Raw genomic sequence first — 72,089 nt, forward strand, 5'->3', positions numbered from 1 at the left:
TTTAGTGCAAAATTATAAACAGTATAAAGTATCGTTAGTTATTTACAAAAAATAAAATGTTGACAAGACACTAGAAGACATGATGTGCGGTAGGAAGTAAAGGTTTCGCTACAACAGCTATTGATTGATTCGCTTAAGAGTACACGGGTAATTGGTACATTTGCAGCTACATTATTATCCGGTTCGGGCCTGTAAGGTTCTTCTTCGTCGTCTAGACATCCTTGCGGCTACAGCGATAGGTCGTTTGCATTTCAGCATGATGCAGGAAGAAATGAGCGGAGTAAATGAATAAAGAATCCCTCAAATATGAAGTTTCCTGAAATGAGTGCCATGTTTAGTTTACGCGTATTGACAGATTGCGATTTCATGCGAAAAAATTTAAAGTTGAAGTCCGTGTGTCTACTGATAAACTACATGTAGACATTTATAATCGCTTTAGATTGGAGACTCGTATGCGTACAAGCTGAAAAAAATTGCGAAGAGTTCTGGACATGATTTTAAGCCTCAGACTGTGCTCGGTGCATTACAGGTAAATGATAACGGATTCAACTTGGCGAAATCTGCATTTCGTGGAACGTTGAAAGACTACTATTATCTAAATACGTTGATATACATTTGTACTTTTCTTGGAGATATCAGGCAGAACATTTTTAATCAGCTTACTGACGAAATAGCTTCATATGTACCTTTAAAATATAATTTTTGGTTGCACTGCGTATGTGGCAAACCATATCCGTTCGAGGACGAAGTGAAGAAGTGTGCATTCAAGATAGTGAATACTCCCATTTGTGAAGCAGTCTATTAAAAACAGTATCGATAAACTCTGTCGGGAAGAAAAATATTATGTAGTTAAAGGATCTGGTTATTGTGCCATTGCACAGTTGTTGTTGTGTGGTGTATGCTCGGTTTTCTTATCTTTAATATTTTTTTTTGTTTGGCAAAATGGACGTTACGTATGTACTCATTTTGTTTTGGTAACTTCACTATGTTATATGTATATATATATGGTAAAAGGGATTACTTGTTTTTCTTTTTTTGTGATTTAAATTATTATGTCATAACCTCTGGAAGTGTTAAACTTATATTACAAAGCTGTTGTGAAGTGTCTCAAGAGTGAACTCTAGTATAAAAAACTATAATAAAAGTTAAAACAGTTGCACAAAAACGTAAATTTATAACTAATGAAAATAATAACATATTATGGGGTTTTGGTTTACTAACAGAGACTGTAACTTCCAAGAGTTTGCCTAGCTGTATGTATTATCCATGATCATGTTGGTTGTCGGGAAGTGATTAACATTCTTTTTTTTTTGTTTTGGTCAACCAAAATGTAAAAAAAAAAGTTTTCTTTCGGCTTGTGTATACACTTAATCTATGTAATATTCTGCTTCTCTGCACCGCCAATTGGGCAAGTTTATTGCTTTATGTCCCCGGGAAGCAATTAGAGAACTTAGTTTGTACCAATGTATTATTTTTATTTCATACTGTTTTTGTGTAGCGGTAGACGACTTTGTGTGAGACATCACGGCCCGGCCATGTGACATAATTTTTAAGTACCTAAAAACGAAAATCAACTGTCCATCTGTTCGAAACGGCTTCGGGATGTCACTAACTACAGTGTCAAGGAAATTTCTACTAATATATATATATATATATATATATATATATTCGCATGCAATGTGTGGCGCATGGTTTTTAATATTACCCCGTTATAACTCCTCAAAGACTTCTCAAAATTGAAAATTGTTTAAAGTTAGTAATAAAATATAAAACGTAATTAAGTTTAGTCATATACAAGAATATATATTTTTTGTTTAAATTTTTGCTCTGAATTGTACTATCATAACCAAAAAAAATGTTTTTAAACATTAAAGTTAATTGTATGATTTTTAAAAAAAATTTTTGGGGCCCTCTAAAATATATAGAAATTATGTTGTATTAATAATGCAAACGTAATACTCTGTGCTTGATGATTTAAAAAATAATATAAATATAATTATAAAACAACGATATGGTTGACCTCCGACGTTTTAAACAGTCTTTTGTTAGTATTTTTACCCTTTTTTATTTAAATTTTTATTTCCACCTATTGTAAAGGCTACATGGCGAGTCAGCCAGTGCAGTTACCTTTCACCTTATATTATTTTTATTTATATAATGTGGAGAACAATTGAGCCTAATGTTCATGACCGCTTTCAATGTTCTGGATTCCTACTCAGCAAACGTAACCTGGGAAGTTTGGTCGGTACACTGTTCTCTGTCTTCGGTATACCGATTTTAGCTAAGAATTAGTCAGTGCAAGCCAATATAGAAGTAAGTATTCGTAAGATTTCTAACTTTACCAAGTATGCCTCTAGCAGTAAAATAGAAATAATGTAATAAATTGTATTTGCAAAAAAAGTTTTGTTTTTCGAACCTGTCATTATTATGTAAAATATATGTTATATTTATTTACATTTATTTATTTTTGTCCAAATATCGTAATAAGGACGGATTTCTATCGAATAAATAAATAAATAAATAAATGAGTGTTTTTTGATGATATTTGGAACTTTCCCAAAATTTCTAGATTAGTTATTACGTATTTTCTTGATGACGATCAATACGTCCTCATTTAGTTACTACTGGCTGGTTGGCTAGGAAACTAAATTGCTTTTAGGACTTTCTATTATATATTTTTAATGAGTATTTTTAAAATAAAATTACATTTTTGAATCGAACAAGTATCGAACCCAGGAAGGGACAGATCAAAACAATGAGTAAATTTATGGTATATATATTTTTAGATTCCTGGTATTTTCTTGAATATAAAGCTGAATAAATACAGATTTTCAAGATTTCACCCAAATTTCTTCATGGCGGGCACCACAGTTATAATAAATAATTACTGAACTCTAGCAGATAGCAATTAAACTAAAATAGAGTTAGCGCACTGTAGCAGGCGAAAATAAGATGGTGGCATCCAGCAGACAAAACAAGGTGGCGAATGTGATGATATACTAGCTGGCGATATATATACCTTGGCATTAGTGGTGGGAGATAAGTCTATCAGTGGCTTTCATAAAGGAAGGATATGTCGTCATTATTTTTTCAGGTTCAAGCCAAGGATTACACGACGTTATTGCGTTTTTTAATCTTAAAATTGTATTAACATTTGTTTGATTAAATTTTTAAAAAATTATAATTTTTGTTACAAATTTTCTACTTAAATAATTAAGGTTTTCAAGAACGTGGCCGTATGCCATAACCCAAGATGGCAGAGTGTTTTTATTTGTATACAGCAATACCAATGCTCTCTCCCGAAGACCTTGCAAGGTATACTGAACCATTGCAAAAGGGCTGAGAATTGTGAGGGAATCGACGACATTCGGTGAATAAGGATAACTAACAGGGAAGATAAACGGAATAAGGCCAGCTTGAAAGCAGTACAGCAAAAAAATCCTTACATGGCACCCATTGTAAGCTGGCTAGAGAATGGAACTGGGTGTCCAATATGGTAAAATATATCCAGTGACCAAAGGGATATGAAAGCTTACTGGGCACAGTGGGATTCCTTGAGGATGGTGAATGGGCTTCTAATGAGGCTAATGGAAGAGACCAAATGTAATAATAGTTATAATGCAAAGAGCCATGCTCCAATGATCCTAGTGACAGAGGTGTTGAAAGAATTTCATAATGGTACCTATGATGGTCATCTAAGGGTGAACAAAACTTTAGCCAAGATCCATAAACGCTATTATTGGTTGAGATGTCGCCAGAATGTGAAGGCTTGGTGAAGCCAATTCGAAGTATGCTTGGCTAGAAAAGGGCCATAATACCAAAGTCATGGGAAAATGAGGGCTTACAATGTAGAGGCACCCTTTGAAACGATAGCTCATGATATCGCCAGACGATTTCCCAGGATTAAGTATGGTAACCAGTATATTCAATTAGCAATGGATTATTCCAGTAAGTGGCCAGAAGGTTATGCACTTCCTAACCAAGAAGCCACTGCCATTGTGCATGTAATTGCCATAATCATTATTTGAATATTTTTGGTACTAATGGAGCTCCACTCAGACCAAGTCTGCAATTTTGAGTCAACAATATTGTGGCGGAATCCCTCGGACTCCGTCAAGATATGCAAAATATCACTCAAAATAAAAATAATAAAAAAACATCTTAAGATTACAAAAACATTTGAAGGGGGTAGCAGTTGAGCTGGTACAGGGACATCTAACCTCCTTGGGGCAGGTGGTGTAGGGTGTTGACTGGAAAAAAAATATTATTTATCCTACATAGTTTCAGGTTTATTTTCGGTAATATATGGCCAACACATAAATAAATAATATCAAACTACTATTTTCACAATAAATAAATAATTAAATAAACAATCATTTATCCTCTTATTAGTATGAGTATTATCTTTCAGAAAAAATGGTTAATGTTTACAAACACCTCTACCCATCCTCCAGTTAAATTAACCAAAGGAATATAAAATTTCTGGATACCAACTCCTGCCTTCCTGGAAAGAAACAAAAAAGTTAAGCCATCCTTAACACAATTAAAATTACACCAACATGCTTTATCTTACTCAATTGGAAGCCCTAGCTGAAAAATTAATTTTGAGTTCGCCATTTCTTACAACACCTTCGAACGGCAGCACGCCACTACCAGCCAGGGAGGCTCCGACAGTCCTCAAACACCTCACAGAGAAGAATCATACGGGCGCACCAATGATGTAAAGAAGAGGAGGTGAAACCGTGCGCAGGTTTCCCCCCTCCAAGCGCTACGTCACCTTGGTTGTAGCCAGCGCTCTTCTTCCAGGCGCTTCCCATCCATTTCATCTGTGTCTCGTGCTAACGTAGTTTTATGTAGTTGAAATACCAAATTGTGCAGTGTTCGGATGTCACAATCATTTCAAAAAGACTCGAGATTCTGGCATAAAATATTTTTCTTTTCCAAAAAATGAAGATCTTTGCAATAAGTGGGTGAACGTATCTATGCTAAAGGAAGGACACATTCTGTGTTAGCAGAGGTAACTTTAAACAAACGTGATTTTAAGTAGAAATGTCACTTGTTTTATAATACGAGTATTTATTTTTAATTTTTTTATATGATTAACTGTAGGTTAATGTTAGGTCAAGTAATATATTTCGTGCAAAATACTGAGTTATTATCTATAATAATAAAGTCTTTCACGGTAAAAAGGTTATTTATTGAATTAATTTATTAAAAATGAAATTTCAACGTATTAATAAAAACTCAAATCAATTGTTTTTAAAATGTTTGTGTGTTCGGGCATCAGCGAGAACTACAAAATTTATTTCAAATTAACTTTTTTTCTTGTTTTTTATAAAACTAACCTAAACACTAGGTTGTGTACTGTTATTAAAGGGGGTAAAATATTTATTATTATTATATATCATATATATAACATACAATATATATATAAATTACTATCACATTATATAATATGTTAAGTTGATATTAGTAAGTTTAAAAACATTCGACTAATGTATTTGTACCTAAAAATTTTGTAATGCCTGTAAGCTGTTTTTTTTGTTGAAGATTGTAGAGCTATTTGGTTTAATAATTAGTTTTAAATATACTTTCTATCATTATTTATTATTTTGTTTATTGTTTGTAACTAAATAAAATTTAAATTATTAAATAAATCAAAAGCGCTTATGTTTATGTAAATTACAAATACGTATTTATAGAAACTTTGCTTTGTGTCAGATGCTTTTTTTTTGTAATATGTTTGTATTATTCTTTGTCGCCTGCATCCTGATTGTTTATTATGTCTATTTTATTAATATTCATAATAAATATTTTCGAAGTATATTCATTCCAATTCCCATTACCATTCTGTGTTTAGAAGACCCAATCAACATTTTGAAGTGATGAAACAGCAGAAAAATATTGCTTCGTTGATTTTATTATTAATATTAACCCCGCGTTTGGATGCTAATACATTTATTTAAACTTTATGTTCTAAATGCATGCTATACAATGTACATAGCAAAGTATTTTTACGCTTCGTGGTCACTCTTACTATTCAAAAGATTGTAAATGAACTGTCTGTGCGTGGTATTCCCGTAAGCGCGCTGCGTGTAGACCGGGCGGTGCGACCAAGGTGACGTAGTGCGCAGTGGAGGACGCGTTTGGGCGGCCGGACGGTTTCACCTCTTCTTCTTTACATCATGGGCGCACCCAGGGTGGCATATTTATTAATTGCCACTCACATTGTCATCACGTCGAGAACACTCTACGCGAAAGCAAAAACCCCGGCTGCGATTTCACAACAAACCGCCATGCGGCCAACCGACGCTATCCCCTCTCCACAGCACATGCCAGACTGGCATTCTTTCTGCCAGATTGCGACACAGACACCAGCGTGACAGGCGAGCGCGCGCCTGTGCAGGAACAGCAACGCAGTGGAAACAAACCAGGCCGGCCAACGCTCCCGGAGATTCCAGGCCACGATATCGAAACAACTGCCTGTATCTGGCCAGGCATCGTGCAGCAATCACGCCACCGCCCCAGAAAATCCGAGAATGTTCGTAAACTACCGCGCCGCGAAAAAAAGAACACCCGAGTGTCGCAAGCAAGCATCAGGCACTTCAGCGGGCTCACAGAGCACCACTGCGCAAAACCCAGGTCAATAAATTTTTCACGTAAAATTGTACAGCGTGACAATATATCAGGAGGTGGGTCAGTTGCCGGGAATAAATAAACCAAGATTATAGACCTATACACTCAGTCCGATGGCATAGTAGAGAGGTTCAACAGAAATCTTGAGGAACACCTTGCCAAGGTTGTGGCCGAGCATCAGCGGGATTAGGATGAACACATCCAGTTGTTCCTGATCTCATTTTGGGCTGCCATCCATGACTCCTTTGGCCAGACCTGTGTGAGTATTGTGTTTGGGCAGGAGTTGAGGTGACCTGTGACATAAAGTTTGGTTGTGCTCGCAAGGAGCCGACCAGCACCGCTGATTATGTGAATCATCTTGAGGAGCAAATGGTGCTAATACATGAAGAAGCCTGCCAAATTCATCGATCAATGATGAACCGAATGAAGACGAGTTATGACCTTATGGATAACCCAACCGGATGTCTAGAGGGCGATTTGATGTGGATGTAAAACCCGCAACGAAGGAAGGGCAGGTGCTGTAAGCTTCAAGCAGCATGGAAAGTCCCATATTAAGTCATGAAATGGATAAATGATGGTCTACGACATGTAGAGAGGAAAGAGTGGACAAAAATTTATAGATTTGGACCTATTGAGATAATTTGCTGGAAGGGAGGCTTTACCTGTCCCGGACGAACAGGTTTAAGGAGGCATGCTAGGAGGCTAGGCCATAATGTGTGCCTGGTACCTGAGCGGGCCTCCCAGCGAGTCTGGACAGCGGCCTCACACACTTGCTACGTGTGCCCGGCTGAATTACAAGTGGCTCCCTACCCATCCCGCTCTGCTCCTCGTCTACTGTCACGCCTCAGACTGTTGCCACTGACACTTTTAGCTGACTGGGAATTCTACAGCTCTGCAGAGAATGTTGCCAAGCTTGGTGAACGTTACTTAGGCCCTTCTCGAACTTTCTGGCGTTGGGTTGGCCCGGGATGACGTGACCGGTCACAGCCGCTCTCGTTCAATTGAGAAGGACGCCAAAGTATATAAGCAGTATCGCCGGCTTCCGCGGCAGTTCCGAGAGTTCGCAGAGTTTCTCGAGTAAGGGAAGTGCGACATTGGCGAAGAGAGTGATAGACCCCCTCGAGAGCGGCACGAGGAGCGACGGGACCGTGAGAGTGTGACTGAGTGGCGCGAGGCTGTCTGTGTGTGTGTGTGAGGACAGGTGCATGGTTATGGGCGAATCACTCTTGAGCCTAGCTCCAGTGTGGTGTGAGAACTGTGGAAAATGACATATATTGGGTGACTTGCGAATAAACTTTTTTAAGAGCAAGGGATTGGTGTTCAGACATTTTTAAGTACATTTATTTATTAGTTATGTAAATATTATTAGTAAATGAACTTTTTTGGGCTATCCTTTATGAATACAGTTCTCCACCAATAATTTCGGAATAATATGTATCTTTATGGAAATTTATATTTGTTTATCAACTCTACATTAATTTTTCGAAAAATACAAAACTTTATGTAAAACTTACAGTTTTTTAAATATTTTTTATAAGATGTTTCTTTCCTCTCACTGAGTTTATCGCAAATATTATTATTTTTTTAAGTTCGACCAGTCTTCATTCAAGTCAGCGCGAACTCACTGGGCGTGTTTCATTTGGCAACAAACAATAAGCGGTGTTACAGTATGCGGTTAAACCATACTGGTTTGCCAGTTACTACTTAGTTATATCTTTCTCATTAATTGTTTATATTTTCAATTTTGATATATACTGAATGCATTCTTGAGAGACCAGAAAGGAGCATTAATTAGAAAAGCGAGCCGAAAGTGTATTTAACAAAAAAGCTTTACGGAATAATATAGTTTTCATACATGAAATAATTTTACAGCTGTTATTTCTCATGAAATTGTATTAAATCTATGCTTCTTCTTAAATTCTCAGTTTTCATAGACTTCATAGGTGTTAAACCTATTCCAAACACAGAGTCTTATTTTCATATCGTAAATAAAAATTTTATCTTCAAAATTACTTTTGTTGATTAATTTTGCACAGAATTACTACTTCTCAGTACAAGTTCACACCAAATACAAAGCAAATTAAAACTGGTACAGTGACTTTAGAGTGTGTGACAACGTTGGCAAACCCATGAATAAAAGGTTCTATACAACAAAATGATATTATGAAACACTTAAACGCTGCGCATCGTAACTTCCAGCATTTCAGTTTACAAACCACAGCATTTTCAATTACGCTCCAACGCGAATTAAATCATGTTTGACCCAATGTTGTTTAGAAATGGTTTAGTAAAATGGTCGTGTGTGAACAGAACTGTTAAGTCGAGGGGTTTAGTAAAATGGCGAGTGAAATTGATCCAGTTTAACTAATAGTAGAGGGTCGAGTTGTTTCCCCCACACCGCTCCACTCACCTATTACTGGAAATGAATGAACGACAATAATTTAGTGAATTTCATAAGCGGATTGCACCTATAGTCCCACAGCTCTAAATCCGAACACTGACTTTTGGCATTGCGTGACCTCACATACTTTCCGCTGTTTAGTCCATTCGACTAAATTGTGTAAATCAGTCTTTAGTCGCAACGGCGAAAAAGCGCATAATGTGACACCGAACTATGTTTCTGCGAGTGAGTAGCTAATGCCAGTTGCACTATCCGAGTACAGACATGATCTCAATTCATATGCTGGTTTGATCATTGTTCAACCTCATTTCCTGTTCTACCACTGTGTTGTAATTGCTGAACTAATATAATTAGGAATTTTAATGTGCACCGACATTCAAGTCAGTTCATGGATAATGACCTTGGATCGACACTCTTGAAGCACACATGGCCGGCCTTTTCATGGACTTTCCATTTATAAAATCAGACGCAAATAATAGAGTATTACTTAAAAAATATTTCAGAACATATATAATACAGTCTGGAAATGTTTACTTATTGTATTGTTACAACCTCTTCTCACAAGAAATATCCATATTATTAATGTTTGAAAAGTTGTTTATTTTATTTTAATGTTATAATTAGTTTACATATTAAATCGAATAGTCATTTAGTCAAAAACCTTTCATAATTTTGACTGCTTCGTTTTGTATTAACTTTCAAATACAAGTATGTGTTTAGAATCATTAATAAAATTAAAAAAAGGGGGCAGCTACATTATGTGCTGCTATCTTGTGGCAATCGTATGAAACGTTTGCTCGCCATGTCACAATCGATTATAGCATCTTCGTATTGTTCACAGCCTACCCAAAAGAAATGTACCTAACATTTCTCCAACACTGATGCAGCCGGTTATCACAGATTGGAAATGCATGAACCATAGTCCACGCGAACAAAGATCATGTAGTCGCAATAAGTGTTGTGCCACGCTTAGAAGAATGATCCTTGGACCATTCTTGGGATATAATCATTGGATTGCGGATCGAACAGCAGAAGGGTGCAACTGGCCATTGGCCAAGCTCACCACGCCCAATTTAATCGAAGCTCAAATGCTCTCGAGCTGCAAACGACGTCAAACAGACCATAGAAGGGAGGGGGAAACTAGACTCACCCTTGCTCGGGAGGATACGTTCCCCAATTGGAGGGGCTAAACAGCGAACAACGGCGACGATGGAGGTGTTCCCATCCCGGCTTGGATGTAACCGTCACGCAGTTGGTCGAGACAAGAGTCTGCTGCTTCGGGCAGTTGGTTTCTCCGTTAAACCCAGGCGTATTGCCACCAGCCTCGCAGTTGAATTAAAATGGATTTTCCTCGTCCTTAGGCGCTTAAAAAGTTAAAACTTTCCCACGCATCACACCTCACCCATAATACAGTTTCCCTGTTTTACCTTCGAGAAAGGTTATATTACACTGAAGTGGAATACATTCCCCCCCCCCCACCCAAGATGTTCGGGTAAAGTAGCGAATAAGCACTGCCTTGTTAAATTTAGTATCCTTGTATATGTCCGCACGTGGAAAGATACACTCGTATTATGATTGGTTTTCGCACAAAATGTCGTCGAAAACCATCATTGAATTGGCTGTTGCAACACTAGAAAGTCCCACATTTGCATTATCGGTAGAAAAAAAATACTCAAGGCCTTCCATCGATCATAGAATCGTGACCAGGCGCTAGTACTTTGGCTTTTGCAGATACATGTAATGAAGATACACATTTTTGTACATAATACCATTTGGTTCCTCCAAAAAAAATCAGTAAAACGCACATTTTGCCGCAGCTGGACGGGCCTACCATAATTTATTTTGTGGTAGAAGGTAATAACGAGCCATGCTACGATTCACGCGCACGGACTACGTACATCGTCTTGCATTATGCACAAGGGAAAACACACTTCTTGCTTAACGATATGCATGATACTGACGAAATTATATAGACGCAAATAAATTTATATTTTCAGCTCAGTTGGGCGTAATGCCTCAAAAAACACATATGCACAGGACTGATAAATAATCAACCTTTAGAGCTGCACATTCCAGGCTACAGATTCTGCGTTCCAGGAGCGGAACTTTTCAAACGACTAGCTCGACGCGACGTGGGCATTAATTCTCTTGACGAGATGTTGAAGCAGCACGATATTGCCTATTGCCAGCAAGGATTTCGAATCAAGACACCCTACTGACGAGTTACTGGTACAGGAAGCTGGAAATATAAGTAAATCGCCAGACATAGGACTTGGAGAAAAAAACCTAAGTTTGGGGCGTATCCAAAATCATAAAGGCAAATACTAAATTAGAAATGGGTGCTTGTCAAACCTGTACCAGCAATACCAAGTGCAAGACTGGTGCAGGTGTGCAAAAAGCCAAGACAAAAAAAGACTCTCGATTAAAAGTTTATTGGTGTATTTCTAAATATAATTCAACCTACATTGGGCGCCCTAAGCGGCCTCATCAGTGCTTCGAGTGGTTTAGTGCGGGCAGTCAATATTTCCAAGATCGAGCGCAAGCAGTTAGAGGAAGCACGAAAACACAGTGCCTGCATGTAAATGCTAATGGTATGAGTAAAAATATGGCGCAGGACTCTGTTTACGACACCACAAATTAGGCAGAGGCATGAAACATTCGCTCACCAATTAAGATTTAGTAAAATAAGCTCGAAAACTGATAATAAATAATAATTTCAGAGGCGTGTTTGTGCGATACACTTTACGTAGTAAGCCAAAGACTCGCGAGTGTGCCATTATTTTTTCAGGTGTGTTTACATGCCATGGCACGCACTGGGTGCCCTATGTAAAGTCTGGAAAAAAGGCCAAATACTCTGACAGTTTCAGTAATTTGAGACTTCTGCCAGAATTTTGATGCTACCTGCATAATACAATGCTGTGCTACAATTACGAAATGGAACAGTTGCCTAACTAAAAAAAACTGCAGACATTTGTGGCTTCGCTTTCTACTTAAAAGAATATAAAATAACTGTTCAGTCATTAAAATACGTCAGTCATGTTGATGACACCTATGTTGAGGGGCAATTTTTAGGAAGATGCGGACGGTGCATTTACTGCCTCTAGATTTAGTATGTGAATGGTGTATTGGACTCGTGGATTTTTAAATGTATAATGCAATACCGAATATCTACGAAGATAACTGCAATATCTGCTTCATGAAAAGTAATGGGACCGCTCATGAAATGCAGACTTGTTGGCTCGTACGAATTTGACGATATTGCAAACTACATCAAGGAAAAGTTAACGGAGTTTGTAAACTTTCAACTGCGTGCAAATCTAAATTCCCATAAAAAGTATTCTTACATGCAGTTAAAATGTTGACGTTTTATGACACCCGCGGCCATAGGTACGATTCTTGAATTAAAACCAAATATATACGATGCAGGAGAAATGTAGGAATCCACGCGAGAAGTAAATATATTGCCTGTGAATGGCATCCGAATAAGCAGCAATTTAGCAAATAAACATATCTCAGTGTAAGACTAAACCACATACTACACGAGTTTTCACTAATGGTTTCACCAGAATTTAAACTGGTTGAATTACCACAAATTATCATTTACATTACAATCATCATGAAGGGACAACACGAAGTTGTCTTCAGAATCGTTACAGCGAGAATTCTTGATGAAATTTCTAGACAAAGAAATTACATTACGTGTGAACTTGAAGCGATGGATATAAAGCTTGCGACAACAAAAATTGCATTGTTTTGGAGAAATCTATTTTTGTAACAGACATTGGTGCTAAAACCAAATGGGAGTGTAAAGTTTCTTGTTTCTTCTCATTATTGGACAAATGTCCATTAAATATTGAAGATGCAATTCCCAACATGGAACACGTTTTTATTTTGATGACTGCATTACAAAAATGGAACCGTATGCGTACCAGCAATTCCTGATCGGACCTTACATGCTACCTTCCGAAGTATGAAACGCTGTACAGCACCAAGGTGTCTGTACTTTACCTTCAGAGTCATTTATACGCATATGAGGTACATTGGAAAGGCAGATGGCATGCATCTGACAACGACGACAATATCCTGCGACTGTATTCATCCCCTAATCGAGCACATTACATATGTACTGAATGGTGTCGATGTAGAACAGACTATAGATGTAGGCATAACGTCCACTATGAAAAAATACCTTTCGCTGACACCGAACGAACTGTCTGCTGCAAAAACTGAAGGCTGAGGTCTCGAGGATGAATACAACCTCCCTGTTTGTGCAGAAGTAAAATTCGAAGTTTATATTCCTTTGTCTATTAATCCTGGATTTGTTGGGGACTACAATCATATAATCTTCAATTCGAAACAAGATCTCATTGTGCATCTAGCCAACATGCACATTAATTCAATGGTCACTGCTGCAGAAAACCCAATGGATATCTCGCTAACACTAAAGTACGAGTGGATGATGCCCCATGTCCAAGTGAGCACAATCTAATGTATCAAGATGCTGAAGAACATAGAAAATGTAAAGAACTTTGACGTACCATTTTGGTCCTGTAGCCTGGAAAGTTATCCTGACTTGCCTCAAAGTCAACATATTAAACTTTTCTACGGAAAACCAAGATTCATCATCTTGGCCGGGTTTTATACTGGAAGACAGCTCAATGCAGGAGTGAGCCACTGTTCGATAACTCTCAAATATGTAATGTAAAAATATTTTTAAACAGTGAAATCTATCCGTATGTCGACATGAACATGTACTTAGAAAAAGGAAGATTTCTTTTCGCATATCAAATGAATGCAAGTTTTCAGCAAAAATACTATATGCGCAGACATTCACTGATAATGAGTACCGACGGTTTCAAGAACAATAGTCCGTTTATGGTGTTTGATATCTCAAAACAGGACAATCGAATAAATTTAAACTTCTTCGATTGTAGGACCGAGATATCGACGAGCAGAAATATTCCCCTAATTACCTATGCATATTGTCTGATGCTTCACTATCGACTTGAATCGTACAACTGCCGAGACATGCTTGAAAAACCTTTATCATAAAGACCAGTAGAGTTTGCGATATAAATTTAGTTATAACCACAGATTGCAAGTTTTCCATAGCCAAAAATGACTCGTTCTCAACAAAATTTCCATCACCTACGAGGTCGATGGCAAGACTCGAACCCGAACCTTCCGGCTGTTGTGTCCTTAGAAACTGCTAGATGATAAAAGTAAACACTCAAATGAATTGCTTTGCAAATATTACCATGGCCTGAATTGAAATTAAGGGAAAATTCAGCACTATCAAGTGAAAAAAACTCTCGAAGATTTATTATAGAAAATCGAAATAATTTACTTTGCCGAAACTAAGCTGCAGAAATGGCTGAGAGAGTTGTGTGGAGCGAAATTGTAAGTGTTATACTGCACACTGACTATGACTGTCCTGCCTTGCACATTCTTAGTGATATATATGGTGAGAGCTACACTACAAATTTGATACAGTGTGTACCTGTACAAACTCGGAACTAATGTGAAAATGGCACTCGCAGTGTAAGTAGATTCTGCATTTATAAAGGGCTTGCCTTCAGTTGTATTCCGACCTGCAAGAAGATGTTTAAATTTCATCCTGGCAATAAGTATGTGAGCGTAAGACCTAGCTTCAGCAGTGTCGAATAAAGCTACTGGGAAGCCGGATATCTGCGCACATATAAGGAAACATGGGATGGAGTTGCTGAACACTGGCAATGTTGGCACTCTCTTTTGTCCTACGAACCGACTCAGTAGCTGCAAGATTTCTGTAAACCTGGAAAATGTGCCGTCTATCACATGAGGCCATACACGATCCTTCCAGCCACCACCGACGAGTAAGTCGCCTCATCTGCACGTCCAACACCAAACATGGACGTGATGCAGCAGGTTTTGACTTGCGATGCATATACGCAGACGCCCAAACGACGCTTTGCTAATCGGAAGCAGACGGAGAAAACCATCAAAATATTGACAAGAATAATCAGGGACACACGGAGATAACCACCATAAAATTGACAAGAATAATAGGAAGTACACGGAGAAAACCACCATAATATTGACAGGAATAATCAGGAGCAAACGTATTGACAAGAATAATCCTTATAACTTGGAGAAAACCACCATTATATTGACAAGAATAATCAATAGCACACGGAGAAAACTTCCATAATATTGACAAGAATAATCGGAAGCAGACGGAGAAAACCATCAAAATATTGACAAGAATAATCAGGGACACACGAAGATAACCACCATAAAATTGACAAGAATAATAGGAAGTGCACGGAGGAAACGACCACAAGTTTTCTTTGATATCATTAAATTACAGAAAAATAAAAATAAATTAATAAAAAATTTACAATGAATTGAAAAATACAAAACATTCTGGCTTGTAGCAGGCGCTAGAAGTTTATTACGTAATGCCTATTAACATTGTTGCCACGTACTAGATGCCTTATCATTCTTAATTTTCCCATACAAGTAAAAAACACCTGTGTGATATTAACAACGAATAAATCAGTACCCTCATAAGAGTTCAATAAGTATTTAAATATTTTTATCACTTTAAATCGCAAACCTAAAGGATTCTTTTTTTTTCCTCTCTCTGTGTTTAATTTGTTTTTTATTGCCCTTTTATTCTAGTATATATATTTTGCAGACTTGAAACTTCACAGTAATGTTCCTTATGTTACACAGGATGACATTTTCCAAATTTAGATACCATGGGTGGTTAAAACCAGGACAGTGGATACTTGGTCTGCATGAGAACAGGATTTTGCATTGTTCATGCCTTCTGCGTCTCCATGGCAACGGGCATCGCGCGGCAGTGGCGTACCCACAAGGAGGGGCATGTGTAATGAGCGGTGCAAGAGTGATCTGCCTGTAGACAGCCGTAGCGAAGTACGGGTACATCAGTTGTACGTTGCGTGCACGAGTCGGGAAACCATCGTTGCTATCATTTTCTCTCCGGTACATTATACAGTATTGTAATAAATTTTCACTGAATTATTTTTTATTTAACATTACTGTAAATGGGCGATGTCGTTTACTTTTTTTTCCATTATTATAGCCGTGCAAAGCCGGGTCGGGCAGCTAGTTTTTATATATAGCTCTTTTAATTCTCGGTCTGGTAAATGTCTCAATGGCCGTGCGGTAAAAGGCGTACGTTTTCCAAACTAGAGATCAGAGCTGCGATGGTTCGAATCACAGTGCTTCCAATGTATTTTGCATAAAAAATTAAATTTAATATGTCGATAAGGACCATAATAGCTATGGTAGGTAATGGAACATCGACCTTATGTGATGAGACAGAGCGACGCTAGCACTTTCTAGGAACAAACAGCAGAAACAAAGTCGAAGGCATCCAAGATGGCGGCCTCCTGTGGAACAGAAAAAAATCAAGAGCGACACTGTCGCTTTCTAGGAACAAACAGCAGAAACAAAGTTGACAGTATAAAAGATAGTGGCCTCCAGCGAAACAGAAAAAAATCGATATGTCGGCCGTGACGAAAATTTCATCAAGAGTGAGTGGGGCGTTCGATTTAAAGATGGTGGATGCAATATGGTGGATCCAATTTTGCCGCCAGGGATAAGTTCAAGGTCAAATGTCAAGGTCACACTCATCCAAGATGGCCTTTGTGACGTCACCATCCAAGATGGCCGTCCTGACGTCACAATCCAAGATGGTGATTCGGCTCCCGGCTACTCGCCCCGGACCCTGTCCCCGGAGCCCCCAAAACGTACTACTGACGCACATTCAACAAAAAAGGAAGCACAATCATTGAAAATGACGCACAATCGTAAGCATAATATAGACAAGGATGCACAATCGGAAGCACAATCATAAAAAGGATGCACAATCGGTAGCACAATCAATAAATGGAATCACAATCGGAAGCTCAATCGGTAGCACATTTAATGAAGGGGAAGCACTATTAGAAGCACAATAAACGAAGTGGTAGCAGTATTAAGATATCTCAGTCTTAGTTTTAAATCTGTTTACAAGAAATAAAACATACTTTTTTAAATCTAAATAATTCATTTTTTTTCAATAGTACACACATGACAGTTAAACAAACGATTATTGTATGTAGCCAGCTTTCTGCAGTTCTTTAAGTATGGACGATACTTCGTCGATATGCGAGTAGTTTCCTCTACGAAGAGATGCCACCAATAGTCTCAGGCAATCAACTAATACGTTAGGATCTTCACATGACATATAATCAATTTCTTCTGCTACGTTCATCTTCCCTGAATGTTTATAATAAATATTATGATCTATGGTGTCTTCCGGTTTAACACCAACCTCAATGTAACATTTGTCATCGAGCCATTGTTTATCAATAGCTGGATGAGGATAATATATTTAATAACGTCGTTTCCATTATTTCGGTCTCAGGACATCGTCACAGTCTTCGAACTTGTCAGCTTTAGGTATTCATCACAGTCTTTGCCTTTGTCATCAGCCTCAGAGTCACTGTCGTCATCATCGTAGAATGCATCGTCTTCACCCAGATTACTGTAATAATTCGATATCGTTGATGTCAAAGCTTCTTCATCGTCTTCATACTTCCTTTTTAGGAGTTCACCATTTTTACAAAGTATGAAATAGCTACTTGAATTCGGCTTGAATGTATTCACACTTTTCACGTTAACCTCTTTTAGCCTGGTGTTGCATTTTTGCAACATACCCTTTTTTATTTTTTTAAATATTGTTTTCTCTATGTGCTGCTACATTCCTGGTATTTTTAGTTTGTTTAAATGTTGGCATTTATTTATCTATGGATTTATTTTTATTTTAGTGAAATAAAAACAAAAGAAAGCTTTATTCTTTTCACTAATCACGTGATTGCAGTGCATCAATGGTGAAGCTCGAATGTATACATTATAACATCCATCCTAAAGGTAAACTATTTACTAAAAATTATAAGTAGTATATAATAGGGGCATCTGGCACAGGCGTCAGGGTGAGGAGCCGAGGAGCCGACCGCCATCTTGGATTGTGACGTCACGGCGGCCATCTTGGATGGTTGTGACCTTGACCTTTGACCTTGACCTTGACCCCGGCGGCCATTTTGGATCCGCCATCTTGGATCCGCCATTTTGGATTACGTCATTATGTTCTAGAAAATTCCGGTGATGTGTTTTCCGCCATATTGGATGATGACGTCACCGTTGCAATTTCCGTTACGGCCGCCATCTTTAACTTTTTTATTTATTATCCGATTTTAATGAATTTTTTTTTAAAAATTATAAAAAAATTAATTTAATAAAATTTTAATAAAATATTTATAAAAAATATACTTTTACGACACGGAGCTCGGAGTCCTCGGTTCGAACCCGACGAGGTCAAAAAAAAATAAAAATGGCGACCGTTCCTTCCTCAATGGTGGGTGCTAGCAGACTGACCCCCACCACTGGTACCAATGCATATACGAACTTACACTCCCCCCCCCCTCAACCCCCCCCCCCCTTCCTAAAAAAATTATTTTTCTCGCACATGACGACCAACCCCTCCCCTTTTTTAATTTATTATTATTTTTTCATCGTAATAGTCACCCTCCTCCACCACTCCCTCCCTCACCTTAACGTCATTCCCACCCCTACCCTCCTCCTCACCCCTATTCTACCTTTCAAAGTATAAATACCGGCCGCAGGACCCGGGAGCCGTCAGTGTTTGCAGTAGCTCCCATCCTGAAGGAAAGACGATGTTTGCTTGTTGTGCGAGCGGAGCAAAGATCTTGTCGGCCATCTTAGCATATGGTAAAGTGCGCACGCTTGCGGCACTGGATGAGACGGAGTTACCTTACCTACCAAAGGAGTTTCTCCTGGTATACGCCCCGTACGAGATAAGATACGTGTACAAGTTCCTGCCGGTGTATCTGCAGCTAGACCCAGACATCCAAGACTGTCTACCATGCACCGAGTGCGACAGAGGAAGCTCCAGCGTCCCCGACACGCCGCACATGAAATCTTGGTGCAAGATGCGACGAGATGCGTGGCGGCGGCAGCAGCAGCCTAGATCCTGAGCGCCGTGCCACAGTCGGCATCTAGGTACCACTCCAGCATTTCTGCAGAGCCAACACCTTAGCCACGTCACTCCAGCCTCGTCGTATGCGTAACTGTGAGTAATAACAATATGACGCTCTTTCTTGTCAACGTCCAGTGTCTTACGTCCCAAAAGGGGCCTGTAGTGAAGCAACTGTCCGTGACGTCCGTCATTGGTGGTGACGAAGTCAAGACTAACGAATACATCTTTAAACCGCCGTGTGACTGGTCGGAATTGGACAGATCCTCTCAACGCGAGAACCGACGTCTGACCTATGAAGTGAACGGACTCTCGTGGAATGAAGGTGATGTGGACTATGAACAACTTACATCCGTGCTACGTGATCTCGTCGAGCCAGAAGACGACGCTGTTTACGTCCGTGGTAATGAACAGAAACGTATTGTGACTGATTTGTGCAGTGGCAATGTAATTGACCTACGTAAACAAGGCAACTGTCCTGGCTTCAAAACACTGTTAAAAATGTACGGAAACCAAATTGAAAAGTGTGATAAATTCTATAATGGTTTCCACTGTGCACATTGTAATAGCCAGTTACTGAAACTGTGGCTCTATGAGCATCCTTATTACTACAGTGATGTTTAATTTTTTTTTTACTCCTTTTTGTAATTGAAAATGTTGTTTCCAAGGTCATCGACTGATGAAATTATGTAAATAAAAAAAATGATTACCAATGTATTTGTTTTATTATTTTCACCTTTATTTCATTGTATTTCTTTTTGTAAAGTCTATTTATTATACTCTTTCGAAAAAAAAATTAAAATATAAAATCACTTTTACTGTTTTCAGCAATGAAATTTAAAGCATAAATTATATAAAAAAATCAGCAATTTAAAAAAACAAGGGTATTAGTATTATAGAAATAAAAACTCAAAGTTCAAAAATTTTACACATATATTTTCGTTAACATATACAATTAAATATATTCTTATTTTATTTGACATGTGTGAGAGTGTAGATTCGCAGGTCCCTCTCTCTCTTCCCAGCAGACCATTCTCGCCCCGCCGTCTCTCTCTCCTCCTCATGCCAAATCTCTCTCTCTCCATCCCAGCAACCGCTCACCTGCTAAAAACTTAAACAGAATATTAGTAACCAAACAAAAAGCTTGCATCGCAGCTCTCTGTGTTCGGAATGGGCTTGAGACCGACACCGCTAAACAGGCTGGTCACGCACAAGCCCCTTGCCTCCATATGCAATATACATCACATATGTAGTCAAGTACTTATGAACAACGTCTCTATTTAGCCGTGGCCCATTACAACGATGCAAGCCTACCAGAAAGATCTACCATATTGACACAAAGCACGTGCTTAAACTAGCATATGTCACATACAAACGCTGAAATTGACCAGTAACAACGATGTATCAACGCCGAAATCTTGCATGCCAACGACTGCGGAACCCAGCGGCGTAACAATCCAGCGTTGACACACAACGCCGAAATCTTGCATGCCAACGACTGCGGAACCCAGCGGCGTAACAGTCCAGCGTTGTCACACAACGCCGAAATCTTGCATGCCAACGACTGCGGAACCCAGCGGCGTAACAGTCCAGCGTTGTCACACAACGCCGAAATCTTGCATGCCAACGACTGCGGAACCCAGCGGCGTAACAGTCCAGCGTTGACACCATCGACATGACACCATCGATGTAAGGAGCCCAACGTCATGACCCCATCGGCGTAAGGAGCCCATCGATGCATAAAAAAAAACGCATCGGTGTAAAAAAAAGCATTAGTGTAAAACGCATGAGTGTAAAGCGCATCAGTGTAAAGCGCATCAGTGTAAAATGCAAAAGTGTAAACCGCCTCAGTGTAAAACACATCAGTGTAAAAAAACGTATCGGTGTAAAAAAACGCATCAGTGTAAAAAAAAATTCTTGCATCACAAACCAACGTAGGTGCATAAAACCACCACTTCCATCCCAACCAACCAACCAAGAAAATGCAGCACCACAAAAACATCGTAGGTGCATAAAACCACCACTTCCATCCCAACCAACCAACCAAGAAAATGCAGCACCACAAAAACATCGTAGGTGCATAAAACCACCACTTCCATCCCAACCAACCAACCAAGAGAGCGCAGCACCACAAAAACATCGTAGGTGCATAAAACCACCACTTCCATCCCAACCAACCAACCAAGAAAATGCAGCGCCACAAACAACGAGGATGCAAAACACCACCACGGCCAACCCAACCAACCAAGAGAGCGCAGCACCACAAAAACATCGTAGGTGCATAAAACCACCACTTCCATCCCAACCAACCAACCAAGAAAATGCAGCACCACAAACAACGAGGATGCAAAACACCACCACGGCCAACCCAACCAACCAACCAAGAAAATGCACCACCACAAATTAACGTAGGTGCATAAAACCACCACTTCCAACCCAACCAACCAACCAAAAAACGGAGCACCACAAATTAACGTAGGTGCATAAAACCACCACTTCCATCCCAACCAACCAACCAAATAAGCACCACAAAACAACGTAGGTGCATAAAACTACCACTTCCATCCCAACCAACCAACCAAGAGAGCACAGCACCACAAATTAACGTAGGTGCATAAAACCACCACTTCCATCCCAACCAACCAACCAAGAAAATGCAGCACCACAAATTAACGTAGGTGCATAAAACCACCACTTCCATCCCAACCAACCAACCAAGAAAATGTAGCACCACAAAAACATCGTAGGCGCATAAAACCACCACTTCCATCCCAACCAACCAACCAAGAAAATGTAGCACCACAAAAACATCGTAGGCGCATAAAACCACCACTTCCATCCCAACCAACCAACCAAAAAACGAAGCACCACAAAGCAACGAGGATGCAAAACACCACCACGTCCAACCCAACCAACCAACCAAGAGAGCGCAGCACCACAAAAACATCGTAGGCGCATAAAACCACCACTTCCATCCCAACCAACCAACCAAGAAAATGCAGCACCACAAAGCAACGAGGATGCAAAACACCACCACGTCCAACCCAACCAACCAAGAGAGCGCAGCACCATAAAAACATCGTAGGTGCACAAAACCACCACTTCCATCCCAACCAACCAACCAAGAAAATGCAGCACCACAAACAACGAGGATGCAAAACACCACCACGGCCAACCCAACCAACCAACCAAGAAAATGCAGCACCACAAACAACGAGGATGCAAAACACCACCACGGCCAACCCAACCAACCAACCAAGAAAATGCAGCACCACAAACAACGTAGGTGCATAAAACCACCACTTCCATCCCAACCAACCAACCAAGAAAATGCAGCACCACAAAACAACGTAGGCGCATAAAACCACCACTTCCAACCCAACCAACCAACCAAATAAGCACCACGAAACAGTGTGTAGGTGCATGAACAAAACGAATCGCACCACGAAACAGTGTGGAGTGCAAGAAATCAAGGAAAAAATAGCACCAGAAGACCAAAAATCTAGGTGTAAAAAAAACAAACAAAAAAAGCACCACGAAAGAGTGTGGGTGCAACATAATTACAACGAGCGGACTCAGGAAACCAACGATGAAAAATCCATCGACGAAGGCTATGTACACCAAATCAACAGAGACATGGGTGGCTACCAAGTGGCAAACACTAGTCCTATACTCGTACATCACGGTACAGATTCCCGTCAGGGTCTTCTTCTCGGCTACCACAACAGCCTGGGACACCGTCAGAGAACACTGCGCGAAACGTACGAGCACAGACACCAGTTTCAACATTTCATGTTATTTGTTCAGTTCCTTTTTTCGTGGAAGGAAAAAAATACCTTTTTGCATAAATACTGCGGTATGGATAAAATAACATTATCCATTGTACCCATACGGTAACGTATGAATCCCGTCATCGCATATTATGCGTTTATCATCGTGCCAACTAAGTGCCAATTTATTCATTGTTTCTGTGTACAATACCATTTGGTGCGACCTTATGGACCGGACTTGCGCACGCTTTGTTGTGTGGTGTTCCAGGACTTCAAGAAAATCTTCAAACGTAATTTTGTTCTTCACCACACATTTCTGAATTCCTTTAGCTCTCTTGGATATATTATCGTTATATTTATATGTATATAATTTTGCTCTGAGGCCGACAAACTCCTCCATCGCCACCCCATTGCACTCATCTTTGAATTTGCCCACCACCTTTTTATTGGTGGGCGAGTAGCAGGGGTGGTCAATGGGATACGCGCTCGTGTCAAACACGCTCATGAGCGCAGAGTCGTCTGCCAGGTCCTGGTAAAAGTCGTGCGTCTTGATTTCATAGATGAAACTGTCCGTGTCCATGTACGCCAGCGTGATGTTGTCCTTATATTTCACCTTCATGATGTCGTAATGGAAGTTGTACATTAGCGTTTTGGACAACTCCAGGACGGCTAAACCTGCATATACAGGGCGGTCAAAGAGGATACTCTCATGCTGTAGTTTGATCAGAGCCAAGTTTTCATCGAGAACTGTCCTGTCCTGGAACGCTGGCTTTGCCACTACTTTCCGCAGCCTCTTCTCGCTGCATACGAGTTCCATCCGCTGCCTCTTCCTCTTTTGTTCTAATAGTTTACCAAAACATGCATTGTTTGCCAGCTTAAAAAATTCTTTTTCGAATTCATTGGAAGCATTCTGTCTCATAATCGTATTTTTTATAATGAAGGGCTTCATCCACGCACGCTGCTCAAATTCCAGAACTCGGTGTACTTTTGTGATTCGCAGTCCGTGCTGGAGAGCCTGCTTCAGGTTTCTATAATGCACTATGTAATTATTCTTTTTCTCGAGCGTCGTCATTAATTTATGCTGACGCGAGCCGGGCGGGCACTTGTTGACGGGCAGGAACGGCAGGTCCTTGTGCTCGTCATGCAGGGCGGATGGGTACTCAACATCCACTTGAAGGATGAACCCCATCCGCCCCTCGTCCGGTATGTTCATGACGTCACTGTCCGTGCCCGCCCACCTGAAGCCGCTGGCGGGAAGAGGCAGGGACATGGCCCATCCATAGAGGTTGTTGGCGTCCAGGTACATGACGTGGGTTGATGACTGGCTGGGATCGTAGGTGCGGGGAAGGCAGACGTTGTTGGCCTTACAGTGGCGCTTGACCACTTGAGCAACCCCGCCCCTGATCCCAGCTTCGACGAACATGTGCATGTCGTAGTCTGTCATCAACTCCAGCTGTACCTTTGTATGCTTTAGCATTGCGTCGAACGTGAACCCTGGCACGCTGACGTAGTGGCTGCAGTCGATGCCGTAGGTCTTGAGGCAGAGCTGTCGAAAGTTTTCGAACACATCCGTCAGCAGCAGCACGTCCGTATTGAGGTAGACGTCGCTGTATTCGCCCAGGGTCACGCAGCCGAACTCGCTCCACACTGCCTGCGCATGACTGTATTCTGCATCGCTTATATGGCTGTCATTTAATATATTGAAAAACTCCTCTTTCGCAGGCAGTTGTGGCTCGTCAAGTTTTTCCCAGCATGTCACGTAGTCGTAGGGGAACACACCTTTTCTTGTTACAAGATTCAATTCATTTTGGGTGAAGAATTTAGATGTTTCAACGAATTTGTCGGCTGGCAGGTACGACGCGAGGGACGCCAAACTTCGTGCCATGAACCTGAATGTATCGATAAACTGCACTGAAAATTTGTTGCCCAGATTCTTAGAGAATGTAATCATTTTCTCTTGCGTGTGGGGAATAATAAATATTTCCTTGTTGTCGTAGCCCAGTTTCTTGATGATAAACTTTTCGTCGTAGCTGAGGTTGTGGAAGTACACAACAAGCTTCTTGGGCCGCCTGCGCAGGAGATTGCAGCTGTTGCAGGCGGCACCAAGGTACTTACCACTAAAATGGTCGTGGTCTCTGACCTTACGGTTGTCGGATGTGAAGACCTTGTTGCAGTAGCAGCACTGATGGGCTGCGACGAAGCTGACATATTCTTGAGTCGTCAGCGACGTCATTGGCAGGCTTGTCTCGTATATGTCCTTAACCTTTTTACCAATGTCAACAATGGTCTCCACGAATTTCGCCTCAGCATCGAGACCCCTGTACAGAATTGGCTCTTGCGGCAGCGAGGTGGTGAGTGTGGCCGGGATTATATCGTTGTCAACTTTCACATATATACAATAACTGTATGCCTCGTGTTTCTGGTAGGCCTGTGTGTTCGATTGCTGGGGGTCCGGCTGGCATGATGAGATGGGCACGAGCATTGCCTCAAAATCCGCATAAACGACGATGGGCATCTTTGACATATTGTGGTAGTTCTTGAACTCCAGGACAGGTGGCTTGCCGTTCTTTTCTGGCTTCGGCATCTCGACGCGCACGGGAGCATGTTGCTGCAGAATATCTTGTGCGCGTCGAGACACTGCTGCCCTGTCAGTCCTGAAACGCGGTGCTGATCATCGTAATACGTGAAACATCTTTTACACACATGAATTTTTTCTTTGTGGGCGGTAGTAGGGAGAGTAAGCCGTTACTGTGACCGATGTAAACACAGAAATGTAAACACCGGCCCCAGTAACAGCCTGGGGGCCGCCATCTTGTTTCATGGGGGCCACCATTGTTGTTGACAGAGGTTACCAGGGCGCGCCACCGTCGCCGCCACTGGACACCGCCATTGTTGTTGACATTGGTTACCAGAGCGCGCCGGTAGGCCGCCATCTTAGTTCAACCTTTAGTTACCAGAGCGCGCCACCGTCGCTCCGAAAGCGGGAATTGTATACAAAAAAACCTGGGCGCTGGGTGGATTCGATCCCGGGGACGCACCAACGTCGAGGAGACGGACGCCTTGACCACTAGACCACGGGACCATATGAAGTATGGGGAATTAAATAACGAACATATGCCTTAAAGAAGCTATGCTTAAAAGAAGCTATGTCGTTAAAATTTCGAAAAGCACCCGCCATGTCTAAAAAAATGCAACCATACTAGCTATGCCTATAGACCCCACCACTCCACAATCGCCGCCATGTCCAAATTTCGAAAAATAAACCCCCCACCCCCAAGTATGTCTAAAAGAAACCCCCGCCATACTAGCTATGCTTAAACCGTCATGCTTAAAAGCCCCACCACTCCACAACCGCCGCCATGTGGTATGCTTAAAACAAATGATGCCATGATGTATGCTTAAAGCAAACCCCCACCATTATGCTTAACCGCCATGTTTTAAAAAAAAATATGTCTATAAAACCACTGCCATGTTGCATTCGAAAACAAACGTCTACAACCCCACTCTGAGTATGCTTAATCACCATATCTAAATTTCGAAAAGAAACAAAATATCGCTATGCTTAAATTTAAAAAAAATACAGTCATACTAGCTATGCCTAAACGGGTAACTTTCGAAAAACAAGCCGCCATGTTTAAAAGCCCCGCCATATTAGCTATGACTAAAGAAACATAACCTCAAAATCCCGCGCAGAGAGAGCGAGATGTTGCCTGCTGGAGCGTCACTCGTAAACTGCGCAATTATAATCCCCACATCATATTATAAGCATAATAATGTCTTTAAAAAAAATGCTTTAAGTAATAAGCATAGAAATGTGTTAAGCATTTTTAAAAATCATAATATTAAGCAAAGTTAAGTTATTATAATAATAATATTAAGCATATTTAAAATTCATAATATTGTGTAAACAATGTGTTAAGCATTACGTTATGCCGAGTAAAATAAATATTAAGCATAGTTAAAAGTTTTAATAAAATTAAGCATATTTAAAAACACTTTGTAGTAATTGACTCTCGGCCAATGTGTTCAAACGCCGTGCTGGAAGCCCCGCTCATGCTGAGAGCGTGCGCCGGCGACCTGGAATGTGTTTACCTGCTGTGTGACAGTGAAAATGTTTACCACAGAGAAACAAGGTCAGGCCATCGCTGCGTACAGGAAAGGAGCAAGCACAAGGAATATACAGAGGTGGAAAAAGAAATAATGTAGACAACACACGGGTAAAAAAGAATGTTGGATTTATTTAACTTTTGGTATATTTATATAATAGCCACGTCGCTCATCCACGGTTGGCGGACAACTCCAACCCCGAAGGCCCCGCCAACTCTTCAACGCCCTCGGCGCGCGGTCGAGCAATCGCTGCGGCCTTCACGTTCCCGCGGTGGCTGTGGCTCACCCTCCTCCGTAAAGAACAGCTTAGCTAGCTCTCTCGGTATAATGGCTGACAATCAGCAAAAGATGTTACAGCCATCTCGTGTTGGGGAGATCTGCAGAACAATACATACGCAGTAGCTACAGCATACCCCAAGTGTGTAAAGAGAGAAAATAAATATGGGGTGAAATGAATTACGTTAAGAACTGGAAATAGAAAATATGTTAACATTACTTTTTTTAAATAAATTACTTGTGTAAAAGAAATAAATGTAAAATGCATGAAAATAATTACTTGTGTAAAAGAGAATACGTCAAGATATGTAAACAGAAAATACGTTAACGTTTGTATAAAATATGTTAACATTTCTTTTTTTAAATAAATTACGTCAAGAATTGTATAAATTACTTGTGTAAATTAAAATATATAAACATGTGTAGATAAAAAATTACGTAAGACTCGTAAAGAAAATAAATTACATCAACCTTTGTAAAATTAAATTACATGTTTAAAACAAAATACGTTAAGACCATTCTAACTTTAAAAAATATTATATAAAATACGTTAAAATCACGTGTGTATAAAATACGTTAAAACCATTCTAGCTTTAATAAATTACTTGTGTAAAAGAGATTACGTTAAGATCATTCTAACTTTAAAAAAATAATTATATAAATTATGTTAAAGACATTCTAACTTTAAAATTAAAATATATAAACAGATAAAAAATTACGTTAAGTCCATTCTAGCATTAAAAAAACACGTAAACAATTACGTTAACATATCTTTTTATAAGATAAAATTACTTTTGTAAATTAAATTACTTGTGTATTGTGACATACCAATAGGTTATTCTCCACGTGCAATGGTGGGAGGATCGGAGCGCTAGGCCACCCCATCACTCGGAGACGACAGCATAGCTGAACGTAACAATAGGAAAGGGCTAATCATGGTCCGGGGAAATGCGTAGGTCCTTATGTCCCCAAGGCAGAGTGCTGACACCGTCTTCAGAAAGCCAACGCTTATCATCCCCTGAAGACAATGCTACCTTGGTCACACGCTCCGTAAACACAGTGTGGCCTCGCGATCGGAAATGGTGTTGGGTCGCGAGAACTCGTGAATTTTGAAGCAAGCATTCCAGGTATTGAGGAAACAGGAGTGAACGCAGTGCGCTGGCCTTGACTCCCTTGGCCTTACGTGTAGAAGAACCGTCCTCCATCTTAAACGCGTAAAGCTTCGGGCGAAGACCAACAAACTCCGTGATGACATTGCCAGCGGCCTCATCCTTCATCACCCCCGTTACACCCTTATTAACCAAGGGGAAGCGTTGCTCATTACCTGGAGCATAATTGGATGTATCGAAACGGGAAGCTAAATCGGGGCGAATCGAATCGTAAATGTCGTCACACACAACGTGGTAAATTAACGAATCCGTATCCGTGTACAGGAGATGCAGAGACTGTGGAGGGAATTTCTTTTGCATGTAATTATAATGGAAATCGTAGAGAACTAATTTTGATAAATCTAAAATGGCGACACCTGTGTACAAGGGTTTATCAAAGGTAATCGTCCCTTTAAGCATCTCTATGAGGACTAAACTCTCATCGATGATTCGCCGAGCCTTGAATGTCGGACGACCAATCAGCTCAGCCGCCCCATAAATGGAATCGTATCGGGAAACAATGCGTATATCCTTATGCTTTCGCGTATTTTCCAAACTTTTTCCGTACACAGAGTTCGACAGTAATTTAAAAAACGATTTCTCAAAGGGGTTCGCAGCCTGGGCACGACGCTCAGCATTAAAGGCTATATAGTCCCTCATCCAGGCCGCCTGCGCAAACCGCAGCACGCGGTGAACCTGGCCGATGACCGCCCCATACTGAACGTAGTGCCGCAGTGTTTTGGCATGAACAATATATTTAGTACGCGGCGCGAGAGTTAACAGTAATTTACTCATACGCCCGTTTGGCGGTACGCCATTCACAGGGGCCAGAGGCAGATCTGATAGGCGATCGTGACAATCATCGGGAAAGGTCAAATCTACTTCCGCGAAAAATGATGTATCACCATCGATGTCAATGGTGTTGAAATCCCAACTCGTATACTCATCCCTGGGAACCCATTGGAAATTACCCACAGGAAGCTTATCCAACATTGTGTGAGCATACAGTGCGTTAACATCGAAATAACAAATGTATGAAGACGGAAGGCTCGGGTCGTGACTGGACATGTACACATTGTTAGCTTTCGCGTGACGTCGACTTACGTTTGTAATACCTCCACGAACGGCAGACTCTAGGAAGAGGTATATGTCCGGGTCGGTCACAAGTTCAAGACGCACACCGGTTTTAATTAAAAGTGCATCCCATGCGAGCAAGGGAGCGGTAATGTAATGTGCGGGATCAAGCGAATAATGCTGTAGGCAAACGAAACGAAATGATTCGAATATATCGGCCAGCAAACAAGTATCCACCTTAAGATAACTAAGTGCGTACTCTTTCAGTGTGGCACAATGGAATACATCCCAAGCCTTTTGAGCGTGAGTATAGTCCAGATCACTCACGTCCGTGCCACTCATTACGTTATGGAACGCATCCTTTGGTGGTAGCGAGGCAGTCTGCAAATGTCCACTAGACTTAACAAAGTCAAAGGGAAACACACCTTTACGCGTAGCTAACTGAAACTGTGCGTCATCTGGAAACATTGAACGGGTGAGTTTCAACTGATCCGGCGTGAGATTGCCAGCGAGAGTTTCCAGAGATGAATTTAAAAAGTTAAGTGAATCAATAAATCTAAGACGCACAGCGCGCATGCCTCCTTGCGCATTATCTGAGACGGGTATGTATTTAGTAATACATTTGTAACTCTCTAGAGTTACGCCTAATACTTTGACCTCGCCGGGATTCTCCACAACAAAGGAGCCGTCCGGCTGTGCAATCCGCCGCGAAACTAAATGCTTCATTAAAAAGTGGGCATCATAATTTTGCAAATTATGGAATACCGCGACAAGCTGTTTCTTTTGCATCCTGAAAGCCAGGTTGCATTTCGAATGGGCATAACCACGTATTTCACCAGTCAAATGGCAGTGATCGAGCACCTTCTGCCCAGCCAATACCTTCTTACAGATATGGCAATGTGTTTGACTCGCAAGCCTTGCAGAGACGGTTGGAGTCGGCGTCTTAATATGAACGGTCTTTGAATAAATATCACATACCCACTTTGTCATTGAAATTAATTCGGCGACCATTCCAGCAATACAATTATCACCCTCGAATTGCACATACCTGGTCAAAGAGCTATCGTATCCACACACTAACAAAATGCTGCATGCGTATGGTACATGTTCGTTTACCCGTGTGGTATTAGATGTCTCATCACCGGGTAAACAGGTGAATATCGGCTTAAGGTATGACTCGGTGTCACAGTACGCAATAAAGCCGAGGCGATCCTGTTTTGCAATATTTGTAAACTGTAAATATTTATTCTCCTCTGTAGGGAAACAGGAACGCACTGCTTGATGCTGGCTGCAGAGAATAGTGTGTGAAGTTAACCTGTCTTCACTTGTAAAGTATTGAAGACAGCGCTCGCAAATCCATTTCTTATGAGTAGACCTTGACAGTTGGGAATTTAATAATCTGGACAGACTCTTAATTGTTACAAAGTGTAGGTGCTCTGCCGCGCCACTAGAACGAATCGCTAAAATATTTACATGTCTCTCTCTTCGCTCAGAGGATACGCGAAGAGGCTGGATAGAGGATACAGACTTGCCACTAAAACATTCATCAACAATACTCCCCTTACTGTCTACGCAAGCATACACGTTAACGGAAATATTATTGTTCCTCTCGAATGTGTTAATCTGATGGAGAGTGGATGGGAAACTCAAACCAGACGTATTGAAAGCCACAAGTGGATCCGGATACGAACTGGCTCGTTTAATATTGCCTTCCGCCGGCATCACACCTGCCATAACGGCATACAGAAAGCAATGCTGCTCGGGACATTCAATATTGACACAAGCTTTCCTATTGGATAAAAACGTCGGTAATTTCGTGTGCGGCGCGCCAACGGTGAAAGCCCTATAGCTTGAAACATGTACATCCATGTTAATCAATCGCTGTAGAGCCCACCCACTGCCACGGGCAGCGAATTCGCTAACGTTCCTATTGACTTCCGGAATGAATACTGCATCGTAGACTTCCCCTACCTCATCAGAGAGCATTACCGCGGCTGAGTGTGTTGTAAAATGAAATGTCTCACTCTCGCCTCCCTCCACAGATTCCTTAACAAATGAAGCCGAGAGTGAAATGTAGACTTTAAAAGGGCGTACCAAGACGGAAGTTAAGGCCAGAAAGGGAACCCTACATCTCTGTAGAAACCGGTCCAAATTGGGATCAATAGACTCAACATCATTTCCGATCCGAAAGTCCACTATCCGGTTAGCAAAAGCAGAGTCCAAGATAACACTCTCCAGGGGAGGCAAGTCGCCAGCTTCACGCGGCTCCACCCCGGACGCCCGCGCGCTGTCGCGAGTGCCCGACGTGGAAGCCTCACTGGGACGGGGTCGCTTCGCCTCGGGGGGAGTAGACATGGCGAGGAGGGGATAGACGGGAAGTTACGTTCAGCGGTACAAATAATGTTCTGGAAACATAAAATAAACATTTGTTAATATTAAAGGAAAGGGTCTTGCGTGAAGCCCTTAAGCGTGACTGAGCGCAAACTATGTGTCGCTGTAAACATGACAGAGCGACTGTGAACTTGTTACTCTGCGCGCGCCGTAACCGCGACTGAACGCACACCCCTCCGCTCCGCGCTGTGTTGTCATGACAACGATCCTTTCCCCGCCCCGCGGTCAGGGAGGGGAGCCCGCCCCGCGGTCGGGTGGGAGTCCGCCCAGCCGGCAGTCGGGGAGGGGAGTCCGCCCAGCCCAGCCAGCGGGAGTGACCGTGTAGAGACGTAGAATTAACACTAGCGGAGGAGACTTACCTCACGTAGCATGCGCCGACATCAAATGCAAGCATTCACCTCCCGACGGCGGTATTTATACATGCCCAGCTATGTCAGTCCGGGTCGGACACACTTTCACCACACGTACGTCACACGCACGTTTTTCCGTCTTAAGACAAAATTTAGTGTGAACACATTAGTTGTTTGCAAGGTCATTGCAAGGTCACGAGTAAACACATTAGTGTGGTTTGCAAGGTCAAGTGTGAAGACATTTTCAAAAAAATATTTATGTGGTTTGCAAGGTCACGAGTAAACACATTAGTTAATTATGTGGTTTGCATGGTTACGAGTGAACACATTAGTGTGGTTGTCAGGGTCAAGTAGAAAGAAAAATACATCGAGACATTTTTTTATGTATTTAATAGCCCACACCCTTCGGAATAGAGTTACATTACTTTACATATAAAGTTACACTGAAAACAATTTACGTATAAACAATTTACATTTAAAATATAAGTTACATTGAAAACAATAATACGTATAAACAATTTTTATGTATAAAATAAAAGTTACAAAATTTACGTATAAACAATTTACGTTTAAAATAAAAGTTACATTGAAAACAATTTACGTATAAAAGTTACATTGACATTGACATTAGTAGTTAAACTGAAGACGTGTTGACGTATAAAATAATACAAAACAATTTTACGTATAAAAGTTACTTTGCAAACAATACTATGTATAAAGATATTACATTGAAATTATTTTTACGTTTAAATGATATTACGCATAAATGGCATTACATTGTAATTAAGTAACGTATAAAACAAATTATATTTTTTTTAAAAGGTCTGTAAGTACTTTGCGCAGTGCGGTTCTGGCAATGTCTAACACTCTTTCGTCACTGCTCACCGTTGGACCCAGGTCGCCCTCATCGAGGCCCCGCGCTCTGCGGGCGGAAGGGCGGCGTCGGCGTCTCGGCTCTACCGGCGGCGGTGAAGTCTGGCTGCAGGCGGGCAATGGCGGCTGCGTCTCGAAGGCGTGTGCGTAGACCTCTTCACTTGTTGCGGGTAGAGTTGTATCGGTGCGTAGCATACTAATGCAGCACTCGCCGAAGCCGGGGCAGGGAATCACTTCTAGAGGCAGGTCTTCCGGTCTTGGGTTGTGTATATGTTTCGAGTGCACTGTAGAGTCACATTCTTCCGTAACATGTCTCAATGCGCCCTGGCTCCACTCGCTATACTCTACACTGCCTACGCTTGGAGTTACATCTGGATACGTGTTCCGGGGCTTAAAGCTAGCCATCTTTACACCGTCACTGTTTCCGCACGACTGTTCACGCACGGACCTGCGTGTCTATTTAAAACAATATTTACCAGATGAATAATTAAATGTATTATGCAATCACGGCATTCGGAACAGTTCATTGCATGATCTGTTACTTGGGTATTTAGATACGAAGGCATTGAGATGTTGTTTACTCTGGACCACCTAGCTATATTTATACCGACAATGCTGCTTGCGGTGACCTTGAGGTCTACCCCTCCTCTGACATTTCCGCCTTATCATTGCTCTCGGCAATGTTTTCAATCATCCATGCTCTGAGCAGCGCTGCGTTGTGGCGCGACGATACCGGTCTTGTGCCTCTGCGGTTGTTGCTGTACGTTTTATCTAATAACTTTAATGGTGGGCAGCCATATTCACTTTGAATGTCCACTATGCGCACATGTTTGCGACAATGTTTAGCTAGCCAACGTTTCTGTTCGGCTCCGGCGACCATTATAGTTCCACTCAGGTGCGCCGTCAATATGTTTGGCAGGCTTGTGTAGGGAAATATTCCGTCTTCCCATTTCAGATTGTGGAAGGTGTTGGTGAGCCACGTGTTTGTTTGTTGATGTTTGCTAATTAAATGTTCCCACGCAAATGGTGGTTGAAACGAGCGCGTAATCACGCTCCCTTCAGAGTCTGCGATGCTAACTTCCTTAACGATAAACCCGTGCTGTGAGAAGAAGCCTTGGAGGTTAACACACTTCGCCATGGCGGCTGAGACACGACTGAACATACATCGCGTTTAGCTCATTATTTTAATACTTTGATCCCTCGGGTTGTACGATACTAATCTATCGTGTAGAATAATTGCGTATGCCTGTGTTAGCGGCGGTATATTGTTTGCTGCGGTAATGTCTATTTTACAATCTATGATGGTTGAGGTCAGTTTTTCGTTTTGACGTGACACGTCGAATACAAAGAGAGGGGCCTTATCTTCAAATCCCTCCGGGTCAAGTAGAGGCGTATTTAGTCTACCGTAGTAGCTCGCTTGAAAGTCCGAGTACATGTTATATGCAAGTAGGTAGTATCCATTCGTAAAGTTTATTGCTAGGTCCGAATATGGATACGCCTCGGAATTAAGATAGACCTTGTTATTTTGTAAATTACAATGGTCGAATTTAGATTTGTTTGCGGCTAGAACATTATGCCTGCCGGTTTGAAATGCCACTATTATATAACGAGGGCGTTCGCTGGAGAAGCTAGATTTTACAGCCCAACTGACGCTCTGTGATGGTGGTAAACTCGGGTAAACTTCTACTCCCCACGATCTGAAAGCCATATCTATGTCGCGGCCTTTTTCAATCATTTTCAACAACCGTGTGCGCTGGGCAGGGCTTACCGTTACATGCGGAACAAGCCAGTCGATAGATTGCAAACTTAATTTCACTTGCTGTGGCTGATCGCTTGTGTCCATTATAGTGTTAATATAACTGTTTGCGGTGATTATAACGAGCGTTTGTTTACAATTTATTAATATTTGTTTATAGTCTTCTGCAAAGCCTAGCAACTGGTTCAACGGAACGCATATCTCAAACTCGCCTTGCGCTGTAAGTGGTAAATTGTAGTCGCCGTCCGGACACCATCCCGCCATCTTATTTACGGATTTTTCATCACGCGTGCGCGATAAATAGTTTTTCACAGTTGTCACAATTCCAACTTCACGTACCTCGTCGATTGTCACGCCGTTAAGTTCGAATGATATTCGATTTATCATATGCAGTATACCATTGTTTACGATTTTTGCATTGTCTGGTTTCTGCCCGTTTGGTTTCGTGAATGCACCGCGAATTCGCAGAAACGATTTAGCAATGTGCGTATACACGTCAGAGTTTTGTATTGCTATAACTATCTCGGAGCTTGGCTCGTACGGTCCCGCAATGTATGGTTTGTACGTGTGCATTTCACATTTTGAGACTGCATCGTCAAACTGCGGTGATTGTTGCACATCGAGTATACTATATTCCATTTGGAAATACTTTGAAACCTAATTTTTCTAGGAACCTCACGTTGGCAGGTGTTAACCGCTTTATGTTTGCTTTCGTACTGGCTCTATGCTTGCTCACCCCCGCCCCTTTTGCAAACCAAAGTATCTTACGCCCATACTTTTTTCAAATGTAAGCGTAGTGTAATCACCTCGTTTCTAAAGTTGATTAATTTACCGTTCTGGTCTACCACTCTAATAACCAACTCTCGTATTTGTTGCACGGTAACCGGACTGTAAATGAGTGTTTGAGGCGTATCACTGAGCTTATATCCTGGAGGAACGTTCGGGGAAAACTCATGTATCGTACTATTTGGTTTTCCATTAAGGAAGCTGTGGCCAATAATATTCGCCGTGATTCTAATCACATTTACCGGCATCACGTTTACGGGCTGGGTCGACTCGTGAATTTTATTCGCCTTGTAGACTTCCGGTTCGAATCCAAGCATCGGGGCTAGGGAACAGTCACCGGTGCAGTCGATTTGTGCATTGCTGTGCAATACGCATTGTAGAGTGTTTGGATTACCTTTCAACGAAAACATTACGTCTGTGGGTAGGTGTTGTTTAATATACGTTTCAATGTCTAAAACTTCGTAGGAACCTATAGGTAATTTAATTTCTCGCGTCATCTCTTCGTTCTTCAGATTGTACCTAAACATCCGGTTGTTTTCGTCCACGTTCGGGATGGAATTGTATACAGTAAAATCCACGAGAGCGAGCTGCCATAACCCATCACTTACGTCGATCGGTGGGAAGTGTGTTGAACACAGTTCCGATGTGTTTCCACTTAGTATTAGCGTGATGGACATGTTCTTTCGAAGCCGGTTCTCTTATATACCGAGATGAGAAACTTTATGCACAAGTGTCCGCAGTTGAATGAGTTTAACTTTTGCTGTCTATCGTAATTATATGTTGTTTTGCAGCCTCTCAGGTATCGCTGCATTTCTAAAGGGGGCGGAAGGTCTCCAAAACTATCGTAATACCGAGCCGTACGACCGGTCTTGGCATACGCTACCCAATGCGTTCCGGGCCCCTTACTCATATCTAAATTAATAATACCGCTCTCGTTGTGATATGGTTTTGTGGGTAATTTATCCTTCATAAACACATTTCTAAAATGTGGAATTTTTAATTTCCTAATTGCTGTCTTTATGTCTGTGGTGGTAAGGGCTCGCTTTGGCAGGTTACTCAGTATCCTCATTTCCTTTTCCCGCCCCTCTTCCTTCTTCTCCGCTTGACCCCTCCCCCTGACTTTGGGTAGGGACGCAGGTATAGGCCCGAACCGTTTTTTGCAAGCGCCCGCATTTTACTATTGTGCTGTGCGTTGTTTACGGTCTTGGCTATACCCGCCGCTCCGCCAATCAGGCTGCCTAGCGCTGCCAGCGCTGGGAAAATGAAAGGTAGTAGCCCGCCTTTTTTCGCGCGGTTTTTCTTTATTGAGACGCCGCCGCCAATCTTACGTTTTACTCTCATTATCTTATTGACTCCCCACGCTGCAATCTTTTCACCGAATTTCGTTGCGGGGTTCTTTGCTATTTGTGCGGCTTTGTTCGCTAATATACCGTCGGCTATATGTCTGTAACTTTGGTTATTACTTTTAGAATAGCTAATATCGTGGAGACGACACGCCTCGTCAAGGGAGTTGACTCCTGTATCGCCGCGTGCTAGCCTCTTGGCGAGTTTCGTTCCCGGACCGCAGTAATTATATCCTGGCAGATGTACTTCTACTGGCAGCTTGTTAATAACAGAGTTTATTATTCCTCCACCTCTTTGTACCTTCTTTCGTGTACAACGCATAACGCTATACTGATTCCAGTTGGTATAAGTATGCTGTTTTTATAGTTTTTTGTTTAGTTGCGTAATGGAAGTGGTGCCACAGCGTGAGTCGCTGCCTGTGCGGCTTACACAGGCTGATGAAGCCAGTGCTCGCGAGTCGCGGCATGGTTCTTTATTACCGTCGACAATAAGATGTTTAATTGTCGGTCCGTCCGAATGCGGAAAAACGTGTGTCCTACTCAGTTTACTCGAGGAACCGAACGGTCTTCGGTTCGAGAATGTGTATCTATATTCAAAATCACTGCACCAACCAAAGTATAAACGGCTGGCTACGGTTCTTAGAGCGGTGGAAGGTTTGGGATTTTTCCCGTATACGGAAAATGCTGATGTGGTACCTCCTAGCGAGGCCAGGGCCAATTCAGTGTATGTGTTTGACGATATAATGTGTGAGAAACAAGGAATCATACAACAGTATTTTTCTATGGGTCGACACGCACATGTTGATTGTTTTTACCTAGGTCAAACTTATGGCAGAATACCTAAACATTTGCTTCGTGATAATGCGAATGTTATCGTGCTTTTCCGCATGGCTATGCTTAATTTGCGACATGCCTACGATGATCATGTAAACAGTGATATGGAGTTTCGCGCGTTTAAGGATATGTGCTTCTTGTGTTGGAAAAATGAACATGGTTTTCTTGTTATCGTAAAGGATTATCCTTTACTTAATGGCAGGTATCGTTGTGGTTTTGATCATTTTATTGTAGCGAGTCATTGAAGGATGTCCTACAGCGTATCAAAGTTTGGAGGTGGTCCTCTGAAACGTCAGCTTGACTCGTGTATATCTCGCGATCTTGATGGGAATTGCGATTTGGGCGGAAAACGTTTAAAGCGTGTGGGTATGCCAAAGGATGCTGGGGATGGCGCGAGTAAACATTATATCGACTCGGTCGCGAGTGTAATCACTCGCACGGTGATGGAGGAGCTGTTGCGTCGGTTTACGGAGCTCAATTTGTCGTTAGTCAATGTACGGGATGTGCAGGTTGGTATTATCGAGTTTTTACGTAATATGGAGGTGAAGGAGCAGCGGTCTGTGGACCAAATCAATTCTCGTCTGTCGGTACTGCCAACAAAGTTGGGTGATATGTATGTTACTTTGTTGGAGAATAAACTCGATCTATTTGAGAATGCGATTATAGAAAAGGTAAACGGTATCTTGGCGGAACTGATATTGAAACTTACCGCTAGTGGCGCTGACATTTCGCAACGTGTTTCTCAATTGGCTCGTACTATTGGTGTTGTTAAGAATGGTGTTGATGGATTGGTTTCTGCATCGACTGTGAGGCCTGTTGCTAAGCGGCCCACACCTCCGAGACCGCCTCCTAAAACTTAGACATTTTGCATATAAAAAGGCTTTATGCTGTATGGTTATCTTCAGTCATGTCTGCCGAGGCAAACGCTTTAGATCATGTCATACGGAACATACGTGCCAAATATATTTTGGCTAAGCGAGCGCGAATGGAGAGGGATGCGATTAATCAGGAAATGTTCAAGTCTGTTAATTCGCGTTTGGATAGTCTTGGACAGTCGTTTGTGATCCCGCAACGTGATATTGTTCCGAAACAAGAGTCTTCAGAGGTGAAGCCGGAACCGGTAATGAGTCATGGTTATGATTCTGACACTAGTATACGTCGCAATGTTATGAATGATTCATTGGTGAATTACAGTCTTACTTACGGAGCTACAACCTTCGCTCGGGTGATGGGACCTACGGTCTCTATAAACGCAACAACCATTGGTTCTTAGGGGATACGGAAGTATTTTTTCACGATAATAATTTAATTCGCGTCAACGAAGAATTGTTACAGCCTGCTCCCGGCTTATTCGAATTATTGTTCCGCCGAGTGCCGCACACCTACTCCGATTCTGCCTTAAAACAATACGGACATTTACTAGATATTACAAATGCCTATTATAAAAAAAATGATCCTACGACAAAACGATATAAAAGCGAAACGCATGCAAAGTTTGATATCATTAAAGGATTGTTTCCGACTATTGACTCATCTCAGCGAGGAAGTGGCTTGTTACAAAAAACATTGGATTTGCAACGCACAAAGCAATTTATCTATTGGGACAACCCGAACCAACTTATTGCTCGCCTCAGATTACTAATGGCCTCGCAAGCTGCTGGCCATACCGGACATAGCAACGAGGTGATATCTATTCTTGAAGAGTTGAAGGAAGCTGGATATATCATAAAATGAGTGTCGCACAACGTGGGATTTCTAATGAACTGCATCGCGGAGTTCGCAGAATTTTTCCTCGTAGACGTGTGTTGACATATGGGCTTCGCGATTTATTACAGATTGATTTGGTGGAGATGATTCCGTACAGCAGGATAAATAGCGGTTTCAAGTACATCCTTACTGATATAGATGTCTATAGCAAACGTGCATATGCGGTTCCAGTTAAACGAAAGACGGGAATATTAGTCACAGCGGCCATGAAGAGTATTTTAAATGAGGCGGGAAGTTTTAAGAATATTCAAAGCGACGCTGGAGCGGAATTTTACAATAAACATTTTCATGCCTTAATTCAAAAGTACGCAATTAATCACTACTCTAGTTATAGCGAAGTCAAGGCGTCTGTTGTAGAACGTTTTAATAGGACTTTAAAGGATATGCTTTACCGTGAGTTCTCGGCACAAGGAAATTATAAGTGGCTTACACTTTTACCGAAATTACTTTCTGTCTACAATAATAGGTTCCACCGCACTATAGGCATGGCTCCGAATGCTGTGAGGGATAACTCTTTGCTACAAACAGTTTACAGATATGTTAAGAAAATAGATTCTAGACGGTTAAAGGCTCGCGTGGGTTCGTACGTACGTATATAAAAACACAAGACAGTGTTTGAGAAGGGATTCAAACCCAGGTGGTCGCACGAAGTTTTCAGAGTGGTCAGAGTTATGAATAATTTTCCACGTGTGTTTCATTTGAGTGATTTGGACGGTAATGAAATTAAAGGCGGGTTTTGTGGTCCTGAGATTCAGGTAACTGCGTACCCCGATACTTATTTAGTGAATAAAATTCATAAAAAGTGTGGCAACCGTTTCCTAGTGTCGTGGAAAGGTTTTCCCGTTTCCGTAAAGACTTGGGTTAATTACCGTGATGTTATCCGGTAGGTTTCCCTCCGGCTTTTGTTTTGCCCCCTGGGGCGTTCGCGGGCGAGATCGGGAGTGGAGATTTCATTTTCCCTCCGGTCCGCGCCTCATCGGTCAACACTTTTTTGTCAACAAGTCATCTGCAGTCACCTTCCCCCCTCCGGCCAAGCACCGCATCGGTAAACGTTTTCCCTAGCGGCGTTTTGTCAACAAGTCATCAGCAGACGCATCGCGGCCCCCGGTGTGAGTACATGCTTCCCTACACGACATTTAATTTGTTACATGTCGCCGGGGTAGGCGGGGTGTGTTCGGGTGTTGTTTTTTCTGGGTCTTCGCCCCTTATTTTAAATATGTTTATTACTTAACGCTAAGGCGCTAACTCATTGACCTGTAAAAATATTATTAAATTTAAATATGTTTATACATTGTTTACACAATATTATATATTTTAACTATGCTTATTTTACTCGACGTAATAGTAACTATGCTTATTACTTGGCGTGTTGCACACACACAGTGTTGTTTTTAAAGACATTGTTATGCTTATATTATGATGTGTGGGGTTATAATTGCGCAGTTTACGAGTGACGCTCCAGCAGGCAACATCTCGCTCTCTCTGCGCGGGATTTTGAGGTTATGTTTCTTTAGTCATTGCTAATATGGCGGGGCTTTTAAACATGGCGGCTTGTTTTTCGAAAGTTACCCGTTTAGGCATAGCTAGTATGACTGTATTTTTTTTTAATTTAAGCATAGCGATATTTTGTTTCTTTTCGAAATTTAGATATGGTGATTAAGCATACTCGGAGTGGGGTTGTAGACGTTTGTTTTCGAATGCAACATGGCGGTGGTTTTATAGACATATTTTTTTTAAGACATGGCGGTTAAGCATAATGGTGGGGGTTTGCTTTAAGCATACATCATGGCATCATTTGTTTTAAGCATACCACATGGCGGCGGTTGTGGAGTGGTGGGGCTTTTAAGCATGACGGTTTAAGCATAGCTAGTATGGCGGGGGTTTCTTTTAGACATACTTGGGGGTGGGGGGTTTATTTTTCGAAATTTGGACATGGCGGCGATTGTGGAGTGGTGGGGTCTATAGGCATAGCTAGTATGGTTGCATTTTTTTAGACATGGCGGGTGCTTTTCGAAATTTTAACGACATAGCTTCTTTTAAGCATAGCTTCTTTAAGGCATATGTTCGTTATTTAATTCCCCATACTTCATATGGTCCCGTGGTCTAGTGGTCAAGGCGTCCGTCTCCTCGACGTTGGTGCGTCCCCGGGATCGAATCCACCCAGCGCCCAGGTTTTTTTGTATACAATTCCCGCTTTCGGAGCGACGGTGGCGCGCTCTGGTAACTAAAGGTTGAACTAAGATGGCGGCCTACCGGCGCGCTCTGGTAACCAATGTCAACAACAATGGCGGTGTCCAGTGGCGGCGACGGTGGCACGCCCTGGTAACCTCTGTCAACAACAATGGCGGCCCCCATGAAACAAGATGGCGGCCCCCAGGCTGTTACTGGGGCCGGTGTTTACATTTCTGTGTTTACATCGGTCACAGTAACGGCTTACTCTCCCTACTGGCGGTGATTTGGGACCTGACGAGTCTTGAGAAGTTCTTAACATAGCAGAAATGAGAGTTCTTATCTTCGGACGTTAGCAACAGGAGGTCGAAATGATGTTGCTTTTCCTCCTTCCCCACACGCACTGGCGCGATCTTGTCGTTCTCATCGATGCTGTAGATGTTGACAGACACACCTTCGTTGTTCCTCTCAAACACTTTGATTTGGTGGAGGGGGGTGGGGAACTCGAGTCCTGAAAAATCAAATTTGCCTTCCAGGTCGTGGTAGCGCTTGTCCACACGTTGCGGATTCTCCCCCTCCACGTACCGCGCCAGTATGGCCCACTTGAAGCACTCGTTATCTTCCAGGTTCATGGGATTTATTACTGCTTTCCTGTTCTTGATTGTGGATGGTAGGTCAATGTAGGAGGAGACTCTCAGTGGTACTAACTTGTTGAACCGTAGCTGAATTTTCTTTACTGAAGACAGAGTCCACCCCGGGCCTTTACTTACATATTCGTCTTCCTCCCTACATATTTTCTCAATGCATTCCGTTACTGCCTCTTCAATGTCGCTCTCTTCATAGATAGGTATATTCTTTGTCTTAAATGCCCTCTTGTCTACTCCTTCATCGAAGGGAGCGGGCTTGGCATAATCACATTCAAGCCAAACATTGAACTTTACTGGGCCATTTTCACGTACTTCCTGGGAAATGCGATCGATCAGATTATTTTTCATTTGGACCATGTACGTGCAAATATCTTTGGTCGCACCATGGTTGACTGCCACTAACGTTTTCAAATTTCTGCGGAACGCACTCTCTACCTCAACGAACCCGGTACCTCCTGCCTCCAAGTCTACTTGTGCCTGGTCAGGCGCTTGCGCCTCCAAGACTGCCTGAGCCTGGTCGGGCACACTCGCCTCGTATTGCGGACGAGTGCTGGGGCCGGGCTGTTGCAGGCTAGAGGCCGTGTCTACGCGCCGTCTCTTAGCGGCCAGGCCCTTGCACGTCTTGATGTGCGTCAATAAATTGTCTTTTCGAGTAAACTCGTCCTGGCACTTTACGCATTTATAGCTACTACGACCAGGATTGAACAGGCACTGGCTCTTTTCGTGGCGTCTGGCATCACGGGTATATTTGAAATGCTGCCCGCAGTGAATGCACCTCGAGCCTGAGCTTTGCTCGACGGTGCCCCCACAAGTTCGAATGTGGCGGTTCAAATTATCCATGCGTGAAAACGTCATGCCGCAAGTATGGCACTGATTTATAACAGTGCGGCCAGGATTAGCTGCGCAGATGCGCTCGTGCCGTCTGGCATTACGAGTAGCAGTAAAACCTTTGCCACAGTAGGCACACCCATTCCCTGATGACGGTGCACATACCTGTGCTGGCCCCGATGTAGAGGGCTGGAGGGCTCCCGAGGTCGAGGGCTGGCCGGCTGCCACGGGAACTCCAGATGCGGTCCTCTTAATGATGAAGTCTGTAACATCAACGGAAAAATTATAGCAACAAGAACATCATAATTATCACACATACACACAAACACACAGAAACGTGCATAAAGACAACCACGCGCGCACACACACACACACACACACACACACACACAACTACACACACACCTACACACACACGCAAACACACACGCAAACACATGCGCGCACAAAAACACATGCACACAAACATGTACGAGCATACACACCAACATGTACGAGCATACACACCAACATGTACGAGCATACACACCAACATGTTCACAAGCACACACGCATAAAATAATTAAATTCAACTCACCAGAAGAAAAAAACTAGTGAAGCTGTGTGTACTGCACGCACGCACAACGAGGAGGGCTGGAACGCCGTACAGGACACAGGAACCTGTAACACAGAAAAGAGACCACCTGGCTTAGCACTCGAATTTTTTTTTCTTCAAGACAGCACAAAGACACTGACGTCAATATTTTATGTTTTATGTACTGACCGGAAACGTGGCAGAACCGCACGGAACTCCAGAGGGCAGACAGGCGTTCTCCAAGCGGATCACACTGGGAAGTAGCTCGACGCAAGGAGAAGCACTGAATACCTGCAACACACACATACAATTTTTTTTTTTACGAAATGTACTACAATATTAATTTACTAGTTTTTTTTGTATATTTTTTTGTATTTAGTTGTGATTAGAAATTCTGTATTTTATTAAGTATAAAAAAGATTCTATTTTTTTTTATGAAACAAAATATTTTTTTTCTATTTGATTATGAAACAAATTTATTTTTTCTATTTGATTATGATAGCAAGTGCGCGTGCATCTGTTTTTTTTTTTTGGGCCAGGCGAGGGGGCAGGCAGGTCGACTTGAGCGCCCCATGCGGCGGTGCGCGGTAACTAGCCAGACGTAAGCCGCACGGCACGGTGGAAACATCGCTCCGTGCACCACGGGTGGAGTGGTGAAGCAGGGAGGGGATAGGGCACGCTCTGCGCGCGCTGCCCCCGTCGGTAGGACACGGGTGTACACGGCTTCCATCTTGTCGCAAGCTAAGACGTTCATGCATGAATAATAACTAACATTTCGTGCCCGGGGAAAAAAAAATATTATTATTTCAAGATGTAATATACTGCAACTGATGGCTCTAATAATTTCGACTAGAAAAAAAATTAATCGCGACTGTAAAATATTAATACTGAACCTAACGCAGACGTAACATCTAAACCAGTTCCACTCGCACACATCATCTAAACAGTACCAATCTTGGACGTGAAAAAATACACTCGAAAGATAAGAGACGGAAATTGTATTAATTTCTGAAACTTATTTTTTTGGAAAACAGACGGTTACTACTCCACGTGCGTACGTCTTGCTTCTTTTTTTATTATTATTTCTACTCTCTCTCTGCCGGCCGGCTGGCCGGGGAGCCGGCGGGTGTCGCGTCAGCCGTGCGCGCTCGCTCGGGTGTTATCACCACGTCACGTACTAGCTGGCTCAGCAGCGGCCTTCACCCAGTGGCCAGCTGTTAGGCTTGCTGACTGAGTGAAGGACGTAGCGTAGGCGTACACACACGCGAAACCGTAATGTTAAAATAAAAAAAATTTCAAAGATGAAAACGTTCGGAAAAATTTTCAAAGTTGGAAACGTTCGGAAAAAATTCAAAGTTGAAACGTTCGGAAAAATTTCAAAGTTGAAAACGTTCGGAAAAAAATTTTCAAAGTTGAAATTTACGGAAAAAATTTACAAAGTTAAAATTTATGAAAAAATTTCAAAGTTAAAATTTACGTCAAAATTTTCAAAGTTAACATTTACGGAGAAGTTGTACTTACCAAGCTGCTGGAGTTGAAGAGACGGAAGGAGTCGCAACGAAGCTCAAACGGGAACATACGGTGACGGCGGCAAGACCAAAAGTGAAGCCCCTGACGTCTCACACGCCAATTTATAGGTAAATTCCCCCCTTGGTCATAGACTCTAGCCAATCAGGCCCTGCGAAAACTGCAGCATGGTCAGGAAGATTTTTTGCAATCAGGGGAAGGGATGGGGAAAAGTGGGCGGAGCGAATGTTGCGGGAATCGGGAGGGCGGCTGACAATCCCCGCCTAGGGCCGACGGCATGGTGGGGATATCCACTGGCCAATCAGATTCACTCAGCTCCTGGCAGCTGGAAGATTCACCACGATACTCACTTTGCTCCAAAGGAAAAAATTACCAAGTTATTGAAAATTTATATATTATGAAACTTTATAGATTGGGTTATTTTCATCACTTTCATATTTACATAACTGACTAATATATATATATTTTTTTTAATTTTTACGATTATCTTTTCAATATCAATTTATTATTTTTTTAAACGGAAGGGGAAATAAATAAAAAGTCATTACAATAGTTTTACATTTTTTTTTATTACTTCAAAACATCTAGCAAGGTAGAGAGTACAGAACACAGGGCGGTACGAATGGTTTTTACAGAATCAAATTCGTAAAAGTCCGTAGCATTATCACTGTAGATCTGCGGCGTATCGACGCTGAATCCACGTTTCTTGGTGCTGCGGCGCCGAGTTGCCGGTTCGAGTCTGGGAGAGGGTCGACGTCGAGTCCTAGTCTTGAGTTCGGGTCTGGACAGGTCGCTGCGCTTCGAAGCGACGAGTTTGGACAGGTCGCTGCGCTTCGAAACCTCGGGTTTGGGCTGCTTACTGCAGCCCGGGGTGCCGGGGTCGATACCGCTACAGTCTTCTGGCGTGCAGTCGGATGCGTGTAGAGTTGTACCGAGAATTTCTTCCTTGGTGCATGGAAGAACGGATGTTGGTCTGAGGTTAAACACGACGCACTTTTCCGCCCCGCAACAGTTTATTTGTTGTTGTGATGGCTCATGACTGCGTGGTGAATGAGCCATTAGGAAATGTAATACTCCGCCGTAACATATTTCCGTATACGTGCGTAAATTTTCTTCTTCGTCCAGGAAACTGTATTCAATACAGCTGTAGTCTGGTTTCGCACTCAGGTACTCGGTTTCCGGGTTAAACGTCGTCAACGTGTCCGAACGTCAACTGATTGATAGAGCATGGTTTTCGAGCTATTTATAGTAAAAAAATAAAATTCAGGTGTGCCAATATTTGACAAAAAAAAATCGGGTTTGCCAATATTTAAAAAAAAAAGTTATTCGCACTACTGCGCGTGCCATTTCTGCATTAGCTGCGAGTTTGTGCAGGCACAGACACGTTCAAACTTGTCGTTTGGATGATTAACGTCGTACATTGAACAGAGTTTGCGCAGGGAAGGACAGCCGTAGTCGGTCTGTATATCTACGATTTCAGCTGCTCCGACGTCACACAGTTCTCGTAGCCATTTCTTCTGTTCAGGTCCGGCAACGTAGATTATACCACGCGGATTTTGCAGTAGTAAATCTTGAAGTGTGTTTTTCACTTGGTGGTACGGAATTTTTCCTTCGTCCCACTCTAGTCCGTGATAATATTTACATAGCCATTCGTTCGACCGTTTGCTTTTTTCGTCTAGTAGTTTCCACGGATACGGGGGTCGGAAGCTGCGGGTTCGAGTCCGGCCGTCGTGAGTGACGGCAATTTCCTTGAGCACGAAACCATTTTGGCTCTGGAAACCTTGCAGGTTGCAGTACATTCTGAAACCGACTGATGATGGGATGATACATGCAGACGTACTTATATCTAGTTCAATATTTTCACGAGACCTGAAAACGCGTCGTAATTAATTACTCTGTCGTGTAGGATTAGACAGTACGCCGCTGTGAGTGGCGGTACGTCATCTTTCGTGGAAATTTCCAATCGACAATCAATCATAGAACTGCGAATCGATTCGTCTTGTTTGCTCACGTCAAATACGATTAGCGGAGCTAATGTTTTATAGGTGTCTGGACTCAGAATCGGGTGCGATTCTCGTCCGTGGTACGAAGATTGGAACTGCGTGTACATGTGATACGGCAAGGAAATACCACCATTTTCAAAATCAATGTTCATGTCTACGTACGGGTAACTTTCGCTGTTTAAAAATAATTTTACATTTTCCATAAAACAGTGGTCAAACACCGACCTGTCGGCTTTCAAGTTCATTTGTCTGTCTGTCTGCAAAGCTAATATTATATATCTAGGTTTTTCTGTACTGCTCGACGTCTTGACGACCCAGTGATTGCGTCTATTCTGGGTCAGTAAGGGGCACGTTACGAGATTCCAGCTCCTGAACGCAATTTCGACCGTCTTGTCCTTTTTCACGTAACTTAAAAGTCTGACTCTTTCTTTCGTGCTGACGGTTATGTGCGGAACAAACCACTCGGTGCTCGTGACGGTGACTGCGACCGGCTGGGGGTCGTTTCCTGGTGCTCCCACGACGGCATTCAGGTGCGTTGTCGCTAGAATTAACACGAGTTCTTGGCGGGCTTGAATTAATATTTTCTTGTAATCCTCCGCGAAGCCGAGAAGCATCGAAAGCGGTATGCTAACTTCGAATTTTCCAGATTCGTAGATGGGAATTTTGAAATCGGGTTCCATTCCAAACCCTGCGATTTTGGTCGCGCTCAGGTCGTTCGGTGTCAGAGACAGGTAATTTTTCATCGTGGCGGTAATGCCCAAGTCCCACGATTCATCGATCGCAATATTATTCAATTCGAAAATAACTCGTTCGAATAAATGTAATATTCCGTTTCGACCGAAATATGCAGTTGTGGGATGTGTTCCGTCCGCCTTTGTCAGCGTGCCTCTTATACGAATAAACGATTGGCAGGGTAGAGTATAAACGTCTTGTTTCTGTACCGGGATGCGTATTTCCCTACCGGGCATGTACGGCCCTTGGAGGTAGGGAGCGTAGCAGTGATATTCAAATTTATTTACATCGTCGCTAAACTGAGCTTTTTCTGACACGTTTAAATAATCTTCCATGCTTGTGAACTTTGTAGCCTAAACTGCGGAGATACTTAACGTTAAGAGGTGTTAACGCGCCGCGGCCTCGCAACAGACTGGTCCTGGGTTCGTGTCGCTTATTTGATTTATAGGTCTTGAATATCAGTCCCATCGCTTCAAGTGTAAACGTAGTGTAATTTCTTCGTTTCTAAAATTTACTAGTTTATCGTTTTGATCGACAATGTCCACTACCACTTCGTGTACTGTTTTGGCGATCACAGGGGCGTAAATGATACTTTGCGGTACTTCGACCAGTTTATATCCGGGCGAAACCGTCGGCGAAAACTCGTGTACCATGTTGTTTAGTTTTCCGTCGAGGTACGTTCCACTTGCCAAATTACAGTTTATGCGTATTACATTTGTCGACATGATATTCACAGGTCGCATGGAGACGTGCAAGGTCTTGGCTGCGTATATTTTCGGTTCGAATCCGAGCATGGTACCTATGGTGCCAGGTTTCGTAAAGTCGACATTTTCACTGCAGTAAAGTTCGCACTGTAGCGTGTTTGGATTATCTCGCAATTCGAATATTGTGTTTGGAGACAGGGCTTGCTTGCTGTAATTTGTAATATCGCTCAACTCGTATGCGCCGGTAGGTATGACAACTTCCCGAGCTGTTGTTCCATCACTTTTCAAGAAGCACATTTTGCAGTTTTCCTCGTCGATATTAGGTATGGCATTATAAGTTTGAAAATCTACGAGTCCGATACACCATTCCCCGACTAAATCCAGAGGCGGGTAGAATGTGGCTCGTAGCTGCGAGCTACGACCTGTCAATATGAGTGTTACGGACATGACTGATTGTTTTTCGCTACTGTACGTTTATTTTATACTTAGGAATCTCAAGCACAGGTGACCACAGTTTGTTTGATTGGGCCTCTGTTCCGTTTCGTAATTGTAAAACAACGTAGTGGTCCGACCCAGGTACTGTCGCAGTTCTGGCGGAGGCCGTAAATTACCGAAACTGTCGTAGTAAGTAGCTTTTTTTCCAGACTTTACATAGGCCACCCAGTGCGTGCCGCGACCCGATGACTTGTCTAAATTAATTATGGCGCACTCACGTGTGTTTGGCTTGCTGGGCAAAGTGTCTCGCATAAACACGCCACGGAAATTTGGTATTTTAAGTTTTCGAGCGCACTTTATTAAATCTACGTTGGTGAGCGGTCGTTTCGGTAGGGAACTTAGGATTTTCTCTTTACACGTTTCTTTTTCATGCCTCGTCCTGCCTTGTGAGGCCGTAAGTACAGTCCTGCGCCGTTTTTTTTTTTACCGATGGCAATGGCTTCCATGCTTGCATTATGTCGTTGTGCTTCCTTTAATTGATTTTTCTGGTTCTTGCTAGTGTTGACCGCTCTAGCGATATTTGCCGCGGCTGCTGCGATCCCGCCTAGTGCACCTATAGCAGGCACCAGCAGCGGTAAAAACCCGCCCTTTTTCTTATTGGATCTTTGTGTCTTGCGCTTCTTGGTCTTGCGAGACCTGGTCCGGCGACGAGCACCCATTCCTAATTTCGTCTTTGCCTTCATGATTTTAGATACGCTCCAGGCCGCGATTTTCTCTCCTAGTCCCGCGTCCGGCGATTTGCTTATTACCTCGGCTTCCTGTGCCAATATCTGATCTGCTCTGTGCCTAGATTCCAGATCCTTGCTTAATGAATATGCGATATCGTGCTGCTTGCACTTTTCGTCGAGAGAATTAATGCCCACGTCACCGCGAGCTAACCTTTTCGCTAGTTTCGTGCCGGGGCCGCAAAATCTGTAGCCGGGAATGTGTAGCTCGAATGGTAGTTTGTTTATCAGCGAGTTTACGAGTCCCGCGCCAATGTGTTGTTTGTTCCTGCCTCTTCGAGACATTACATGCAACTGACCTAAAATCAATAAATACGTTTGCTCTTATAGAATTCACGTCAGTACGATGGAGGTAGTCAAGCAAGATGTTTGTTTGCCAGTGTGCATTACGCAAGATGATGAAACTGTCGGTCGTGAATCGCGACATGGTATATTATTACCGTCCACCGTACGTTGCATCATAGCGGGACTGTCAAACTGCGGCAAGACGTGTGTTTTACTGAGTTTACTGGAGGAGCCAAACGGTCTTCGGTTCGAGAACGTTTACTTGTATTCCAAGTCGTTGCAACAGCCAAAGTACCAGCGCTTGGCCGCTGTTCTTCGCTCTGTGGATGGTCTGGAGTATTTTCCGTTTAGCGATAATACCGATGTGGTGTCTACCGACGAAGCAAAGCCTAATTCCGTGTTTGTGTTCGATGATGTGGCTTGTGAGAAACAAGGCATAATACAAGAGTACTTTTCCATGGGTAGACACGCCAAGGTAGACTGCGTATACCTGTGTCAGACGTACGGTAGAATACCCAAACATTTGCTGCGAGATAATGCGAATGTAATAGTTTTGTTTCGCATGGACGAACTTAATTTACGCCACGCTTACGACGATCACGTAAACACCGACATGTCGTTTCAGGAATTTAAAGACATGTGTTCCTTGTGTTGGAAAGACGAACACGGATTTCTAGTCATTGTAAAGGACTGGCCTCTATATAAGGGCAGGTACAGACAGGGTTTCGATCAGTTTATCGTCAAACATGAATCATAGCATTTCTAAATTTGGACGTAGCAGTCGAGCTCCGCGTACCGAACTATGCACCGTGAAACACGATGATGAAATACGTAAATACATTTCGCTACTTGGCCAAGAAATAAAACGAGCAAAAGACGAAATAATAGTGTACCTCGTAGCCATAGACCAGCGCGTGGAAGCTTCGGATTCTCGAATTCGCGACATGATCGAAGTTTCGAATGCACAAAGACGCGACGACCTAAAGTCGCTTCTGTCAAAACTTAATTCACGTCTGGTGTCTAAAGGTGCTTCGAGATAAACAGTATGGATGTTAACATCGATTTGGCTAAGCAACTGCACGATGTCATCGAGGCCATACGAACAAAGTACTTGCTCGCCAAGCAACATAGATTAAGCGACGAGGTTCGAAGAGAGGAAAAATTGAAGCCCTTGAGTGCCCGTCTGGATAGCTTCATAGCCAAGCGAGGGAGCGTCGAAAACGAGAAACCGACTAAAATCGAGGTAAAAGAGGAGCCGTCAACTACGTCCGCGGGCAAACGAAAGCGAAGTCCACAATTAACAGACGATTCCAACGTATCTACTAGCGAAGACGAAGTTCGTGTCGGTCGAACTCTTAGGAAGAAACCGCGAAATAAAAAAGGATTCGAAGTCGCTCCTCTCGCTAGCGAGTACCTGGCCTCCTCTGTGCCTCGAAACCGCGATGCGACGTATGGCGTGCATAAACGAGGTAGTAAATGGGTCCTTGGTTCGAAGGAAGTACATTTCGTGTCCGGCGATAATATTGAATGTGGCAAAGAGGTGATAAAACTTACTCGCGGATTATGCGAACTTTTGTTTCGTAAAAAACCGCGACGATATTCAGAGGTGGATTTGCGAAAATATAGGAGATTGCTAGATGCTTCCAACGCCGTTTACGCGAAAAATGACCCGAAAACGGGTCGATTCAAAGATTACGAACATGAGAAATATCCTTTGATAGCTAGTCTTTTCTTAGACATCGAAGGGGCCGGAATTTATAAACTTGACACTGGTAGAAAATTGGACTATGTATATTATGACGACCCCAATGAATTAGTTGATCGTCTTAGACTTCTGCAGGCATCTCAGAGCGTGGGAAATAATTCGCACACCAACGAAATCACTTCCATACTTGAAGAATTACGGGAAGCGGGATATATTGAATAGTGATCATGTCAAAGTTTGCCATTGCGGGCGAGTTGCATAAACCTGCAAGACGTAATTATCCACGTCGAAAAATAAAAATCAAAGGATTAGACGATAATTGGCAGTCTGACCTGATCGAGATGATTGAGTATTCGCGTGTGAACAAGGGCTACAGGTACATTCTCATAGTCATAGACACTTATTCAAAGTTCCTGTGGGCTAGACCCTTAAAACGGAAAACCGCTGTGGAAGTTACGAATGCCATGGCGAATATTTTGAAACATAAACGAAGACCTTCGATACTGCAGACTGACGATGGGAAAGAATTCTACAATGCATCATTCAAGGCAATGATGAAAAAGTTTGACATTACGCATTATTCTACGTTTAGCGGTGTCAAAGCGTCAATGGCAGAACGTGTGATTCGTACGATGAAGAATAAACTGTATAGGAATTTTACAGCGAACGGTAATTACAAGTGGCTGAGTTTACTTCCTAAACTCGTGCGAGAATACAATTCTACTGTGCATTCTACAAAGAAACTCAAGCCGAAGGACGTAAAGGACAATCGACTGCTTCGAACTGTGTACTCCAAGACGAATATACTTGATTCGCGAAAGAAAAAAGCGAATATCGGCGACATTGTGCGGATTTCGAAAAATCGCGGAATTTTTCACAGACCTTACAAGGGGAATTGGACTGGTGAACTATTTCGTGTATGTAGAATAAAAAATACGTATCCGCGTACTTATTTTCTCGAGGATCTGAAGGGAAAACGTATAACAGGGGCGTTTTATGGAGAAGAGATTATGAAAACTAAATTTCCGGATACTTTTCTCGTTGAAAAAGTGTTAAAACGCAAAAGAGGTAGGGCCTTGATACGTTGGTTGCATCATGGACCAGAGTTTGACTCGTGGATTGATGAAAAGGATATTTTAAAACAATGATTTTTTTTTAAAATGAAAACTTGTGTGTGTAAAACATATTTTGTATAAATAAAACTTTGTATGTAATAAAATGTATTTTTTTTATTTCTGTACGTGTATACATGCGCCATGCGGGGAGCGTGCGAGAAGCGCGGCTGCTCCGTTACGCGGTCGCCGGTGCAGTGAGGCGACTTTTACCCCCTCCACAGCGCCCGCGGCGGTGGTGGGGGCCTAGCGCCCCCCTGGCTGCGGCGGTGGCGGTGGGGTGGGGGTGGTGGGAATCTTAGTTTGCAAAAATTTCCCTCCTCTCCCCTGGCCCATGAAGGTGCATCTTCCCCCTCCATGTGGCTCGCCGGAGCGTGGGACCCGGCGCTGGGGGCAGAGACCTAACGTCCTCTTCAAGGACTCGTGTGCTGGTCGCCACGTGCTAACAATATATTACAAAAATTATTTTATAAAGAATAACTTTTAATATTTATTCCAAGTATAAAGTTATAAAGAATTTATTTTCTTTACATGTATAAAGAATTATTTTTTTTTACAAGTATAAGGATGTATAATTTTTTTTTCCAAGTATAAATATGTATCATTTTTTTTACAAGTATAAATATGCATAATTTTTTTTTCCAAGTATAAAGATGAATAATTTTTTTTCTTCCAAGTATAAAGCTTAAAAGAATTAATTTTTTTCCAAGTATAACGATGTATAATTTTTTTTTTAATTTTTTTTTTCAAATATAAACATGAGGATATATTTTTTTTGTTTTTAAAAACAATGTGTGTATAGTGACTTGGGGGATTTATTATTACGATAAAACACAAACATTAAAAAAATTTTTTCCATTTTATTTTCTCTGCGTTTCATACATACACATATATATATATATATATATATATATATATATATATATACATCGCTCACACATTAGTTTTTGCCCCAATTCCCCCTCCCCCCTACCAAGTACCTTCTTCGTACCGTTTAGACGTAGAATTATTTTTTTTTATTCATTTGTTTAACAAGTTTTTTTATACATACTTTAACATCAAAAACATTATAACAATTTTAATTTAGTTTTGTAGATATACATTTTTAAAAAAATATTTCTTGATTACAAAGTTTTTTTTTTACAGAGATGCAAAACACAAAATAATTGTAAGAACATGGCAATTTTTTCTTCGTTCACGTTTTGATTAAAAAGATTCACTGCATAAAAAATATACAACTTCAAAATAATAATATTTATAAAATATATGACGGTTGAATTTTGCATTGCCTATGAATATGCATTGCCGCGTTAAAGTTAGCGTCGCACAATAGTTTTGATCTGGCCACGGGACACAGTTCACGACAGCAAGGTGTCTCAAACTTTGAACAATAACCTAAATCATCGTGGTACATGTACCTACAATGTTTTAGTCCACCGCACTGTTCACTGTAGCGATATTTACGATTACCGATTTTCGATGTCTTTAGTTCATCAATCGAACACGGAAAATACGCTTGCGGATGGCATAGTTTGATTACACAATTTGGGTTCGTACAGTCATATGCAATTATAGGTTTCACGGTACCGAAGGGATCCTTGGAATCCCATTTAAGCCTAAAGTGCATGTCGTCGCGACACGATTCAAAATACGTAATGTTCGTGGCGAACACGTCGGTAGTGGAACCGTGATAAAACATTTGATATTGAACACACTGCTGTCCTGATCGTACGAAAGAATAGTTTTCTTGGCTGCTGTCGAACAAGGCACACTTTTCAGTCTCGTGAGGGCGTGGGTCCGGACAGAGGTCCCAGCACCACGTGATGACATCTTCGTCATCGTCGTCGTCGTCGTCGTCGACGTGGTCGACGTGGTCGACAAAGTCTGGGTACCTGATAGAAGATGTCCTCTGGGCGAACCACGTTGACGATCTCCGGGGCAGCTGTCGCGTCACGACGGCTGAGACGTCCTCGTTTGGGACGTGCGGCTGCCACGGCCCCTCTGCGAAAGATGTCCAAAACGTGTCGGACGATGGCGACATCGATGGGCTTCGACGATGGTCCTCGTCGACGCTGTCACCCGACGTCGACATGTTGGTATTGCTGGATTTGTTACGAGGATGCCGCGACGATGACGCCTCACTCTTCGATGCCGGAGTCTTGTGCGTCTTGCTGCTGCTGCTGCTGTAGCTCTATGGCCGCCTCCACCGTACACAGGATGCGGTGGTGTAGATACAGGATGAATTCCTCGCATCCGGGAAATGCTTCGAGGGTACTTATGATGGTTGCAGTTAGTGACTAGCGAATTTGATCGAACGACATCCCTTCATAACCTGCGATTAGTTCACCGATGAAATCATGCATTTCAGCAAGCGGAACCATGATTATATTTATTACGTGAAAAAAACAAAAATCCGTCTCCGCGACACGAAGTAAGTACTCGTCGTCGACGGACGTCTCCGCGGCACGAAGTAAGTACTCGGTAGCGGAGGTGGAGTAACTGAGGCAAAAAACTGAAGGCTCCCGGGTCCTGCGGCCGGTATTTATACTTTAAAAGGTAGAATAGGGGTGAGGAGGAGGGTAGGGGTGGGAATGACGTTAAGGTGAGGGAGGGAGTGGTGGAGGAGGGTGACTATTACGATGAAAAAATAATAATAAATAAAAAAAGGGGAGGGGTTGGTCGTCATGTGCGAGAAAAATAATTTTTTTAGGAAGGGGGGGGGGTTGAGGGGGGGGGAGTGTAAGTTCGTATATGCATTGGTACCAGTGGTGGGGGTCAGTCTGCTAGCACCCACCATTGAGGAAGGAATGGTCGCCATTTTAATTTTTTTTTGACCTCGTCGGGTTCGAACCGAGGACTCCGAGCTCCGTGTCGTAAAAGTATATTTTTTATAAATATTTTATTAAAATTTTATTAAATTAATTTTTTTATAATTTTTAAAAAAAATTTCATTAAAATCGGATAATAAATAAAAAAGTTAAAGATGGCGGCCGTAACGGAAATTGCAACGATGACGTCATCATCCAATATGGCGGAAAACACATCACCGGAATTTTCTAGAACACAATGACGTAATCCAAAATGGCGGATCCAAGATGGCGGATCCAAAATGGCCGCCGGGGTCAAGGTCAAGGTCAAAGGTCAAGGTCACAACCATCCAAGATGGCCGCCGTGACGTCACAATCCAAGATGGTGGTCGGCTCCTCGGCTCCTCACCCTGACGCCTGTGCCAGACGCCCCTATTATATACTACTATTATAGAATATCTTTGTTAGGCTTATTTTTGATTATGCATGCATTGACATGAACCTTGATATAATTCTAGTAATATTTATATGTACATTTCAGTTTGTTGCAAATTTGCAACAATAGGCACTAATAGAAATTTTTGAGATAACAATAGGTCTTTCTGAATTTTTTTCTTTTGCATTCTATAATGATTTGTAAAGATTATTTGAGTCTAATTATATTGTTTATACAATATTACATACATAATTATTGATACAAAGCAAGTTTATTATGATATTTTCACACACTAACCTTTTTTTCTACAGTGTATGTAAATGATTTTCAAAATGTTTTTTCTACACTTTTGTAGATTTATGATAACTGTACAATTGTATCCATGAATTGCAGGTTTACAATGAGGAGAGCAGAAATAAAAGGCAAAGGAAAAATGGTGGTAAAATTTCAGTCTGTTCCCAAAGAACAGGATCATTGTGTGTATGAACAAATTGTCCCATTCGAGGGAATGTCAAGACTGAAACAATACAACCCGGAAAAAAACCACAAGTGGGGTTACAAAATTTTTACTCTTTGTGACACAAAAGGCTTAGTTCGTGATTTTGAAATCTATTGTGGAAATATTGAACCTGTTCCTGGATTGCCTGATATTGGGGCCAGTTCAAATATTGTACTGAGATTAGTCGAGAGCATTCCAAAGCACCAGAACTTTTTGCTTTTTTTGACAACTGGTTTTCTTCATTGAAGTTATTCACTGTATTAGCTGGAATGCGAATATGTGCCCTAGGCACCATAAGAACCAACATATTTCCTGGGCTAGATTTACCAACTGATGCGGAGATGAAGAAAACTGGGAAAGGCTCAATGATAGAAACAGCAACGGATGTTGATGGAGTAGAAGTTCGGGTCGTAAAGTGGTTTGACAACAGAGGTGTTTCACTAGCTACTACGTTCGATAGAGCCCAACAAACATCCACTGTGAAGCGATATGACAAAAATCTAAAAGCAAAGTTGAAATTTCATGCCCATGGGCTGTTTTGACCTACAATAAGTTCATGGGGGGTGTATATCTGCTGGATGGTTTAGTGTCATATTACAGAATCAACATACAATCTAAGAAGTATTACCAAAAACTGTTTTTCCATTTCGTAGATGTAGCATTGGTGAACAGTTGGTTGCTATACCGAAGAGACTGCAACTTGCAAAACTTTCCAAAGAAAATCACTTCTGACCTCTTGCAGTTCAAGACTGATGACTCTGCAGCATCGTGTTCACAGGGAAAAGACCCCACTGAAAAGAAAAGAGGAAGACCCTCCAGTACCAATGTTGATGAAATGCACGAGAGAAAAAAATGTGAGGACCTGCAAAACCAATTCCTGAGTTCAGTGTTCGGCGAGATGGTATTGCACATTGGCCTGCTATTGTGGATTCGAGGCAACGTTGCAAACTTCCTGGCTGCACTGGTATCACTACAGTGAAGTGCTCAAAATGTAGTGTTCATTTGTGTTTGAAGAAGAATAAGAATTGCTTCGTCAAATTCCACATATAAATGCTCAGAAAATCTACATGTAGAAAAACCTGTCATATTCTTACTATTTTCAATTTGGTTGGTATATGATCATATAACCTTATCAGCAGATTTGTCTTATCAGGGGAATTAGTATTTATTAATTTTTACATGTTTGGCATTTCTCTATATGTTGTTATTTAGTTTTCCTTAGGTATGAAAATTATAACATGTTGATCGTATAAAAAGTTTAATTACATGTGTATTTCTAAAAAATAAAGTTGTTGTGCAGGTCATGTCATTGTGAGAACTATAAATAAGTGATTTGTTTGAGCACTTTGAATTTGTAAGATTTTTTTATGCTATTTAACTTTTATAATGTAAGCCTACAAACAGTAAATAATTAAATGTATTATTCTAAAAATAATTATTATTTTCCTTTAGTGCCTACTGTTGCATTTTTGCAACAAACCTAATAAATTTTTTACAACAACGAAATAAAATATGTCATAGTTTCCTGTGTATTTGAATACATATTTAAGGTCATTTTTCTACAAAAATATTTTTTCCTTGCACATTTGCATATTTCAGGCTAAAAGAGGTTAAGGATTCTTCTATTGTCTTCATTTTTCAATAAATCATCAACGTCCTTCAATTAAAGTTCTTTGTCGAGATCGGAAGAGCCAATGAAAATAATCTCTTTCAAGGCAAGGAAAATTATTGACGTAATGCAGATCACTTTACTTTAGACTAGTAGATCCATCGTTGACCTCTAGCTTGTACGCAGGCTTGGCATTACGAGTTTCATCGTGTTATTTTTAACTCTATCTTCGCGTAAACGACTTGCTACATCGAGCACAACTTATCATATTGCGTAGTGGATTTTTAACACTATCATTCTTCTCGTGTTGTCTTCCATTCTTTCTCAATATAAAACCTTTGCTGCAAAACTTACACCTGTGTCCTTTCAATACAGCGACAAACACCGAATAAGGATCCATATTAGTTACTGAGACTAATGCAAGATGCAAACTGAGAGTTTTAAATTAGATCCATTACTTAAATAGAATTTTTAGAATATTTCATCAGCGAAAGTTAAGTTATCTCATAAAAAAGAACTTGTTGCAAATAGTCCCGATTCTGTTTAACAGATGACGACACGTGTTGTGCGGAGTCAAAATTTATTTATTTATTTTATGTGGAATCCAAGATGCTCACTAATGAACGCAAAAGAAGGATGGCTTCGCTACACACTGAGGAGAAGGAAGTTCCTCTTGTATGTTAGAGTCTCTCAGATATCTCATAACATATTATTTGACTTAGTAATGGTTGTTTATTTTTGAATTCCACCTAATAAAGATATTGTAAGTGCTGATTTAGTAGCAGAAATCCACTAATTGAATTTAAATCTGAATAAAATGACATGAAACATTAAGTAAAAAATTCTTCATGCATAGATCGTTTTCTCAGAAGCAACCAGAAACACTTGGATAAACCACAAGAGTAATCATGAGCACACGGAGAAAACCATCAAAATATTGACCAGAATAATCGGGAGTAAACGGAGAAAACCATTAAAATATTGACAAGAATATTCGGGAGCACACGAAGAAAACCGTCACACACATTTCTTTGAAATAAAAAATAACAGAAAAATTTAAAAACGATAAAAATTTATAATATAAAATAAAAAAATTACAAAAAAAATCCGCCAGCTATTTGTTGGGCAAAGATAGAGTTCTAGTACAAGCCAGAAGGAGGAAGAATCTGTCGACGATTTTTTTTTTATTTTTGTCTTACTAAATTGGAACCGAGGTCTGCATGGCATAATTAAATTTTGACAATATGATTTTATTAAAATTGGATTAATTAATTTTTTTTATAATTTTTAAATTTTTTCTAAATTTCTATCATAAAAATTGCAGTTTTTCAAGATGGTGGCCGTAATAAAAGTGCATCATTCTAGAATCCAATATGGCAGACTTTACATAAATTGTAGCGATAATGTCATAGTCATCCAAGATGGCGGGCATTATTAACATGCCATAATTTAAAGCGATAAAAATTTATAATAAAAAATGAAAAATTTACAAAAAAAATCCGCCAGCTATTTGTTGGGCAAAGATAGAGTTCTAGTAAAAGCCAGAGGAGGAAGAATCTGTCGACGATTTTTTTTTATTTTTTGTCTTACCAGATTGGAACCGAGGTCTGCATAGCATAATTAAATTTTGAAAATATGATTTTATTAGAATTGAATTAATTAATTTTTATTATAATTTTTGAATTTTTTCTAAATGTCTAGCATAAAAATTGCAGTTTTTCAAGATGGTGGCCGTAATAAAAGCGCATCATTCTAGAATCCAATATGGCGGACTTAACATAAACTGTAGCAATAATATCATAGTCATCCAATTTGGCGGGTATTATTAATATGCCATATTTCTAGAATTAAAGATGGTGGTCCTAACGATATGTTCAATGGTGTTTTTTAAATATTTTTATTAAAAATTGGTTAATGCATATTTTATAACTTTTAAAGATTTCCAAGATCGCGGTCATGACGTCATACTTGCTGACGATATATATACCTGGACATAAGTGGTGGGAGGTCAGTCTGCAGATAGCTTCCGTGGAGGAAGGATCTGTCACAATTTTTTTTTTACCTCGCCGGTTTTATTTCTTGTATTCTGATTTCCAACTAAGCCTGTGTTTCCGCTAATGTATGTGTAATCATTCCGTTTCCTGTGTGTACTGTGTGTACTCTCCGTTTTTACTGTGTGTACTGTGTGTACATTCCGTTTTTCCTGTGTGTACTGTGTTTACATTCCGTTTTTTCCTGTGTGTACTGTGTGTACATTTCGTTTTTTCCTGTGTGTACTATATCTTCATTTAGTTTCCTGTGTGTACTGTGTGATCATTACATTTATTGCGTGTAAATTGCATGTATTGCGCGTACATTGCGTACATTGCGTGTTGGAGCTGATGGAGCATTTGGAGCTATTGGAGCTTTTGAGCTGTTGGAGCGGTTGGAGCTGATGGCCAATTGAAGCATAGGAGCCAAATGTAGATGGATCTCATGGCGCGAATTGTAGCTCTTGAAGCCAAATGTAGATGGATATGATGGCACGAATTGAAGCTCTTGGAGCCTAGTGTATACTAGTGAGATAAAATTCATGAGACGAGAACGTAGCATACCTCATGACATTTTTACGATCATATGATACTCTTTTATAAATGTAATTTTGACTCGTGCATTATAGTAAATGGTTCTTGATTTGACTGGCGTAATATTCCATCGGGTGTTTTTTTATAAGCGAGTCCTAGATAGCAAGTCGCTCAGTTTGTTACTGTAGTCGACGGTGAAGGATCACCTAGTTTGTTTCACCTGGCGCATAAGCCGCGTAATTACTTATTCTTGCGAACTCGATGACATATTTACCGACTTTAACGACGGACATTGTACCATCGACTACGGGGACCATGACGTCAACGACGACGGTGGTGGAGCAGATCCCGTTGGCAACGTCGACATCAACACTGGATGAGACTTTAACAGTCACGATACCATCATCAGAAGAGACTTTAATGCCGGTAGTGTTGGCTGTACAGGAAACTTCGACGAACGCTGTTTTACCCACGATGGGGACTTAAATGGATGGAGAATCGTCAAAACCTAACGAACTTCGATGTCGTTACTGCGAAAAGATTTTCTCAAACATCAGTAATGCACGTCGACACGAGAAGAGAGAATGTGCTAAGAATGCACCTCGCAACATGTTTGGTTGTGAGAAATGTCAAAATCAGTTTTCCAAATAAGTTAGAATGAAAACGCACATGAAGACATGTAAAGGTCCTGCTGTGCGGCAGAAAGTAAAGGTTTCTATACAACAACGATGCATTGATGTTCATAAGAGTATGCCTGAAAATGGTACAACTGTGGCAACGTTAGTATCTGGCTCAGTACTGAAAGGCTCGACTTTATCACTACGGTATCCTTGCAGCTACTGTGATACGTCGTTCGCATTTTTCCATGATGCACGAAGACATGAGCGGAGCAAATGCAAGAAGAATCCTTCTCGCGTGAAGTTTCGATGTGACGAGTGCCATAAATGGTATACTCGAATTGACAGATTGCGACATCATGCGAACAAATGTAAAGATGAAGTCTATGCGCCTACTGCTGAATAACCTGCAGAAATTTCGACTCCTCGCTTTAGATTGGAGACTAGTAAGCGTACAAGCAAAAAAACCGATGTGCAGCAACCGATTGCTATGACGTCTGAACATGAAAATAAACCTAAGACTGTGTTCGGTGCATTGCAAGTTACCGATAATGGCTTCTACTTGGCACAGTCTGCATTTCGTGGAACATTGAAAGACTACTATTATCTAAATACGTTTAGAGAGCCGAGAGACATTTGTAATTTTCTTGACGATATCAGACAGAACATAATCAATCAGCTTACTGATGATAAAGCGTCTAGCAGACGAAAACAAAATGTCGGATACAAGATGGCGATCTCCAGTGGAAGAAAACACGACGGGTGCGGTAACATCATACAGGCTGACGTAATATCTGCATTGGCGTTAGTAGTGGGGGTTAGTCTGTCAGCAGCTACTACAGGGACAATATTAGATTTTTTGCCCTCACTAGGTTCTAACAGAATACTCCATGATGTATGAACGTTTGTAAATTTATATTTGATTAATACATTTTTAAATTTTTTTTAATGTTCCCCGATTTCTAACATTAAAAATATAGAATATAAAGATGGCGGCTGTAACGATAATTTCAATGGTGATGTCATTATTTGGGATGGGGATTTTTATATTAAAATTTTATTGATTAAATTTGTTATGAATATACAAATATTCCTTTCAAAATGGGAAAAAATACCAATTGTAAAGATTGCGGCCATAAATAAAAGTGTATCACTAAGGAGTGGAGAGATAGATTCCAGGTGTATGAATGTTCTAGAATTCAAAATGGCATAAAACAGGTGAAATTCAAAATGGCGAATCCAAAATTGCCGCTGGGGTCAAGGTCAAGGTCATCCAAGATGGCCGTCGTGACATCATTAACCTCATCCGCAAGCCACGCACCCGCATCAGTGCCATAAATGACTTATCTATACTACTTGTGTGATATGCGGTTGCTTAAATTTTTTAAGTCTGCTAAATAACCGAAGTAGCAAAAGTGTAAACCAACATTATATTTTCTGTTAATAAAAAGAATTACTTAGGAAATGAACATTATGACTCTATTTATAAAAATACCGCACAGTGACAGGTGCTACAATAGTGTCAGGAATAGAAGGCAAGTAGCCTACTACCTTATATAACCACGCGCAATTTGTAACGACTTACTCCGCATAATTTACTCAAATAATTAAATTAAATGTGTAGATTTTAGTCTGGTTTTAGTTACAGGTGATGCTTTAACTTTTGAAACCTTAATTTGAAATAATATTAAGAACATATTTTTTAAATCTAGGATTAAGCAGAATTACAATTGAAAGTGAAATAAATTAATAAAAAAAAGTTTATGTAGTGTTTTAGTTTGGTTTTTCCATACAATTAAAAAAATCTCTATTTCTCTCTTTCTTTCTCTTTCTCTCTCTCTCTCTCTCTTTTTCATAAAGTTAAACAACAATAGATGCATACATCGTTCCCCCGTGACCACCAAAACTCATATGTATAAACAACTAGTCGACACGAATGTCGGAGACAACCATTATCCTTGACGTCCAGTCTCTTTAAACCTCTGCTTATAACCATGTGACGTAAAATCTGATAAACAAAGAAATGAACAATCATTAGACTTGAGGCTTCTACCAATGTTAAGGCTCAAAGCAATATTGATTAAATATTTTTTTTTTTAATTTTGTGTTTATATTTTATTATTTGTGGTAACTTATACAAATATTGTAAAGAGAGAGGAAGTAAGATAGTTTGATTAATTGTTTGTAAGAAGTTAACTTGAAAACCACAAAACAGTTAAAAAAAAAATATTTCACGAACCTAGACATACGCTCTGCTTGACTGAAAAAAGCACTCTTTGTAACTGAAACCAATAAAAATGACAAATTACGGCAATGTATAATAAAGGTTTTTACAGTGTAAAACATCTACACAATAACGTCTGCTGTGTTTTGTCGTTCCTTTGCGAGATTAACTCTTATGTATCCAAATTGTTCAATGATAGTATTTCAAGTAGAAATTGCGAAGATCAGCTCTGTCTCTCCGTTTCTCTATATATATAGCCTATATAATTTTAACATGCAAACCATATATGGGTCGGATACTTGACATTAATCTAGATTTAATTTTTTTTTGTTTTCTTTAAAAAAAATTTGATCTATTAAAATACTTTATTTGCCTTTGCAAAGCCGGGTACCACAGCTAATCAATAATTTAAATTTAATGCATTATTATATATCTAGCTATTCCCATATCATTAAATTTGATTTTACTTAAGGTAGCATTCAAACATGTTCTTTGTTCGTTTGGTCCAAAAATTTTAAATAAGTTTACATCTATGCTATAGAGTTTTTCACGGACCAGATAACGTGTAGAAAGGCAACAAGCACCCGTGATATCTCGGCATCTGCCATATTTCTATCCCATTTTCCTTTCGTTCCCTCAGAAATTGCTTTCTATCGCCGGCACTCTTTCTGCTATCCTGCGCTAATCTACCCCGGTTCGCCGTCAAGAGAAGAGTCTCAGGAGAGATCGAGAGAGAGAGAGAGAGTGTGTGTGTGTGTGTGTCTGAGAGAGAAGTGTTCTTTATCAAATCAATCTCGTGGTAGAGTTGGTGGAGGTTTTTGGTTGGGATGGGGGTGGAAAAGAGGGGGGAAGAATTGCCACTTGCGGAGTGCTGACCCTGCTGAATGTTGGTAGCCCTGTGCCCGCGTCAGACGCACTGAAGAGTACTCGGCAGGGGGGTTGGCTGACGTCACGAAAGACTTTCAGAAACCGCTCAAGCCCTCAATAAAGTTGGGGGAAAAAAGAGGTGTGTACTAGGATGTGCCGAACAGCAAACCACACAAGTGATACTGTCTGCGATTTTTTTTACTATCCGTGTGCCCGATGAATTACCTTAAATTCTGATACAAATGAATTTTATTTATAAAAAGAAAACAAATAACCAATTTCCATATTTCTAACTTCAAAAATGACCAACTTTCATAGAAGTGTATTCACTTTTAACACCCATACGGAATTTATTTTCAAGATTTCTTCCTCAGTGCTCATCTTAAATAAAAGAGGAACTCCTAAGTAAAATATTATGCTTCTAGGCCTCACGGTTTTAGCTTTAAGTTGTCTGTCATTTAGTGTTAGAGGTTTATTGAGTAGACTAGCTGAAGTACACAGCGTTTGCCGGCCTTTACGCATTGTGAAGAGGCTCATTTGTGTATGTTGTATATTATTTTATTGGATTTAGCTAAACTTCCCTTGCTTAACTGTGGCAGACTACCGGCAGAACACTCTCGCACTCATTATACGCGCCCTCCAAGTAAAACAAAATTAAACAATACAATGCCCGTTGCCATGGATACGCAGAAGGCATAAACGATTCAATAGCCGTTGCCATGGATACGAAGACAGCAGCAATAAATAAATGTACATTTTCATAAAAAAATTCATCCCTTAACTAATTAATAGGGGATAAATTGTCTAAAAAAACACTTTCTAGTTGCTCACCTACATTATCCGTGGAACTCCTGCGCAAAATTTCATGTTTCTAGACAATCCGATTAAAGCTGTACATTTATGTCAGTCAGTAATAAGAATTTAATTTAGTTGATTATTCAGTAATTAAGAAAGCAAATGTTTTAATACTAGAGAACAATTGCAGTGTCACCGAAAGTGATTGCCTGGATTCTAAACTGTTATCATAAAAAGAGTGTGGATAGTTATACACATGTATCGTCTTAAAAGGTTTAGGAAGGTTTGTCTCTAGACAGTTTTTCGAGCACCATCGGATACACAACGGTAGTATTGATGACATATATTTTAGTTAAAACCTATAAATGATTATGTCTTTCAGAAAAAATGATGGTCACAGCAATTAAATGACTGTGGATTTTGTGAACTTTGTGATTTATTTAAACAAAATTTGTGAATTTTTTGGTCTATTATGGTCATAACAACATTGGAAGGAAATATAAACTCGACCTTACATCCAATAACTTACTTTAGAAACCTACACCCCATGATGACATCCATCAGATGAAATCAAGATGACGGTCTCCACTAAACAAGATGGCTGCTTCCAGCAGACTATAACTGTATAATTTTTTTATATTGATAATAAATTATTTTTAAGATGACGAAGAACAAAAATTGTAATGGGTAGGAGTGGGGAGCTTGATGATGATGGCATCATAATGAAAAGTGCAACGTACATGAGTGAGGAGCTCTATGGTCAAGACATCAAGTTTTTAAATTAAAATTTTATTATTTTTTTTATTTTTTTTTCGATTTTCTAACATAATATTTGAGGATTTTCAAGATGGTGGATGTGACGTCATAAATCGGTGTAATTTTCTAGAAAACAAAATGGCAGAATCCAAGATGGCCGCTGCAGTCAAAGGTCAAATTCAAATTCAAGATGGCCACCGGAAGTGACGTCATCCAAGATTGCCGCCGGGAGTGACGTCATCCATGATGGCCGCCGCGGATATCCCGGATCCCGACCCCTCACCGCCTGCCCCAGAACATACTATAGTTACCTACATATATTGTATAATACAAATAAGGTGTTAATTGAAAATTACAATTTTTTTCATTAAATACTAAATAAAAGCAGTGGACTTTTTATATGAGATAGAAATTTTTTAAGTCAAAATTGTAACATAACCTATTATTACTGCACTCGCCGACCGATGCTACTTTTTTAACAATCAAAGAACAAATATATAAAATTACTAGATAATGCCCGGCATGCGTTGCAATGCCTCAATCAATTTTTTTTTGTAATTTTTTAAACGTATACTAAGCATCTCTCTTAATCTCTCTAATTCTCTATCTCTCTATGTATATCTCTACAACTCTCTCTATCTTTCTATTTATATCTCTATCTCTCTATATATCTTTCTAGCGGACCCGACAGACATTGTCCTGCCCAAATGTACTTTTTGTGAGATATGGATATGGCGGTAAGTATTTCTTCGCTGGACATTTTGTATCTTCTCATTATACATACCCCTCCTCTTGGGCACGCCACTGCCGTTACCAAAAACCTTTCCCATGGTTACGCAGAAGGCAACAACAATGCAAAAGCCCGTTGCCATGGAGGCTAATTATCAACAATGCTTAGTTTTTTTTGCTTTTAAAGCGTGTATTTTTAGTTTTTCTTAACTCAGAATCTAGATAAAATATCCAATTGTGAATCTAAACCATCCTCGAATCCCCGTGAACTCACACACAAAATTTCATCAAAATCGCGTACAAACAGACAGACAGAAAAAGTACTGTTTTATTATAGTAAGATAGATAGATTATTCTTACATGTTCGCATCCATGCAGTATATGAAAAATCAGCATGCATAGCCCCACACCTATAACTATACGTATCTGCTGCCCACGACTTTTTCCGCATGGGATTTTGTATTATCTTGCACCATTTAGAAATTTAAACATTATAACATAACAGTTGATACAGTTGTAGTAGTTTTCTTATGTTCACAAATGATAATTTTTCTCACCTCTATTTCAGTCTTTGCAATAAAAATATGTTACTACCTAAATTTTGAGTAAATATGTTTCTTCTTTCAAATGTAATGACGGGAAGACACTTCATAAAATGTCTTTGTTAACCTATTTACTGTTTTTTCCGTCTCGAGCTAGAATGTAAAGATTGTCTGCATTACTGACCCGCGAGCAAGCTACATACATTTCAGAGAGAGAGAGAGAGAGAGAGAGTGAGAGAAAGACACCTATTGAATGTCTATCTAACTAATTTTTTTATGAGAACATATTTTCATTAAATAAATCATGAAATCATTCAACGATAAAAGCTGTTTATTTAATTAAGCGGACGGGTTCGCTCCAAGGAGAAAATTGACGCAGCGAGACCTCGTGGACATAGAGAAATGACACACACTCACTATTTGTGTGGCTATGAAACATTTTTTCTGCAATTTAAATTGTAATATACAAAAAAGGTATTGAAAATTGAAACAAATATGGCGACACTATAAACTGTCAGGATATTTATTTTTTTCTTACTCTCTACTTAGTTCCTTACAATAGCAAAACTTAATGGCTTCTAATAATGCGTTGCAATTTTTGCTTTTAAAGCGTGTTTTTTTAGTTTTTATTAACTCAGAATCGAGATAAAATATCCAATTGTGAATCTAAACCATCCTCACTATTTGTGTGGCTATAAAACATGATTTTTTTTCTGCAATTTAAATTGTAATATACAAAAAGGGTATTGAAAATTGAAACAAATATGGCGACGCTAAAAACTGTCAGGATCTTTATTTTTTTTTTACTCTCTACTTAGTTCCTTACAATAGCAAAACTTAATGGCTTCTAATAATGCGTTGCAATTTTTGCTTTTAAAGAGTGTTTTTTTTTTTAGTTTTTATTAACTCAGAATCGAGATAAAATATCCAATTGTGAATCTAAACCATCCTCGAATCCCCGTGAACTCACACACAAAATTTCATCAAAATCGGTCCAGCCGTCTAGGAGGAGTTCAGTGACATACACACGCACACAAGAAATATATATATAAAGATATAGCTAATAAAATTCTTAAAATGCAAGAATTAATTACCTTTTTTTGCCGCAATTGTTGTTGTAATAAATAATGGAAACAACATTAACTTTTCACTTCACTTTATAAACAGTTGACAAAACAGTTAACGTGTAGGTTTGTGTGCTGCACAAACCGATCGTGCCTCTCTATCGCTTGTTCCGCGCTCTCGCTTGCACGCTCGGCTCAGGCGGAACGTGACGAGTCATGCTTTTTCGTGCGTGCAGCCAGCGTTAAACGATTTATAAGATGTTTTCACATAAAAAAGAATAAAAGGAAGTCTTGCAAAATGTTTTTAGCCAGTACTTTGTCAGGCTTAGCCGGTCACCTTCATCGATCTATTCATTCTGTTCGTGAACAATATCTACTTGCTAGAAGAACCAGACTTGCGCGTGAGATGGAAAATTAAGAGATATTTAAACCAATCTATAGTCGTCTCGATCAACTTAAAAATAAGAAAGAACCAACCATCACTGTGAAGACTGAAATTGATGACGAAATGCCAACTGTAAATAAGTGGAAATATAAGCCACATCGAGAAGAAGAGGACTTTTATGGTACAGAGTCTATGCACAAGAAAAATTACAGAAACGAGGATTCCAAGTTTTTGCAATGGTCCGGCAATACCTTTATCTTTCACGAGACGGATTAATGACACGACCTATGGAGTGTACAGAAAACACATTAAGTAGTCCCTCGGCGCTGAATAATTGGACTTTATACCAGGAAATATTGTGCATGTAGAAGAGTTTAAAATGCATGGGACTCCGGGTCTGTTCGAATTGCTGTTTTGCAGGGAGCCTAAAGGATATTCTCACAAAGATTTAACAGAGAACAAAACTCCGCTAGAGCTAACCAATGAACATTATCGCGATAATGACCTGGAGAGTGGCATATATAGAGACGAAAATGATGGAAAATTGACATTCTCACTAATATTCACATGGTGAAGGTTTAAAAAAGCTAGAAAGTGGTCGGAACTTTAACTATGTGAATTTTAATGACCCCAATGAATTAGTTGACCGTCTTAGACTCCTACATGCTTCGCTTAGTGCATGAAACTTATCACACATCAACAAAATAGTCTCCATACTCGAAGAACTGAAGGAAACAGGCTACATTCAATGAGTGAAACCGGAATCACCCACGAACTTCATGCTCCTGCGAAACGAAAATATCTTTGTCGCAAAGCCATAATTCGCGGGATTCCAAGCGGACCTTGTTGAGATGATTCCGTATTCCCGATTGAATAAAGGTTTCAAGTATATGATGACAGTCATCGATGTGTGTAGCAAGTTTGCTTGTGTTAGACCTGTAGAATCGAAGTCTGAAACTGAAGTAACCAAGGCAATGGCCAATATTTAGCGTGAGGTCCGTGTACCATAACACCTGCAAACGGATCTCGGTAAAGAATTCTGCAATGCGACCTTCAAGGCTTTGATGAAGTAGTATGGCTGAAACACTACTCTACATTTAGTAATATCAAAGCATTTATTGTCGAAATGTTTAACTGAACTTCGCGTACCAAAATGTGGCGACATGTTAGCCATGAACTAACGGAAATTACAAGTAGTTGAACATCTTGACGAAAATTGTGAGCGAGTACAATTCCACAGTGTATTCTAGCCCAAAAATTAAGCCTTAAGACATAAAGGATGATCACTTGCTTCGAACAGTGTTTACGAACACAAAGAAGAAATATCCACGAAAGCATTAAGCTAAAGTCAGTGACGTTCGAATATCCAAGCAGAAAGGCATTTTTAAGATAGGCTTCATTGCAAACTGGAGTACCGAACATTTCAGGTGAAACATGTTCGTGAATCAGAGCCTAGGACCTACTACCTCTAAGTTGTGGACAACAAGCATATTCTTAGCCAAAGAGATTCAGCCTACGATGTATCCCGATAGATACTTGATGGAGAAGATGATAAAAAAAATGTAAGATCCTAGCTCAAATGGTGGTCTTTCCCACCTAGCTTGATTCGTGGGTAGCAGATGCAGAAATCGAGAAATGCTCAAGATTTTAGTAATTTGCTAGTTTTTTTCTTTAATTGTAGTAGTGCAGAATTTATTTAATATTTATTTTTTTAACTTCTGTTGCTTTTTTCTCGAACCTATAACCTTTATGATACAATAAATTAATTTATTATGCTTTTACTATACTTCAAAGTTTTGTATTGACCAAGGATCGAACCAAGGACAGGAATCGATCGATTAAATCATTATATTTATGAGTGATTTTTTGATGAATTATGGAATTCGTCATGATATCTTAGCTAAATAATTACATATTTCCATGATGGCAAACATAAGGGCTTACTGAAGGCTTGTTTATGTGGAACATAGGTTACTTTTATGATTTTGAACATGATTTATTAAATATGTATTTTTTTTACATACAATTGAATATTTGCATACATCAAGGATCAAACCAAGGACAGGAGCAAATCAAATCAATCTGTATTTTAGATGCAATTATATTTTTAAAAAATTGGAAATTTTTTCGCATTTCTAGGTAAATAATTACAAATTTTCAAGGTGGCACAAAAATTTATAGTAGACAAAAATTAAATTAATAAGATGGTAGTACACTCTAGCAGATGAAAACAGGATAGTGGCCTCTAGCAGACAAAAGACAAGATAGCGGACATGTTGTCATATAATCTCACGATATATTATATATATATATATATATATATATATATATATATATACACACCTTGACAATTGTGGTGAGAGGTGTGTGTATATATATACATATATATATACACACACCTTGACAATAGTGGTGAGAGGTCAGTCGGTCAGTGGCTTTCATAGAGTTAGGATCTAACATTTTTATTTTTATTTTTGACCTCACCGGATTCAAACTAAGGATGTAAGAGCGTGTTAAAAATTTTATATTAAAATTTCATTAATTAAATATTTGAAATGAATTTTAATATTTTTTACAAATATTGAGCATTAATCCAAGATGATTTTAGAGGCTTATGTAGGCTTGCGGAATTTAAGCCTCATTGCGGACTTTTGAAGCTGTTGGCATTATAAGGACTTAAACAGTAACTTTCGGGGCGACAGTAGACTATCATATCGGAAGAATACCATAATTTCGGTATTCCGCCTGGCCTCTTCGAAAAAGGCGGAAAAGTACCATAATGTAAATCTGTCAAAAGTCCAAAGGACGAGACGGAATTCTGCAATATTTTCTTACACCCTCCATGGAATGAGTACAGCAGCATTGTCCTCGAAGTAGTGTATAGAATACTGGGTAAGTAGCGCTGTCAACCCTCTAGCTGTTTCTCAGGTTAACTTTAAAGCGTACAGATAGTTGCAATAAAAAATGATATCTAGATCGCGGACGAAAAGAAAGAAATGTTATATAGGTAGCACTGTATTCTTATTACTACGATTTAAAAAAATACATGTGATACCTAGTATTCCATTTTGTCAACATTTCTAATACATTCTACGGAATAAGGATAACTGACTTACTCGTAAAATTTTA

Source organism: Bacillus rossius, chromosome 14 (assembly GCF_032445375.1).
Source record: "Bacillus rossius redtenbacheri isolate Brsri chromosome 14, Brsri_v3, whole genome shotgun sequence".
Lineage (NCBI taxonomy): Eukaryota > Metazoa > Arthropoda > Insecta > Phasmatodea > Bacillidae > Bacillus > Bacillus rossius.